General features: G+C 36.7%; 3 protein-coding genes across 9 annotated transcripts; 1 reads left to right on the forward strand and 2 right to left on the reverse strand.

The window, feature by feature from the left end:
* Nucleotides 1-12,874: 12,874 nt before the first annotated feature.
* LOC122005153 (heat stress transcription factor B-4c-like) lies at nucleotides 12,875-14,400 on the reverse strand. The gene is made up of 2 exons (XM_042560084.1): nucleotides 13,926-14,400; nucleotides 12,875-13,841 (listed from the first exon to the last, which is right to left on the reverse strand). Exons 1-2 carry the CDS (start codon nucleotides 14,181-14,183, stop codon nucleotides 13,047-13,049), a joined length of 1,053 nt encoding a protein of 350 aa, XP_042416018.1. The 5' UTR covers nucleotides 14,184-14,400; the 3' UTR covers nucleotides 12,875-13,046.
* A 6,766-nt stretch (nucleotides 14,401-21,166) lies between these two features.
* Nucleotides 21,167-42,458, reverse strand: LOC122005151 (probable serine/threonine-protein kinase SIS8). Of its 6 annotated transcripts, none has more exons than XM_042560081.1 (15): nucleotides 41,638-42,456; nucleotides 37,193-37,630; nucleotides 32,082-32,185; nucleotides 27,223-28,526; nucleotides 27,046-27,086; nucleotides 26,415-26,483; nucleotides 25,666-25,766; nucleotides 25,417-25,506; nucleotides 23,567-23,645; nucleotides 23,351-23,449; nucleotides 23,140-23,208; nucleotides 22,427-22,476; nucleotides 22,160-22,336; nucleotides 21,619-21,758; nucleotides 21,167-21,541 (listed from the first exon to the last, which is right to left on the reverse strand). In XM_042560081.1, the coding sequence occupies exons 1-14, from the start codon at nucleotides 42,148-42,150 to the stop codon at nucleotides 21,629-21,631; spliced, it is 3,264 nt and encodes a 1,087-aa protein (XP_042416015.1). In that variant the 5' UTR covers nucleotides 42,151-42,456; the 3' UTR covers nucleotides 21,167-21,541; nucleotides 21,619-21,628. The 6 variants fall into 6 exon arrangements, 4 of the variants coding, with proteins under 4 accessions (XP_042416015.1, XP_042416017.1, XP_042416014.1 ...); XM_042560083.1 differs by adding an exon at nucleotides 41,107-41,183 and having other exon boundaries at nucleotides 21,167-21,758; nucleotides 41,638-41,774; XM_042560080.1 differs by having other exon boundaries at nucleotides 21,167-21,758.
* Nucleotides 42,459-43,740: 1,282 nt separating this feature from the next.
* On the forward strand, nucleotides 43,741-56,808 carry LOC122005154 (novel plant SNARE 13-like). 2 transcript variants are annotated; one of them, XM_042560085.1, is made up of 10 exons: nucleotides 43,741-44,155; nucleotides 51,966-52,058; nucleotides 52,212-52,305; nucleotides 52,387-52,424; nucleotides 53,004-53,101; nucleotides 54,488-54,567; nucleotides 54,640-54,696; nucleotides 55,433-55,525; nucleotides 55,680-55,754; nucleotides 56,410-56,808. In XM_042560085.1, exons 1-10 carry the CDS (start codon nucleotides 44,079-44,081, stop codon nucleotides 56,494-56,496), a joined length of 792 nt encoding a protein of 263 aa, XP_042416019.1. In that variant the 5' UTR covers nucleotides 43,741-44,078; the 3' UTR covers nucleotides 56,497-56,808. The 2 variants fall into 2 exon arrangements, 1 of the variants encoding a protein (XP_042416019.1); XR_006118336.1 differs by having other exon boundaries at nucleotides 43,742-44,155; nucleotides 55,433-55,517; nucleotides 56,410-56,485.
* Nucleotides 56,809-72,089: the final 15,281 nt, after the last annotated feature.

The following is a 72,089-nucleotide window of genomic DNA, read 5'->3' on the forward strand; positions in this document are numbered from 1 at the left end:
CGGTCTGTCGACCGATCAGGCCATACCCTGATCGGTCTTCACGACCGATCAGAGTTCAATCCAAAGGTGTGGATCGGTCCGCTGACCGATCCACCACACTGTCTGCACACACTGTCAGTTTCTGCTGATTTCTGATTCGTTTGTTATACGTCTGATCTAACATCTGCTTGTGAGCTTTTTGAGTAACAGGTTGCAGGTACCATGGTGATGTTTTAATTCAAATCAATGACTATCAAAGGAATAAAACAAAATGGTTTTTCCACTGGTTATCGCTGCAGATTGTGCAAAAGAAGCGTCAACGTTCACTGGCTTGTTCAGTTGGCTCACTGGCTGCAATCAGCTTGACTCTTCCTCATTGGTTCGAGTTCAGAGACACCAGTGAAGACCAAGGATGGTATTGGTGTGAGCTCAGATATTCAGATGAGGAAGAAGCGTGATTGGCGACGCCTGGTTTGGCGACAGTGATACGCTACTGGTTTGCAGTGATTCGATGCAGGCAAACGCAGTGAAGAAAGCAGAGAAATAAGAAGGAGGAAGTGGAGAGGATCACCAACACTCTGGAAAAAATCTCTCTGTCGTTCAAGCAAGAGGCTGTGCGTTTTTGTTGAGCTCTTGGTTGATTCCTCCTGTCGTTGTTTTTCTGCTTCGTGGCTGTAAGTTAAACTGTTCAATACTTTAGCCACACTCTGTAAGTAATTGTGCTTCACTTTCAAATCTACTCTTGTGATCTTTGTGGAGAGGTTACTCCACCGAGAAGGAGGATCTAGCCGGAGTTTATCCGGGGTGCGATCTACCGAAGATCAAGGAGTCGTCCACCTTACGGACACGCCGAGGAGTAGGGGCAAGTTATCCCCGAACCTCGTAAATCCTAGTGTTAGTGTGCTTGTGTTTTTCTCTCCTTTAGTTGTCTAATTCCACTGTGCTAACGATTATCTGTGTAGAAGTTTTCGTTTAAGTTTTTAAAGGAGCTATTCACCCCCCCCCTCTAGCCATCTAAGATCCTAACAGAAACGTCCTAGTTTGTGATGTCTGTAGCTGTAACACACTCCAATAAATTTTTCACTTGCAGGTGATAAACCACAAGGAGTACATAATGTACAAGATAAATCATGCCATTCACCCCTCTCTAAAAAAGTGTCACTTGTAGGAGATGAACCATCAGAAGTACATAATGGACAAGATAAACCAAGTCATTCGTGCCTCTCTAAAAAAGTTTCACTTGCAGGAGATGAACTGGCAGGAGTACATAATGCACAAGATAAACCAAGCCATTCACTCCTCTCTAAACTTGCAGGAGATAAACCAAGCCATTCACTCCTCTCTGAAACTATGCCTGGTATGCAAAATTCTCAACTTAGGATCAAGCATCCTAGCTTGTGATGTCTGTAGTTGCAACACACTAATAAATTTTCACTTGCAGGTGATAAACCAAGTCATTCACGCCTCACTATGCAAGCACATCTTCGTCCATTTATCACTTGCAGGCAAAAGTTTCTAGGAATTGATATGTTCCATTTCTTTAGTTGTATCACCTAAGAATCATCAAGGCAGGAGTAGGTAGAAAGTTAATTTAGATACTAACCTCACTATGCAAGTTATCGGGACTGCAACAAATGGTGAATGCCTCTTCTTACTGTACACAATGCATTAGTAGCTGATTTTGTTTACATGCCTTGTAGTACCATTCGTGCTCTATTCGGCATGAAGATCTACGCATTCTGTTGCTTGAAATAGCGGGTGAGCATCGATAACTCAGATTACAGATTCAATAATTCAGTGATACTTAGGGCTGTAAACAAGCCGAGCCGAGCCGAGCTTTGGGGTGTTCAAGCTTGTTTGATAAGATAACCGAGCCGAGCCGAGCCGAGCCGAGCTTAAAATGAACCAAGCTTTTGAAATGAGTGTTCAAGCTTGACTTGGTTTATTTTTTATGAGCTTGAGCTTGTTTGAAGCTTGGCTTGAGCTTGGTTCGTTTATATGTTATCAAGCTCTAAATTCAAGCTTGCCTTGAGCTTGGTTCGAGCTTGGCTTGAGCTTGGTTTGAGCTTGGTTCGTTTAGATGTTATCAAGCTCTCAATTCAAGCTTGGCTTGAGCTTGGTTCAAGCTTGGCTTGAGCTTGGTTTGAGCTTGGTTCGTTTAGATGTTATCAAGCTCTCAATTCAAGCTTGTTTGATTGTTTGAAACTTTTAATTGTTTGATTGGTTATTAAGATTGATAATTTAAATTTATTTATTTTATTTTATTATTTATTTATCATATTGAAAAGAATTTTATTAATAAATATTGTTCATGAACATTGTTCACGAACGTTGTTCACGAACATTGTTCACGAACGTTGTTCACGAACGTTAACGAGCTGAACACATATGTGTTCAAGCTTGTTTGTTTAGCTTAACGAGCTGTTCAAGCTTGTTTGTTTAATTAATCTAATGTATATTGAACGAATATAACAAGCTCTTACCAAGCCGAACACCAAGCTTGTTCACGAACGCTTGGTTCATTTACAGCCCTAGTGATACTAATATGATCAAACTGTCTTTTGGTTAAGACCTTCATAAAGATGCATAGAAACTGTTCTCATAGAATATTTTAAGGGTTTTTTTCGATATATTGTTCTTGATGATGCTTGTTTTTCTTTCTTTGTAGGTTGTTGTATCGACATCCGGAGCATAGGAAATCAATACTTCCATTTGCTTCCATTTGCTCGGTTAGTTGTCTCTCTTCCATTTGCTTTGTTTCTTAATTGAAGAGATAATTGTTATAACAATACTTCTAACAGATAACATTACTTGTTTCCTTGTGTAATTCTAATAGTCGGGTTCTCTAATTGTTTGTTCCCTTGAACCTTCCAAAGATTGCTATTTTTTCTCTACAACACAGAGAATTTGTATTAAAGTTTGCATATATATATTTTGAATGTTGATAGTGAACTTAATTGATTTTAATTTCCTTGTCTGTTTTCAACATTTGCCTAGACAAGTTCTTGTCATTTTGTCAATCCTGCCTATAACTCAACAAGTCTGCATCCTAAATCAATGTTTAGATGCATTTTTTGCAGGTTTAGTTAATTTCTTATTGCCATAAGTATCTTTTAAGAATATTTTTGACTGATTATTTAGAAACTCAATGGCAAGGTCAATGACATTCATTGATCTAATAGACAGGCACAGGCAGAGTAAACTTATTCTGCGAATTTAAATCTATGTGCATAAGTTTTCCAATGGAAGTTACCAAGACAACTCTAAGTTGGTTAAATTGCTTGTATTTTATTAGTTTGTATTGTATTAGTTTGCATTGCATTAGTTTGTATTGCATAAGTTACATTCTGAGACTATAAGTTGATTACATTGCTTGTATTTTATGTAGATTTATATGAATAAATCTAATTCTGGAATTTTGGAAATGAGTGTTGTCCTGGAATTGTTTTATATTAGACCTATGAGAAATCATGGAATTGCTTGTATTGCATAAGTTTGTATTTCATAAGTTAAATTCTGAGACTATAAGCTGGTTATATTGCTTGTATTTTATGTAGATTTATATGAATAAATCTAAATCAGAATTCTGGAATTTTGGTATTGACCGTTGTCATTGAATTGCTTTATATTAGAGCTATGTGAAATCCTGGAATTGCTTGTATTGCATAAGTTTGTATTGCATAAGTTAAATTCTGAAACTATAAGTTGGTTATATTGCTTGTATTTTATGTAGATTTATATAAATAAATCTAAATAAGAATTTTGAAATTTTGGTATTGCTCGTTGTCATGGAATTGTTTTATATTAGAGCTATGCGAAATCCTGGAATTGCTTGTATTGCATAAGTTTGTATTGCATAAGTTTTATTTCTTAGACCATAAGTTGGTTATATTGTTTGTTTTTTATGTAGATTTATATGAATAAATCTAAACCTGGAATTGATAAGTTTTGTTTAATTTTTCTGTTGCAGGTACGTAACTCAGTCAATTCATGTAGCTTGAGACTTTTGATGCAAGGAGTGAGCTTTGTTAGGTTGTAAATTGTCTTGCTAATGTGTAAAAGTCATATGGAGAATAGTACTAGAAAACATGTGATTTATGCATGGTTTGATACTACTCATCTTGTATATGTGTGGCTACAAGATGAATTATATATGGATGTTTATTTTGGATTTAATTTAGTAAATATTTAGTTTTGTATTGGTGGTTTGCTTATAGTAAAATAAGATTGGTTGTTTGGTATTAATGAACATTAAAGACAACAGTTAAAAATGTTGTAAAAACTAGGTAAACCACAACGAAATTTTTTTGTAAAAAGTGATAAAAGACAACGGTTTTATCCGTTGTAAAATATATTAAAACTATTATAAAAAAAAACAAAACGTGTCAAATATTATCTACCACAACAGTTGATATCTGTTGTAAAAAATGTCTACCACAACGGTTTATTTCTGTTGTTGAAATTATCTACCACAACGGTTTTAAAACGTTGTCGTATCCTTCGTAGCCAAATTTTGGGCATATAAACAACAACGGATAAAAACCGTTGTCAAATGTCTACAAAGACAACGGATTCAAAACCGTTGTCGTAGGGCAATACATTCTACAACACCCTCAGTTACAACGGTTTTTTGACTCTACGACAACGGATAATATCCGTTGTCGTTTGCAGTTTTTGTTGTAGTGAAGGTTCCTTAAGTGATTACCTTAATCACTTAAGGCTTGCTGGATCGTTTACCCTAAGCGATTCAACACCCTTTCGTTCTCACGATTTTGAGTCTCAAGTGATTAAGCTCTATCTTAATCGCTTAAGATCTGCTAAATTGATTGTCCCAATCGATTTGGTAACCCTAGCTCCTAAACCTGAGTCCTAAGGTTCCTTGCCCAATATTCTGTCAATCATGACCTGTTGGAACTCCTCATTTCCTAGCATCCAATCACCCTCGACCTGCTGAGACTTCTCCACCAAGTGTCGGGTTAATCCTTTGACTCACTTAGACTTTTCTCCTTGTGCCAAGTGTCCGATCTTTCATGACCCACTTAGACTTCCAAATACTAAATGTCCAGTCAACCTTTGACCCACCTGACTTCACTCGCCAGAGTTTTCTTACTGTCTGGATTCACTTACTAGGACTTCGTCATCAAGTGTCCGGTCAATCTTTTGACCCACTTAGACTTACTGTCTCATTCCAAGTGTCCGGTCCTCCATGACTCACTTGGACTTCCACTCATTAAATGTCCAGTCAATCTTGACCGACCTGGACTTTTCAATGTCTGACTTCACTCACTAGGACTTTCACATCTGCCTAGCTTTATTCACTTGGCTTCACTTACCAAGACTTTTACATCTGTCTAACTTCACTCACTAAGGCTTTTCACCTGCCTAGCTTCACTCATCGGGACTTTTTAATTGTCTGGCTTCACTCATTAGGACTTTCCATCTACCTGCCTTCAAATACCAAGGCTTTCCACACCAAGTGTCTTGTCAACATTGCCCCACTTGATTTTTCTTCTTCTACCAACCATCCCGTTGGTTTTTCCCTTGCCTAACCTCCAGTTAGGACTTTCTTAGTCAAGTATTCAGTCAACCTTTGACCATTAATCTCCCAGATAGATAATTACACCAATAATCTCTATATATTGTCAAATATCAAAACTTAAGCTTGAGTCAACTCAAGCTTAGTCAATCTGGTCAACTTTGACTAAGGGATAGTTACACCAACAATAACCATCTAAAAATTTCAATGATTTCAACCATTCACAAACAACACATCTATGATCCTTATTTAATGTATAAACTACTTTTGACTTTGGTCCCCTACTACTTTCATTGACATCAAGAGTGAGTCTTTTTCAAAAGAGTCGCATATCTTTTCTTGCATTTAAAATGTCTTTGGTTTCCCGGTGATATCCATCACTATATTTATCAGATTATCAAAAACATGCTTCTCAATATGCATTACATTGAAATTATGATGAACCAAATAAATAAACCAATATCGTAAATCCTAAAATATACTCCGTTTAGTCTATTTATATATACTTTCATATTCATATATTGTACCATACACCTCTTCAATAATAGATGAAAAGTTAAATATTCTAAACCAAATATGTTCACCTATTAATCTCAATGGCAGAGATGTTCTTTCAATTTTGTTTTTAGTGAATTCATTTTTATTCTTTCTAAAATTATGATTTGGTAGTAAAAATTATCTATGATAATCAAAATAACTCAGTTTCTTTCCATATTTTAACCTGATTAACTTTGATCTCTCCTTACATATTGGGCATCCTAAGTTTCGAGCGGTACTCCAATCTGATAGCATACCATAAGCCGAAAAGTTATTTATGGTCTAAAAAAGAGCATCTTTAATTACAAACATCTGATTAGTATGAACATCATCTATAGGGAAACCTTCATCTCATACTTGTTTCAGCTTTGCAATCAGTGGTTGCATATAAATATTTATTAACTTCTTCAAATTTTTTGGGTCATGTACAATAAATGTTAAAAACATATAGGGTCTTTTTATGCACGTCCTAGGTGGAAGATTATACAGAGTTAAGATATATGGCCAATAAAAATAATTTCTTCCTGATTTGTCAAATAGAGCAAATCCATCAGCACAGAGACTTAACTTAATGTTTTGAGTCTCCTTCATAAATTTTGGATATGTTTATCAAAAAAATTTCACGTCTCTGCATCTGATGGATGACACATTAGTCCCTCTTCTAATTGATGATTTGCATGCTAAGTCATGTGGTCAACAGTTGTCTTTGATGCATAAAGCCTTTGAAACCTAAAAGTCAAAGGCAAATAAAACAACTGAGTGTATGATTTACGTTGTTGTTGACTCCTTCTGTCCTCTTGTACCTAATTTGATTATAAAATTTATAGATATCTGTGTCTTCATCATCTTCACAATATAGCATACAACAATCTCTACAAATATCAATTTTTTCCATCGGAAGACGTAATTCTTTTACAAGTTTTTTATACTGTAAAAATCATTGGGCATTATGTGATCACGCATCAATGTCTCTCCAATAACTTGAACAATATCATTAAAATAATCTTTTGACACATTATGCTCTACCTTGACATTCAACAATCTTACAGTGAGAGATAATTTAGTGTGACTATCACAACCAGTCACATTTGTTCATCTGCAGCACTCAACACTCCCTGAAATTCAAGATATGCTTCATTATTCGCATTTTCATCAACGTGTGATACTTCTACTAACAATGATGCATAAGTAGTAATGTTTGTTCAACTATTAGAGGACAACTAGAACTTGCATTACTCGGTTCGTGAAAAAAATTCTGACCCACTGCATCAATTATCATCCTCTGATATGAATTTAATTGATTATAATAACTTTGATCTCCACTAACTTAGACTTATATATTTTGTCTATAATCCTCATGAGATATAAACGGTTCACCATAACATATCTAATTATAGTAATTCATAATAAAACAAAATCTACAAAGATATTTTGAAACTTTATTATAATGTAAAAACTTACCATTATAACACTTTTTTATACAGACTCCTTATCTTTTTGTCATCCATATACTCAACATTGCTAGATGTAAAATTCAAAAATTGTTCCAATGCAACCATAAAGTCATCAGTTGAACCCTGACATTCAGATAATTTTTTTATACATCTAACTCCTTTTATTCTACATTTTGTTTGTTTCCCATTTATTACAATATTAATAAAAACTACTACACATAAAAACTAGACAATACACTAATAGTCGATATGTACTTAATTTACATACAAATGGAGAGAAAATAGAAACATGAGATAGTACACTAATGATAAATATGATATCATTATTAAAGTAACATCTATAGGTATATCTAACAAAAGTGAATAAAGACGAGTGTCTCTCCAAACACGTCAAATATAGACTTGCACAAATAATATTACAAAGCCAACAATCAAATATAAGAGTTGACAAACAAATATAAGTCAACAATCTCATAGCCAGCAAAGGCTAGGCAAGGCTTGTCGTGGTCAACCAAGGCTAGCAGCAGGCACTAAAGGCCAGCCGAGGCTTGTTGCGATCGACGCTGACCATCAGGAGTTGGCCATGACCAATAGGGGTCAGCCGCGGCCGATTGTGCCCGGCTACACCCAGCAAGGGCCAGTCGCGACTAATCGCATCCGCAGCCAGCCACGCCCACAGCCGACAGTGCCTAGTAGGGTTCAGCTACACCCTTGACCAGCCACGCCTGCAGTCGATCGTGCCCAGTAGGGGCCAGCCATGCCCTCAACCATCTAGCAGGGCTCAGCCGAGTCCACCCAAGGCTGTCGCCTATGCCATTGAGGAGAGGAAAAGAGAGGGGAGAGGGAGCTTACACATTCATCGTTGTCACCTCGCTGTCACCAAGGAGGGGAACAGAAACCGGGGAAGGGAGAATAGATCTGGGGGGTTCGACATTTAGGAGTTTTTTAGAGAGAAATTAATTTTCGTTGCCAAATGCATCCCCAATTTGGGGACAAAATAGACCCTCACATCAAATTCAATTCTGCGAAGACAACGAATCCTTGGATTAGTCGCAAATTAATAAAAAATTAAAAAATTATTTAGCAAATATTTTATGCTTGTATTTTTTTATGTTATATTTTTCGTAACACATTAACATCTTGTAGATTAGTACATAATCGACAAATGACGAATCATGTATGAATCACAAACTATATATTCATTCCGACTAGGGACATCACAAATTCCCTACAAGCTAATACAACCAAGTGAAATAATCTACTCATTTTCAACAAATTTATATTTATTTTGTCATCCAAGTCACCAACCTTACCTTGCTTAATTAATCCTTTATTTCTAGATCAAATCCTTTGTCTCCAAAATCGTCTGTGTTGGTGCGGTTAGCACTAACGGTCTAACTCAGGTTTTGATGAATGACAAATCAGGTTAAGTTAGGTTTGTTGTTGTCTGACACTTTTATCAAGTGTGCAGGAAAAGTCCAGCTAGGTCGACGGGCTGACCGGATAGCTGGCGAGAAGTCCAAGCGGGTCGACGGGCTGACCGGACGCTTGGCAAGAAGTCCAGTTAGGTCGACGGGCTGACCGGATAGCTGGCGAGAAGTCCAAGCGGGTCGACGGGCTGACCGGACGCTTGGCGAGAAGTCCAGACGGGTCGACGGGCTGACCGGACGTCTGGCAGGTAAGTGAGGTAAGTCACTGGAAGGAAGTGACTGTGAGGACGCGTTCCCGGGAAGGGGACATTAGGCGTCGATCCGGCTTAGATCCATTTCGGATGTCTAAGTCGAGATCGTGACTAGATTCCGGTCTTGGAAAGACGGAATCTAAGTCATACTCTTTCTTATCCATCTATTGAACTTTAACTGTGCTAACAATCTGTTTTACAGGATACATATTTGCCTCGGACTAACCCTGTTTTGCAGGAAAAAGGAGCTTTCTGAAACAAGGTGGTCCGGGCGCCCGGAAGGCAAATTTCATCCAGCCGAGTCGTCGCCACGTGGAGCATCATGGTTCGTGCAGCTACGTCACGTTCCAGGCGCCCGGAAGGGATCCAGGCGCCCGGGACAGCATATAAAAGAAGCCCCAGGTAGGAGCTTCAAACATATCAAGTCTTCACTGAGAACTTACTGCTTGCTCTGCTGCTCTACGCTCCTGCGACGCCACGAGGCTATTCCGACAAAGCGCTTTCTTAAAGTCTAACTCTTCTTCTCTTGTCGGTATTTTATTTCTGTCAATTCTTGTACTTATTTGTAATCTTCATTCGAATTGATAGTGATTGCCCAACGAAAGTACTCACGGAGTACGGGCCTTCGAGTAGGAGTCGTCACAGGCTCCGAACGAAGTAAAAAACACCTGTGTCTATTTTAGTTTTCCGCTGCGTTTATACTCATCTTTATCGAATCGATATTCACCCCCCCCTCTATCGAATCCAACGGTCTTACAGTCTGTTCCCGTATCTCACTTGTTACCCCAGTCCACCGCCGGTAGCCTTCGGTTATCGCCTTGATCAGCACTAAAACCCTTGGGGAAGTTGAACCCAGGCGGGTCGCCATCGGTACAATTGACGCCGAAATCTGGCCGGATTTGAACAGATTTTCCTCAGCCGTCGATATGAGCCCCTGCTCAGATCCGACAGAATTTCGGCGCTGATTGTGATAATGGCGAGCCCCCTGAGTTCACCTTCCCTAAGGGTTGTAGTGTTGATCGGGCCGGTGGCTGGAAGCCACCGGCGATAGACTAGGGCGACAAGTGGGACACAAGGACAAACGATTTTGGGGACAGAGAATTTAATCTCCTTAGTTTCAATCAACATGACTAAACCCATTTAACCTTTTAACCTTATTGGCTTGTCTATAAGATACTTAATTCCTTTAACAAAATTAGCTCATCAAGCTTAACAAATTTGTTCACTGCATCAAAACTCCTCTTGCTAATATGATCAATTAACAAAATTAGCTCATCATTTGCTTTAATGCCCTAATTAACTTAATTATTATTTTAAACCCAACCAATTCATCTAGTTTGGCCGATACAATCGACCACCTCATATTCTCAATTTGTTTATCCTAATTGACCAATCAACTTCTTAATTTGGTTGCTAATCCCATTTAATTTCACTTGTCCACTTAACCTATTTAGTACAATAAATCTACTGAGTATACTTTGCTTGTTTGATTAAGCCAATATGCCAATTTAAGTTAAAAATTTGAGACTTATCACAGATTCATCTCCAATATTTAGATATAAAAAATAACATTTTCGACAAATCCACGGAATCGCTGCACATTGTGGATTTGTCGCCAATATTTAGAAATATATTAAAAAAAAAGTATTTTTGTTTTAGTAAAATCTTAGAATGTTCCGACAAATCCATGAATTCATTACAAATGTTTTGCGACAAAACTGAAATGCATTGGAAATTTTGTGAGGAATCCTAGATTCGTTGCATATGTTTGCAATGAATTTATTTTTCATCGCAAATCAACAACGAAAAATAATAATGTTCGTCGTTACTTTGCAACAAACTATGCGACGAAATAATTTTGTTGTCAATCTATGCTCAAAATTTTTCATTGCTAATTTCGCTGTTGATTTGTAATAATTTCTTATTTTGTTGCTAATTTTATTTTAGATTTGTAATAATTTCTTATTTTGTTGCTAATTTTATTTTAAATTTACGATGAATATATTTTATCGCTAAATTAATAATTTTTTGATTTTTTTAGGTAGGTGAAAAGCATTTGGGCGACATAGTACATCTACAAAACAAAGATGGGTAAAAGAGCAAATTTATTAGCTATCTATTCAAATGGAGAGATTAAAAGGAATTTTCTCCATAATCAAGTAGTGTTATCAAATAAATCAACTGAACACCAGCATAATCAAGGTAAAGTCAAGGACTAGGATTAGTGGTGGAACAACTCAAGTCCTTTCTTGAGGATCATTTCAATTGGAGTTGGAATACCAAATGTATAATACTAACACAACAAGATACAGTGATGGAGATTACTTGGGCATTATCATTGGGCCTAATAAGCCTATTAACCAAGATGCCAATTTAACCATTTTTTGCTTCCAAACATCACAGATCTACGCCGAGACGTCTTTATACTTTCTAATGCATGCAGTGCACGAATCCCCGGTCCTCACCTTCACATACCTGCCCAATGGCCTCACATGCTCTACATATCCAAACCAAATCCATCCTTTAGAATCTTTCCTTCCATATGTTGGATCCACTTTTGCTTTTTTTCTTCTTTTTTTAAATCCTTTAGATCATGATTTAGTTCCCCATGAGTTACCATCGATATTTTTTCCCCCTCTCCTTTGGCGCACATCCATGCGCGCCTGCGACTTGAGGAGAAGGGAAGGGAAGAGAAGAAGACTACGTGGAGTCCACTCTGAAGTCCAAAGCTTTAGTGGCCTAGTCAACTTTAATCACTCCCTTACTGCCTTTCCAACATACGATAAAGCAAATTTAAATGCTTTAATTTTCGGCAAAAGGCATTTCCCAGTCAATGGCTCCTCGATTTGGATCTCGGGCCGAGAGAAAGCTAAAGAGAACCCAATGAGACGGAAACGATGGGGAGGAGAAAGATCAGGTAGCTAGCCATATTGCACGGTGTGCATGGTGTCATCAAAAACTCTCTCAAACAAAAAAAAAAAAAAAGACGCCATGGCACGTTGCGGCAGCAGTGCTGCAGCAGCAGCAGGAATATTACTTTTTGCACTCTGCCCGACGTAGCATGGCCAAAACAATAATATACGTCCTGATTAATATTAATGATTAATTGCATTACTAGATGATGGAAGGTTCAAAAAGATGGGAGAAGGAAGGAAGAGAGAAAGAAGGCGAATAATTCCGGGAAATATGGCTTTGGAAGCGTACATGTATCTACCCGGCGAATTAAAATCGAGAGGTGTCTGCGACTGACATGACTGAAGGGTGGTCGTCCGATTTTCATCGATTAACCACAGGCATTGACTGCTGCACAGCAGTCCAAATTGTTCTCTCTGCTGTTGGTTCGCTTTCTTATTGCGTTGCTTCTTGGCATTTTGTGTGGACAAAGAAATGGGGCAGCACGAGGACAGGGAATCTCTGAGAACCATCACGTTCCTCAGTCGTTGGTTTAATTTGCCACCTCGCCGAGTAAAGATAGATCGAAGATGGTCGATCCATTTCCATCCTCTTTCTTTCCCTTCTTTGTAATTAATTAATCAATACATGCATCTGACAGTGTTTCTAAAATCGAACTTAGTTCTTAATTTAATATTATTTTTTTATTACATGTCGATGTCTAGAATAATCTAGATCAAGTGAAACATTAAATATTAATGTACTAGTCTTTCTGTTCTTTTTTGATGGGTGTAGTTGGAAATCGAAGTGGACGAGAAATCGATTAAGATCGGGTTATTTACATTAACTAGATCTCAAGAGATACAGGAGAAAACTAAAGGTAGCAACATACCCTACGAAAAAGCTCGCTGATTAACTAAAATGTTAAAAAAAAAAAAAATTAAAGGACTCAAATTAATCAAGATTATTAAGGGGATCGTGACGGCGTTAGATTTAGTCCCAACTCGTCCTTTTCGACCACGAGGCGTAGCTTGGTCGACGGCGGAGGCTCGTCGACGGCTTGCAAGCTAGCTCGCTTCGAACGGGCAGTGCCGGCGCTTAGAGGCACCCCGAACAGCTTCGGCTCCTCGCCGCTGCTCTCTAATTCGTTCTTATTAATGTCGTCGTCGAGCGGCGGCGGCGGCGGCGGCGGCGGCGGGGACGTTGGCTCCTCTGCGATGGTGAGGGAGCTGCTGGAAGCAGGGCTCCCGGAGTTTCCGCCCCGGACTGGCGCCAGCCTACGGTGGGTGGAGGAGAAGAGCAGGCCGGAGCTGGGGGCGACAGGCTGCACGTGATTCTGCACGAAGTAGATGATGTCGTTGTAGAGCTTTCGCATGTGCGTCAGCTCCGCCACCAGCGCCTCGTTGCTCCGCCGCAGCCGCTCGTTCTCCGCCATCAACGCCGCCGCGCCCGTCGCGGCCGCCGGCGGCCCTCTGATGGCATTCGCCGCGGTCTCATTGCCGCCGAGGAGGAGGAGGCGGGAGGGGGCACCGTCTGCGCCCGGCTTCCAGCCGTGGGTGGCGGCGGCGCCGAGGCGGTAGTCGTCGAAGTGGGAGTAGAGAGGGAACAAGGGAGAGGAGGAAGCCACCAAGGGGAAAGACGAAGAAGAGGCGGCCACGGAGCAGGTCTTGCGGCGGTGGATATCGCAGAGGAGGTGCTTCTCTCCTTTGCGGAAGAACTCGTTAGCGAACTCCCATCTCTCCGGCACCACCTTTCGAAATCCCTGTAACAACAACAACAAATCCTGAGTCTCAAATTTCTATTCATTCGATCGGTCGATTACTTCGTTCGGAGTAACGCCGCCTACATAGGTGTTGAGTTGGCGGACGAAGCTAGAGAAGTTATTGTGCTTGAAGAAGTTGGGAAGGATGTCGCGGGCGAACTCGGGAGGCCGCCACACGATGAAGGTGGAGACGCGGTCGTCGCCCCAGGAGACAATGTGGTCGGTGGCAGGGTCGTCCACCAGCTGATACGTCTTCGTCAGGAACGGCGCCGGAACAGGCTTGTGCGCCTCGGCTCCTCCCGCCGCCGCCGCCGCCGCCGCTTCCCAACAACGCTCCATCATTAGTACCGCGCGCGTCGCAGGGAAGTGGAGCGAACTTTGCTCGGGCGTAATTTAAATATTAATAGTGCATAAGGCGATCGAGCGAGGCGGAATGTGCGTCCTTGTCGGTGCTATGGAGACTCGAGAGGGAGGGAGAAAGAGAGAGACGGAGTTGTTTGGGGTTCGGGATTCAGCTTTCAAGGTAAGCCCGTGGCCGTGAGGGAAGGCCGGGCTCCTTTTATTGACCTTTATCGTATCTTTTGTGACGTGAACGGCTTCGTTTGTTCGCTTCGGACACAAAACGAAAGTAAATAATATTAATTAATTCATTAATTAGAAACAACAGGCCGATATGAATTCAGGATTTTATTTTTATTTGAGAGGGACACGAGACGCAGACGAAAGTGGTTGATTCTGTGTCTGATCACCTGATCCGAAAATTGATGGCGACTGATAAGTTTTCAATGTTGGTCAGGTACTCATGTATGTCTTTATACTCTACTGCCTGAATAATTGCGTACAGGCGAAAATAATTAATCTTACTGCAGAGTGCCAAGTTTCATTATTAATGGTCCAGATCAATATATTTATTTTACTAATTGATGATGAGACTCTAATATTCATGCTTGCTAAAATCCCCAAGGATTCTCTGCGCTGCTGCATCCATGGCATGTATGCAATGTAATGTACTGTAGAATGTACTGTACACGATCAGAGAAAACGAAGGCATCTTTTCCAAAATGCTTCCTGTGTAGATCCCTTTTCGGTAATGAATTAATGTGAGGATATTTCGTTTTATTCAGAATCTGTACGTTTCAGAAAAAGAATTAGTATATTTCCTGCTATCTTAATTTCTTTATAAGGATTGATGGACCAAAAAAAAGGATTATTTTCAATAATGCATGGTGCGTGTTTAACCAAAAGATGATTGAAGAACGGCTCCTTTCCCCAAAAAGTTATCGATAGAGGAATTTTTCAGGAGGATTCATATTCAGCTTTGTCAGCTAAATGATCAGGATTTGACCATGCACTTCACAGACGGGAACTCCATTAATTATTAATACGGAATCTTATGAGTGAAACTAAAAATGACACGAAAATTAAATTTAAGAGAAGATGACCGTCAAAATTAAAATGAGATGTATGAATCTATGACAGTTAGGACGTTATCCTCATCATATTTTAACTCCTCACTTGGCATTAGCTCCTCACTTGATATTAAGACATTCAGTATAAAAACCGTCGGTCTAAAGGTCGGTCGTACTTGAAAGATCTAGTCTTTCACTTGTAAATAATCGGATGCACAAAGGTCAGTCGAAATCATAACCCACACCGTATAACTCTATTATATACTCAATCGGTCGGTCAGACTTGTTTAAACTCAGTATTTAGTCTCAATATATGGCTGAACGTCTCTATTGTTCATGTAGTTGGCATCAATAATCAAATCTGAGTTTTGATGAAGGACAAGTGAATTAAAGTTAGATGTGTTTATAATCTAACCTTGTTACTAATGTTATGTTTACTTTAGAGTGTGGATGAGGAAAGCAAAGGAATCAACGATAGAAAATTATCTTTGGAGGAAGAGAAAAGAAAGGATAAAGAAATCTTTTTTTGCACACTTGTTTACCTTGATAGAGGAAGGTGAATACTTATGATATAATTTTGTAAATAAAAAAGGGTGCATGCGTCATTTTTTTGGTACATAGTGTAATTTTGTGAGTTAAAAAGACTACACGCGTCATTTTTTTTGGTATATGATATAATTTTGTGAATGCAAAAGGGGTACATGCATCATTTTTTTTTCCATCCACTACTTTCCATTCGATTTTGAGATGATCAATTTTGGCTCCAAAATTATTTGCTGATGGATTGCGTTACTTTTCCTTCGGAAAATTTTAATGAAGTAAACGACGGAAACTTTTCCATCGTGAAAATTTTTCCTTAATTTTGCTTTTCACTCTCCCAAGTAAACAGAGCCTAAGTATGCAGGGTTAACTAACTTGACTGGTCAAGAGGACTAGACACCAAACAAGAAGTTCAGTTAGGATATGCGATTCCCGATTGGCAAAGTCCAGATGTGGGATTCTGACAGTTGATAAAGATGTTCGATTCTTGATAGGTTGAAGTTCGGAGGTGCAATTTTGGCAGGAGATTGGGATGTTCGATTCCTGATTAGTAAAGTCTGGATGTGTGATTCTTGATAGATTGGACATCGATGAGGTAACTCGATACTTGGTAAAAGAAGGTAAGTCACTGGAGGAGAGTGACTCAGTGAGGACGCATCTCGTTTGAGGGAACAATAAGCGTGGGTCTAGTTTAGGTCCATTTTAGATCCCTAAACTGAGACATTGACTAATTCCTGGTCTTAGAATAATAGGAACTAATTATTACTGTTTATTATTATTGTGCTAACTTTTATTTTGTAAGTTAAATATTTTTGTGTTGGACTAACACATTTTGTAAGACAAAAGAAGCACAAAATGTCTTAGGTAAACAATACCCGAGGCGCCTTCGAGAGCTTGGATGGCACCTTTAGTACTGTTTATGGAAGGCGCTTTCGAGAGCTTAGAAGATGCCTTCAGTCGGATAAGGCAGAAGGTTTTGTTAACGATAAGAGCAGATTTATCTAGAAAAAAGTTTGCCTATGGAAGGCGTCTTCGGTGCTATAGAAAGTCTCTTCCATCCCTTATAAAAGAAACATTCAACCAAGACTTTCACATCATCTCTTCTACAATCTTCTATGCGTCCGTTTAGCATTCCGACTGCTCCGACTTCTCGCTACTCTGATACGATACTACTACGCCTGATCACTACTGAGGAGTCATCTAACACCGAACCTGATCCAATCACCTACAAAGGTATTGGGTAACAAACTTTAATATTGTACTTAAATTGTTGCATAAAGGAAAGTGTAGCGTGTTACACTTTTCTGGTTCTTCTTTTGTACTCGATCCTCTCTTTCGACGGTTCCGGAAGAGGCTATTAGTGGATTACCCATTGATAGATTCGTGGGACCTAGGTCTTGGGTAGAAGTCGCCGAAGGCTCCGAACCAAATAAAACTGTTTGCGTTCTTGTACTTTCCTGTTTTCATTTTTTTCACTATGCTTACTTTGTTTTTAAAAGTAAAAGAAAATTTTAAAAACCACGTGATTCCCCCCCCCCCCCCCCCCCCCTCACATGCTTCTTGATCCAACATCTATGGTCGGGCAGACTTAATAGGCCTATTCTCCATTCAATGTCAAGATATACAGAATAAACCCGAATGATCCTAAAGTCGATTGAATATATGAGGTTCAGTTTTCCAATTTTGCAATATTGCTCTCAGCTTACAGATGTATCCTACAATGAAGTACAAACTTCAATATAAATCGGATTATCACAAGGTCAGTCATACCTACGAGTCTGAGCACCTTGTTATCCAAATGTCAATCCCCATCAAACGACTGATCGATCCTAAAGTTAATCAGACCCGCGAGACTTGACTCCTCATTGCTTATCAGATCTTTAGCATGAGCCTATGAGCATATTGCCAGCCAGACTTATAGTCGGTCGTACTTATGGGATTCAACTCCCACTTCACAGGGCAAAATACATAAGGTTATTCTCATTACAAAACCAGTCGGACATAGAGACAATGGGGATACCCCATTCGTCCAAGTATTCGTCTGGACTATATTCCAGGAGATGACATTTTATTGTCAAGAAATTGCAACAAATTATCAGAATAATAGCTAACCATTAGAGAATATTCTTCAATTATAACATATGCATTCAATGAAACCTTCTTACAAAGGTGACTATACAACTTCTATCATTATTATGGAGATTATACGAGACTGTTCATATACATATAACAGAAGATTCGTCGGAGGATAACTGTATAAATTTTAGACTGTTCACTTTCTATTGTCCAACATTTTCTGATACCGAATATTCTCTGTTACTTCATTATTGCGGAGTTACGAGAGGTGATATAAAAGGGGTACACTTTATAAATTATTACGCAACATTACTCCTTACTATGCCCACTCAATCTTACTATAATTCTTCTCTACTTTTCGCTCGATCATCTGCTGACTTGAGCATCGAAGGGCCTACACCGAGGACTCTTTCCCTGATTTTTTCCCTAACATTCAGTGGGCTTGCTTTTCTATGCGCGCATAGAGGAGGGAGGTACTTGAAGCCCTTTTCTGCTTCAGCTTATCATCTTTTTCTCCTGTACAAAGTATACTCCTGGTCAACAGCATCATCACCTATCTAATGCACCATCTCCTCCAATTTAAGGCAGGATCAATTATAAACATAGTAGAAAAAAGAAAATTAAATTTCTTTGAAATTAAATAAAACAGATAGAAGAGTTATTTCAGCTAATAACTGTTTATTTTATATCACTACTTAAGGTTTTAATATACGTTTGCTTTTGTAGTCAAGCATGAAATAGGGGAGCTTATTTCAATCCATATATCTAGCTAGGATTCCGGCAACTTTATTTCCTACTCGTCTTCAATTTTTGCATCAAGCATAAGGGCATTCATAACTAGTTAACATACTTCAGAAGCACAAGATGGAGACAAGCATCAAATAAATCCGACCACCATGTTTTCCATCTAAAGTATTTTGCTATTTATTACAACACAAATCCTCTTTCCGTGACAGTATGCTGTGACAAAATTCTAATCTTTCTTCTTAATAACTTTCGTCCATTTGTGAGATAAAATAAAACAAGGACTTCAAGATCTAGTAGCATCTATTGTGAAAGAAGGTCCACATGTACACCATCTTGCTAAATTCTAGAATCCTACCAGTCTTCCATGCCACAACTCTTTAACTGGATGTTTTATTTCAACGAAGCAATTAAGTATTGCAAAGTTACTTGAGAAAGGTGAAGATCAAGGAGGATGGTCTGAGATTAGTATACATACACATCTATTGTTCTGAAAAGGCAGAGTCTGTGTGTGTGTGTATACTGAAGTAATTATTAAAATTAGCAAGTGGGGACTTTGGAATCCTATCGGCTAACAAAGGCAGTGTTATAGTGAGAGGGAAATGTTCTCATCGGTGTCGTCTTGCTTTACTGTCTTCTGTCGCTTTCCCTGCTCTTTGCCTGTGCGAGGTACACGAGAACTGCGGCAGTTTTCTATAGTTTTGCTTGTGTTTTTGCTGCGAGATGCCTATCCTCTGTGACAGTGTTCTTATCTCAATAATTGTTATTGGATGGATGGTTCACGAGATAAAAGAATTGCTTGCATGATAGATTCTGCTCCCGCCGATGCTTCTCGTCTTTTATTTTTAGAAAAAAGATCGTATATTGTACACACGGTAAAAAAATTGTCACCGTACAAATACACTATATATCGAACCTTTCCAACCTGATGCGTTTAATAATTAATTTAAGGAATGAAGTTATTATAAACATAAGAAAATCAAACGGGGAGAGGGGGAGTTGGGCGATCAGTATGGTGTCAGATCCAACACTAAATAAGAGGGAGATGGCATTGCAGGCAGATAATAAAGAGAGAAAAGAGTTGAGAGGAGTGTGATGTGAGCTCTAATGCCGAGAGAGGGGGGCACAAAGGCTGTTGCCATCACATGCTCATCACCTTGTTCTCTTCTTCTTCTGCACTTCTTTTTATAATTCCGTCACTGGAGTTGACCCCACCTTCTTCAACCCCACTGCCATTTCCCTGCGTCGCATTGAAGTCCTCGTGCCCTTCCTACTTACCTTTTTTCCTCCTACAACTTGCTCTTCTTAGGAAAGGAAATGAAAGGAAAAGAAACGCAGACTCTTCCAACGTCTTGTATACTGATGTGGAAGAAAATTGTCCACATTGCCTTGTAATGGACTCGGTTATCATATATGAATGATACTGATTTGGGAAAAAAAAAATCAGAGACCTTTTAGGACCAAATTAATCTAGCTAGTAATGTTGTTCTTCCTTGTACGAGGCCATAATTCGGATAGTTGTTAGCACTAATTGACGCTACAATCATGTTGTGTGAACTCAGAACATATATATACGGATCAAAGATACAAGAGATTGATCTTGGTAACTTTCATGATAAAAATAATACACTTTGGTTATTTCAGAGGAGCACATCATACATAGTTTTGAACTTTTTCCATTTAGTGTACCAGTCATCCTAAACTAAGGAGCATTAAGTAGAACAAGGATAGGTTCCACAGCATTCCTTGTTTCGACTCAGGTGTTTAAACACATGATTGATAGAGACTACCCTGAGAGGTCATACAAGCACTCAAACTTCTAGACATGTATTCTCTCCTAGCTAGAGTCAGTGAGTCACTGTACAAATTTTAATTAAAAAAAAAATAATCCGGTGCACGAAGCTCCTATTATGTAGGGTTCCGGAGAAGGATCCATTGTATAGAGCCTTATCCTTCTTTTTACAAGAGGTTGTTTTCAAAATTCGAATCCGTGATCTTTTGATCATATGATAATAATTTTACCGTTGCGTCAAAACTCTCCTTCACAGTACAAATTTTAATATTAGCAGATAATCTCAAATTAATCATGGTGGATAATTTTATCGTGAATAGTGAAATGAATAGAAGAGTGTATTAGTGAAGTAAAGATGTTGGAGGGCGGGTGTGTGTCGTCATACCTCGCCATCGATTAGCCGCAGCAGGAAAATCCTCCTTATACACTCTCAGGCCTTGATCCTTGCTGCATGGTCCGCATGACGTCGTCGACTGCTCATCGCTTCGACTTTGATTTGGTTTGGGTTCATATTTAGTATTTGTTTTCCGCATATTAAAGAGAAAATTTATTTCACCCGACGCTTAACTACTTCTAAAAATGGCCTTCATTGTTTTGTAAGAAAATAACAAAATTATACTTTGAACAAACTTTAAAGATGTTCCGATAGGGCAATGGTAAGAATCAAGAAACCATGTGAATTCCAAATTTCATTTACCAGAAAAAATTCCTTTCCATCGATTTCAGTGTTTGTATCACTCATGTGTTCACATAAATTCCATGTCTAAAAGAATAACGCATAGATACATTACAAATATATGTACAGCAATTTAAGTTGGATTTTGTTCAACCAAACAAAATATACAACATGAAAAATTAGAAAATAACTGAGAATAACACATCCATGTTACATTGCAACCAAGTGGGTCAAGCAGCTCAGCGAGTTACCATAACTCCAGACTCCAATCAAGTTCAACCCATTACTCCATCATGATTTTTTCATAATGAGATTCAACTTCCCTAGGTGCACAATGTCTTTTCATGTTTTGTTGTTCTTACTTCACACATACTACTGTTTGTGATAAATTAACCGTGTTGGATTTAAAATATACTTGATTATTGAAGGGCTTCACTGTCTGAACTTCTCAGTCCTTGAGTGACTGCTGGACAACTAACATTTGAACAACTTCCCTCAAGCCAAACAATTTCTTATGAACTGAATTTTAGAATTTCTGACCTTGTTTTCCCTATAATCCTGCTTTCTCCGAGCTTTCGACTGGCCTTTTTTGTCTAAGACCTTGGTTGCTGGATATAGGTTTCTGCAAAGGTTTTAACACAGCCATGATCTCTGCAAATGACGGCCGCAGCTTTGGGTTTCTGCAAAATGAACGAGTAAAGGGGACTTGGAGGAAATTATCTTAAAGCGGAACAAAGTACAATATGACGGGAATACCAAAGCAGGATTTTGTCTTTGCCAAAACAAGTATGAAGATTACATTACTATAGGTTCAAGAGGCATTACTATATTTATTCTCAAAAGAAAAGAAAAACTAAATTTATAGTTCAAATAAACTGCATTAAGTCTGAAAACCCTTTGTTCATGGTCTTTGCAGGACGGTTTGAAGGAAAGCATGCTGGGAAAGGTATCCTAGTTAAAAGAAGTGAAACCATACGATTTCGAGTGTTTTTAGTGATTCAATCAAATCAAGCTGCCTATGTTCTAAGAATCAGCAACTTGTTAGCATAATCACATACAAATAATTGTTCTTTAAACTCACATTTGCCAGCACTTCCTTATAATCCCAGCTATGATTGGATCCATGTCATCTGGAATATCTAGACGACGATCCTGGAATCCAACAGCACCAACAACCTGCATGGGATTCATTCCTTCCCAAGGCTGCTGCAAGGTACAGAGCTCCCATAGTATAACTCCAAAGCTAAAGACATCACATCTAGATTGTGGAAAAGAAAAGAGAGCCAAAAGCACTGTGTGAGGTCATAAAATGTCAAAAATCGCAGTCTTACACAGGAGTCGAACATACTTCTCATCTGAAGGTTCATTCCGTAGAACTTCTGGTGCCATCCACTCAGCCTGAAGCAAAGTACTATCAGTGTAACTGTCAATGTGGTACAAGTTACAGCTGAACAGAAAGCACAAACAAGATGAACCTAATACTTCAAAAAAATATCTGTGATTATGATTTGAATAGGTTCAGTTTCTTTACATACAAACTGGTTTTTAAGTAGGAGCAAATGTGCTCAGATAGCCTCTCTGAGAAAAGGTGTATTGACCATAATCTACTACTGAGCATTGCATAGAACAGTGTGATTAGTTGTAATTGCTATTAATTATTTAAGTTGTCTTATCATCTACGGCATAGATTTAGGACTTTCTAGCTTCAACATATATAATTCACGTGTATATATAATACACGACAATAACATGTCACACCATACACGATTTAAATTAGTTGAAAATGTCTGCAGTTTCATGAGCTGAACTCCATATAAATTTGAGATGGTATATAAAGAAACTAGATGATTACATTCTGAAGTTTTGACAGTTATAATAATTCACACTGCACTTGGTAAACTGCCTAAAAAAAATAGGGAATGACTTACAAGAAATAAGCATGCTGAAGAATTGTTTAGAAAGGAAAAGAGAAGAAAGTTGCAAGTATACTTAAATGAATCTGCCAGATTATGAAAAATAAATAATGATCATGGAAAAAAGAATGGCTGGTTGTTTGCTCACTGTTCCAGCTGTTGACCTCGAAGAAAGGAAGGTGTTGTGCTTTATACGAGATAAACCAAAGTCACAGACCTATATCATGAGTACATGGGTGACAAAATTAATTGAAAAATAAAATGTGAATAACAAGAAAATAACAAATTCACAATTTACCCACGTGTGCGCGCGCGCGCGCACACACACATATATATATATATACTGAAAGCTAGATTACCTTCACAACCCAATTCTTGTCCACGAGAAGGTTTGGAGACTTGAGATCACGGTGGACTATAATAGGAGTGCAATTGTGCAGATAATTCATTCCCCGAGCCTTGTAATTCAAATATAATATAAAAAATTACTAGGACAAGATACCAAATTTACAACACATCAAAATCTAACTATATGCAGACAACAAATATACTGAGAATGAGTCGCATAATCATACAATATCAAGAGACATCCTCAAACGTCTCCTTTCATCAAGTTGATTATTGGGTCGGTGAATTAAGCGGAACAAACTGCCTCTGCAATGCAGATTACATGCTTCAAAACACTAGTAGACATCAACACAGTTAAAGCTTGTTAAATACAGCAGCTATATTGGACAAAGATTTGCTATTATGAGTACAATAAGCAAAGGAAACACAAATGTATAAAAAAAAATTGTGAAGAAAAAGTCTGACAGTTCATGTTTACATGGCTACCATTATGGACAGTAAGCACCCTCAAAATTTTGCCACACATAATCCAAAGAAATAATGGTCATGTCACAATCTACCAAATATTATTAGTGAGTCAATTTTAGCATAAACATAATATTTACTATGAGTATAATTTAGTTCAACCAACTACGAGTTAAGCAGATGTCCTTGAAAATTTAACCTTGTTTTGGTATGTCAAAGAATGAATTTTCACCACAAGACAACATGCAGCATGTATCACACAGTGTAGCACCTGAGTATACTCCTCTAGGCTATACATATGAGATTATCATGTCTGCAAAACACTAGCAATTCCAAAGCAGTGAAGAACTCCAGCCAATTTTAGACTAGCAATCAGTGCTTCTAGACTAGTGTTTTAGAACCAAAATGTCACTGGGGTGCCAAGGTATGTATTCCCTATTTTCCTAAACCAGAAAGATGTTAAAGGGACAAAAGGAAGTAAAACATCCTTGAAATTTTGGAACTGTTTGAGGGGAGAGATGCTCTTCATATATTAGGTGCAAAAAGAACCTATGCGGCAGGCAGAAATGAGAAAAAGGAACTGGAGCAACCCCTTATTCAAGAATATTTCATAAAGTCCAGTTCCTCTCATTAACTATAGATATCCGACTCAAAGAAACCACACTTTGAATATATTGAGGATTCAAGAAATCCTTTTTCTATCTGAGATCTAGATATTGTGCAAAGCAACAAAAAAAAAGTCAAGAAAACAGTGCAACATAAAGATATTTGCCATTCCCATATCCCATATTGCCATGTACATCATATGCTAGGTTTTCCAATTCTGCAATAGAAATTGCTTCTACAATAGCTAAATTCCTAAATTTAGGCATGGTCCCATTCTATTAATCCTTCTACTCATCCTAAATTAAACTCAGTCGACTTTTAGGAATCCAAGATACCACCATGGCATTTATGAATCACTCTTAAGTAACCACACTAGGTTGTTGGGAACTAACTCCTTTCCTTTCTGGTTATCATCACACAAGTCTGTGCATTTCAATGCTGGTTTAGTAATGGAGTAAGGACAATATTTTGAAATTGGCTGCATCTTTTTTCTTTTTTTGGCTAGAATTCAACGGATTTGTCATAAAGAAAATAAGTTTGCAAGGTTAATCTTTGATATAGAAACTAGAACTGTCGGTAGGATACATACACAGCTCGTGGAATAATTGGTAAACAGGAGGATTTGCATGCTAAAATTTATGCCGTCTCTCCTGTTGATTCTTATTTTCTTAGTGTTGAAATTTACTGAATATGAAGCCTGAGCTGTTGCCATATAAATTTGTCCAATGAACCCAGCTTAGAACGAGTCATATGAAGCGAAATATAGAAATTCCATTGGTCATTTAATATAATCCCAAATAGAGTGAATAAAGACATGTAGAAACCACTTTCAGTAATCTTGCATAAAATTACACCATGTAGAAACCACTTTCAGTAATCTTGCATAAAATTACACCTTAGTAGGTCGTGCAAATTACTGAAGGTGACAATGGAAAGAAGAAGATTTATGTTGATCATGTTGCCTATACTAATTCTTATTTGCTTAAAGTGTAAAATTGAAATTTACTGAATATGAAGCTTTAGCTGCTGCCATATAAACTTGTCCAACGAACCCAGTTTGGAATGAGCCATATGAAGCGAAGTATAGAAAAGTTCACTGGTCATCAAGCATAATCCTAAATACAGTGAATAAGACATGTAGAAAACACCTACTGTCTGAAATCTTACATAACATTACACCTTAGTAGGTCATGGAAAATGCTCAAGGTGACAATGGAAAGAAGAAAACTATAATCCTGAAGGAGAAAAAGGTCACCTATGTAGAAATTCAGTAACAATTGACAGATTAGGTACACAAGTTACCGCACCCATGAAGAGAACGACATTTGGATGTCGCAACCGTTTCATTATTCGCACCTGAAAAAAAAAATCATCAACATACATGTAAGAAAATGAAACCAGAACTTAATGCCAGATAACAGAGAATACAAATCCTTTTTTTCTTACCATGAATAAACCCTATCTTTATATAGAATAGAGGTTAGGTCTGGTGCACCACAAACACAACCTAACTTAGACTAGCAGTCATTGATAGAAACCTATTCTAACACTTTCCTCATGCTGGAACAATAATATCAGAGGACTTTTACAGGCATTCAAAAGATGCCTCATGCCTAACTAGTTAGCTAAACAGAAGGAGAAGCTCCCAAACGCACAGTGCTTAACTAGTTAGCAAACCTTTTCTTCCTCCTTCACTGGCCTTTTCCTATTTCTATCTCCCTAAACCTTAAAATTCCTAAACATAAATTTAGTTTATGTGTTCTATTAATAAAATTATTTTTATAGAATTGATTTTATTATTTTTTATATGAATACAAAGGGCCTACTTTTTTTTTGCACCGGACCCTTCAAAATCTAGGACCGGCCCTGAGTAAGATTATTTGAATCATGTTAAAACATGATACTAGCAATAGAGGAACACCTGCTATTTAATAGTAATGAGAATAGGGAGTCTAGGTCTATTCAATAATAAACAACACTGCAACAGAAATTTGAGATAGCTACCTCACTTATAAATTCTTCGAGTGCATCACTAGAGATATCTTGATGCAAAAACCTTTTGACAGCAACTTCCTTTGTCAGAACAAGAATAACACATCAGCAGATACACAAATAAACAAGTACATTAAAAAGGAATGTTAGATAAATGTTTTTTCATATAGAAAGATGTGAATATAGGCAAATATTTCCACTAAAAAGTTAGGAAATCCATTGTCTATTCTAACAATGTAACAAAGAATCTTCTTATTCAAGAATGCAAAGTCCCATGTTCAGATCTTTTCAACTATCTGATGAGGCATGAGTAGTTTTGAATATTGAAATTATTACCAATACTCATCTATTTTTTTGTTTACATCAACATCATGTTGATGAATTTGGGGGGGAAAAAACAATTATTATTTCTAGAGGAGACTAAATTAGTAGCCTTAGCAAGGGTTAAAGTATCATTCCATGTTGAAGTTTAGGTCCCAAATGGAACACTACAATGTCAGCAAGTAAGATCACATGAAAGTTATCGATGAACTCTGAAGCTTGGAATCAGATATCTTCTCCTATAGATATTCAAGCACACGCACACACCAACATCAAGGTAATTTGTAGAAGAACAAAAACATTTGTCAATAAAAGTACTCACTGTTCCATGCCAATCTCCATGATACACCTCTCCAAAAGAACCTAAGTAGGAAAAATACATGAATTACTAAAAGCAATATAAAAAAAATATTTATGTTTCTTTTCTTACTAAAAATTCAGAGAAAACTAGGAACATGATGTAACTTGACATTTAATTAAGGGCTCTTGAGAAACATACCAAGCCCTATCCGCTCACCAAGAATGATATCTTCCCATGCTATTTCAAATTCTACAACATCCTGCAGTGCATTTTCAGATTTTGTACTTTCTGTTCCAGTGGATTTTTCCGAAGTACGATCCATTTCTTGATGAGAATCACCAAACCTTACTCTTGTATTAATTTCATCATTACCATGAAAGCTAACTTGCTGCTCATTGACAGAAATAATTTCATTTTTCTCTATTAGATTTGGTTCTCTACAACAAGGTTCCAAATGCTCATATTGTCTGCTGACAGCAGCAGTTGTAGCTACAACTGCTGCAGCAGTTGCAGTGGCTGCCGCAGCCACAGGAACTTCCAAATTCAGGTCTGCATTCGATTTTACTGCTGCAACTACCATTGAAGATGCAACAACAGCAGCTGTTGCAGCAGCAGCAGCAACAGGCATATGTCTAACCACCTGCAACCGAGACTCCTGCACCAATGGTTCATCAGATATTTCATATACAGGATTTTTAATGGCTTCTCTGGAATCTTGATTGTGACAAACACTCAATCCAGCTGCAGATTTAGTAGCATCCATTTGCGACCTAGAGAGATTTACTTTCTGATGGAGCATGTGGGTAGGAAGCTGAGGCAGGAAGGGCCCATGACTACCACCAGTTTCAGTTTTCTGTTTTAACTCAGGCTTATTTATCTTCCTCCTGTATTTATCTTCAATTGAATGCATCTCTTCAGTCAGTGGATCTTCTATTTCTGGAGTACAAATCTCAGTGAACAAATTAGGGGGTGCAGCCACACCACTTTCTAACAACACATCCTGTAACTTTTGAGCTAATTTTGGATTTTCTTTAGCAGCATTAATCATGTATTCTGATACATTCTTCAATTTCATGCTTTGGACAGTTGAAGAACTAATACCCTCAGTCCAAGATGGTGACCGTGGGTGCTTTGACTTACCAGATGCATTTGTAGTTTTTGGCATGACATCATTCGAAGTAGTTGGAGATTTGGTAGGGTTATTCTTGTCAGTAGGCATGTACCTACTGATTTGATGATTTACGTCACATGGGTTTACCCCAGCAGAATTTGTACCTTTTTGGTAAGTAGACATTGCACCGTGTTTGGTGAATGACTCATTATCAGGACTACAGGCAGTAGAGTCTGCTACCTTGCTACTTGATATGGCCATACGAGTATCATTTGATACTCTTGTGAAAGATTGAATCATGATGGTAGCTTCTTCCGGCTCATTAATCAATCCTACACCATCTGATGGGATAAGAGTACCAGGCTCCGACATTAAATCAACAATATAGTCCCTGTTATGTTGAAAGTGAAACTTGTGAAATTTTGCATTAAAATATAAACAAAGGAATTGAAGACATCCCTTCTTATCTTGGATGCAAATCATGTGAAATGAAGATGAGATAGAGTCAAAATGAAAATTCCCTCATATCAAAACAAACATTAATGGATTCCATTAAAGAATAAGAAATGTCAATTCTAGTATTAACATCATAGCATCCTCATTTTGGTATCATAATGATTTATACTTAATAGTAGGTTCATACTTTGTTCATTACATTCTAGTGTTATAAAGTGGCAGGTTTTCATTAATCTTATCAGGATCTGGTACCATCTAGTTGAATCCACGAGCTGCTACAGAGTTAAGCTAATTGGTGTCTAAATACCCAGACCAGTAATGATGCTTGTCCTAGAATAAGTTAATATATCTTCGACTCTGTGCAGATTTAGCTAGTATTGTCTAGAACAGACTCAAAACTTCCTCACCTCGATAATTTAATATTCTCACAATCATTTAGAAAAAAACTTAATCTTGAAAATATAATTCAGTTGATTTTCTTTTTATGTATTAATTTCCGTATACATTATGAACAATCAATTTTCAGAAGAAAACACAGCATAAACTAAATAACTTCTTACTGTCACCAAATTTGTTGGAGTCCACAAAATGAGGAATAAACAGAAAGGAATTTCAGTTTTCAGCTGAGTCTTGCTTGTGAGATTAGATATGGTTGAGAGACCCATATAAACTGGTGGGTGGGTGCCAATTAGCTCTTGCTATAGCTAACTATGGATCATATTATTGTTACGCTGTGGCATGCGGTGTTGCGATTCCCACCTAACTCAAGTTCACATGACCTTGAAGATATTGTGGATCAGTGATAAAAGGGTGTTGCCCAATCAGAAATCGCATGACTAGAGATATTGTGAGCCTATGGCAGTTGGGCCTAATTGAGGCTGACTAGAGATAATATGGTTAAAGAGTTGAAGCAATCCCTCAATTGATGCAAGTGAAGCACAAGCCTTTTGTTATAAATCATTAGGCTTCCCTATCAAAGAATGGATAATAAGGGGGCGTTTGGTTCTCTCCTAGGAATCGGAATGGGAATGGGTATCATAGTATTATGGAATGGAAATGGGTATGAGCTTGGGTATCATTCTTAAAAATGATGTTTGGTTAGTTAAATATTTCAATCGGAATGAACCTAAATTTCCTTTTTTACCCTTACAGGAAAATAAGAGAAAAAAATTAGATGGGAGAGAAAGTTGAATGTGAGAGAAACATATGATGAGAGAAAATGATGAGAGAGAAAGTGTGTTGCGAAAAAATGTAGAGAGAGAAAGTATGATCAGAGAAAATAAGGAGAGAGTGCATGATAGGAAAGATTGAGAAGAGAAAAAGTATGATGAGAGAGAAAGTGTGATGAGAGAGAAAGAGTGATGGGAGAAAATGAAGAGAGAGAAAGTATTATGAGAGAAAATTAAAGAGTGAGGAGAGAGAAAGTATGATGAGAGAGAAAGTGGGTTGAGAGAGAAAGAGTGATGGATAAAATGAAGAGAAAGAAAGTATGATGAGAGAAAATGAGAGACTGAGGAGAGAGAAAATATGCTGAGAGAGAAAGAGTGATGGAAAAAATGAAGAGAGAGAAAGTATTATGAGAGAAAATGAAAATGTGAGGAGAGAGAAAGTACGATGAGAGAGAAAGTGGGTTGGAAAGAAAGAATGATGAAAAAATGAAGAGAGAGAAAGTGTGATGAGATAAAATGCGAGACTGGGAGAGAGAAAATATGATGAAAGAGAAAGTGTGCTTAGAGAATAAGTGTGATTAGAGAAAATAAAGCGAGAGTGTGTAATGAGAGAGAATAAAGAGAGAGAAAGTGTGATGAGAGAAAATGAGAAGAGAGAGTATGCTGAGAGATTGAGGAGAGAGAAAGTATGATGAAAAAATAAGTAGAAAATGTGTAATGGGAGAGAAAGTGTGATAGAAGATAATGAAGAGAGAGAAAATAAGGAGAGAGAGTATATGATGGGAGAGAATATAGAGAGAGAATGAGGAGAGAGAAAGTATCTTGAGAGAGAAAATGTGATGATAAAATAAGGAGGGAGAAAATATGATGAGAGAGAGTGTGTGAAATTAAAAAAAATTGAACAAATATACTAAGGGTATTTTTGTCTAAAACTTAATTCACAATCCTATTCCATCAAAACCCAAGGGAGGGGGTGGGTTTCATCCATACCCAAATTTTTGGGTTTCATTCCAAAATTTTGATTCCATTCCTATTAACCAAACACAAGGTTTGGGAATGAATCCATTCTCTCATTCCCAAATCCATTCCCTCATTCCCAGACTCAGTTAGCTATAGCTGAGTCTTGCTTGTGAGATTAGATATGGTTGAGAGACCCATATAAACTGGTGGGTGGGTGCCAATTAGCTCTTGCTATAGCTAACTATGGATCATATTATTGTTACGCTGTGGCATGCGGTGTTGCGATTCCCACCTAACTCAAGTTCACATGACCTTGAAGATATTGTGGATCAGTGATAAAAGGGTGTTGCCCAATCAGAAATCGCATGACTAGAGATATTGTGAGCCTATGGCAGTTGGGCCTAATTGAGGCTGACTAGAGATAATATGGTTAAAGAGTTGAAGCAATCCCTCAATTGATGCAAGTGAAGCACAAGCCTTTTGTTATAAATCATTAGGCTTCCCCATCAAAGAATGGATAATAAGTCTAAGATGGAGTTTGGCTCATTTTATAGACAGATATATATGAGATATGATATATTTGCATTTTGCCTACTTATTTATATACTTGTTTACCTTTGTTTGATTCCATTAGGAGGCTCTTCTATCAATTTTAGTGATAATCGTATTCGCACATTTTTTCTGCAGATCAGCCTGAAGTTAGTAGGCTCTTAGAATCAGGCTATTAGGCACATTGCTACTTTGTTGCTCTGAGATACCATGTATACTAGAGTTGAAGCTTTAAAGTGTCCCTTTTTCTATTTTCTTTTGTTGTTTCTACTATGTTTTGTGAATTTCATATTTGAACATGCTACATTTATTTTTGCAACTACGAGACATAAAATTTTATATTATGCATTTCCTTTTGTTAATGGATCATATTTGAAATATTGGTGTTTTTCATGCATATGACTGCTTTGTTATCCTGTGTTGTTGAATGCAAATGAGATGCGAACAATATCTAGCATTCCGGAGCACAATGCCTTGGCTAGTATGAGGTTCATGTGGATTGACTTGAACACTCATTGGAGTGACCATTCTCAACTATGAGAAGGGAGTTTGCTAGGAGCATGACATGCAGTTAAAATCTTTGCTAGAAAATTGGTTGCCAATCGACATTTTGAATTTTCAAACTAAGCAGTATCAAATTCTACCAGCTGTCAAGCATATCAGGAGGTGAATTTCCCCTAGTTTTCCTTTCCTCTCCAAAAAATCTATCAGGCATATTAACTAAGCCATTTGTTACTTCACAGACTTCAAATCTCCACATGAGTTGAAGAATTAATAAAATGGAAGTCAGTCTTTGTACATGCAAGTGTTACCTTCCATCATTAAGTTTCACGGTGGCTAGAGCACTATCATCAGAACCTGTATATTGCTTCCCTTTCACTAACCGGCAAGATATGCCCAGACTATCAGCCAAAACCTACAACAGCACATAACTACTAGATTTCACAAACTGAGGTATCAAAAAATCAGAGAGTAATTATCCACTTTAGCAAGTTATGCATTTTAATCTCAATTTAACTTCTGCTTGCTTAGCATTCATTTCTAGGGCAAGATATTTAAAAAAAAAAAAAAAGGAAACAAAAGGAACTATAGTAATCCAACGCATTAAAATCATCAGATATGTTCCACAAGAAATCTACAATGTCATAGGATACATACATGTCTTTTTTTTCACGGAACAGTCAATACATTTTCATTTTATCTATGTAAGAAGTGTTAATACAAACGTGAAGATCTAAAAGTCAACATCAGATTTGTCACATTAAAATTGTATCTAAAAGAGTAAGATTCCTACTCAAATTTGTGGTTCATCTTAAGAGCTAAATTGTGAGGTTACTAAAAGAACAAATTCAAGGACAAGATCAAAACATTAGAGAAAAAGTATTTTGTTATTGGTATAGAAAGGCAATCACAAAACCCATAAAAATATAGCCTCTAAGCCGAATTAACAAGAAACATAATAGGTAAGGCATTCAATCTATTATTCTAACACTCCCGCTCAAGCTAGAGCATAGATATCTATGCTCTCTGTTTGTTACAAAACACAAATCAAAACCAACTAAGTGGCTAAGTAAAAATTATGACAATCTATAATTCAAATGAAGTGTATGCAGCATGCTGATCATTTTGGATATGACATCTCAAGTGAAATGGCAATCAACTTCAATGTGTTTAGTCATTCATGAACCATAAGACTAGTTACATTTAATGACCACTTAATTATCAAACGAATATTCAATGGTTTAATGCTTGAAAATTTGAGATCAACAAGTAAAGAGTTATTCACATCATGGTTTAAAGTGTCGTGTCAAGATGGTCGAAACGGGCGAAACATCTCGTTCCGCTCGGTGACCGACACCGGCATGACACCGACACCAGACCCACGACAGCTGCGACGTGTTGCGAGACCCCGTGACCGCAGCGGAGGGGTCAACACGGCCCCGACACTAGACCCACGACAGTTACGATGTGTTGCGCGACCCCGTGGCAGCAGCGAAGGGGTCGGTCGACCTCGCAACAGCAGCAGAGGGGTCGCATAACCCTTTCGCTGCCACCATGGAGACGTTGTGCGACCTTGTGACCGCCACAGAGGGGTCACACGACCACCGTGGTCGCCTCGGAGGAGTCACGCGATCCTCGCGGCCATGGTTGAGTGGGCGCACAACCCCGCGACATCGCCGAAGTAGCGCGAGCTCGCAAGTGGTGTCGGATTTTGGATTTTTTTTAATTAAACTTAGGTTAATTATTTTAATCAACTCCTAGTTATGATGGAGATAATCTAAATAGGCTTTATTAAACCCTCATAAAATTTTTATTTATTTATTATCTATTTTCATATCTTTTCCTTTTTTTAAAGATTATTTTTTAAATATTTATGTTAAATATTTTATTTTTTAATTAATATATTTTATATTTAAAAAACACCGAAACTATATCGGTACGACACGATACGGTATCAAAACTATATCATTCCGGTCCAGAACCGAAACGTGCCTTGGCACGGGTCGAAATTTTAAACCTTGATACACATCATTTCACAGATTTTGTATGTCATTTCTCCATGTTCTTATTCTCACTAAATTGAGTTATAACACTTTGTTGCCATTTGTCATGTTACTATATTGCAGCAACGGATCCAGGTAAGGGCAGTCCTAGGCTATAGGCCAGCCCTTCCTGGATCCATCCAATTTTTTTCAAGCATCAGCTCATTTTTTTTTTATTTATCATCTCTATAAGTTTTCTTAAGTAATGGATTTTTTTTTAACTAAATAAATAAATAAATGAATCGAATTACAAATACGAAGTGAAAGTGCTGAATTAAAATTGGATTGGGGTCTAACAAAATCCATTGAGTAGGTGCGGAGAAAAGGAGTATGTTGGTCCAAACCGAGATTGATTTGGCCAAGTTATGGCCGAATCAAGTTTAATTGGATTAAACCAGTTTGAATATTTGAGAAAACCTATTCTCTCCTCTCTTTTCTTTTTATTCTTTACACAGTCTCGCTCCCACCACCTCATGCACTAGCCTCCACGTGCCTTCTTCTTCTTCTTCTCCTTCCTTCTCTCTGTTTTTTTTTCTACCTAATCGTAGCTTAGTTGTTTTTCTCTTCTACTTATCCAACAACAACTCTTTTTTTTCTTCTTACTCTTCTCAAGAGCAGAAGCCCTCCTTCTTCCATTCCTTTTATTGTTTTCCAGCCAACCAACAGCAACCTTAGTCTTTCTTCCTCTCCAACAAGAATACCCTTTGTTTTGCCTTTTTTTTTGTCGTCAAAGCTAGCCAAGACCATTGGAAAAGAGGGAAAGACTTTCCATTCTCTTTTCCTTTCATCCTTGTAGTTGTTTTGTTGTTTATTTTTCTTTCCCTTGGCCAATTCAAACAAACTATCAGTAGTTCCTGCTGTTCTTTTTGATTTATCTTTTGGTTTACTTTGTTTTTTGTCTTCGACCAAATGCCAATAGTGGGAAGAACAAGTCACCATAGTAGTTTTCCAGCCCATAACAGGAAGTCCGAACTTTTATTTTATCCAGTCTTCCTATAAGTAGGTTTGTTTTCTTTCTTGATAGTAATATATAATTTATTACATTAAGTTCAAGCCCCTCCTAACTCTAATTCTCGGATCCATGGATGCTAGATTGCCTCCAAATATGTAAAAAAAAACTTATGTGAATTAATAGATTCAACATAATTAACAGCAAAAATATTTCAATATTTAGATTATCATACTCCTATAAACAAAATCTTCATTGGACATCTTTTAATATACTACAAAATTCATAACATTGCATCCCAATAGCTTTTAGTCTTTTGTATGAACTGACTAACCACACCAGTTGCCAAGGATTATGATTTGGGATAATAGGAATATCTACTAGTCTTTGAAGCTATAAGTAACTTCCAATCCAAAAAAATAATAATATCTTCCCATGACTTTAATAACAAATTTGGCTTCTAGATGCTTTAAAATATTCGTGATGTCCATCAATTCCTATTAAAAATGGCATCAACATAAATTGCCAAATTACAATTCTGAATCCCTGATAGTGCCACCAAACAAACACTAAAGTATATGGTTTATTGCACGTGAAACCAACATGAGTGACCACTTCACAAAACATTTGAATCCACAAGGACTTTGTTAGAGTCATAGCCTGCGTTTTTGAGTTTGTATCAAGCTAGCCTGAATTTTTGGGAATCAACTAACTTGGAGATTTCTCCATATGTGCTTCTCCAGAAAGAATGTCAAACTGAAGAACATTTTTGACATCTCTAAAACATACATTAACTCTGATTAACTATCACAAAGAAAAATAACTCAAACTGAATTGAGAAGAGTAATATAAGAGAATGCTCAAAATAATCATCATCATAAATCTGCATGCAACTTTTGGCAACTAATTTTGCCTTGTCAATCAATTAACACCCAACAGCCACAAGTTGTTCACCACAAGAAAGAGAAACAAGTTCCTCAATCTTTGTGATAGCAGATCATAAATCACATCATCCATTGTCTATTTTTAGCAGGAGACCAGATGACTTTCTAGAATGACCTAGGAATTACCATAAATAACGACAGGACAAATTCACAAAAAGGGCCTTAATTTTTGAACAATGCGAAATTGGCAAAAGAAAAATAGGTTTACCATTTCAAAGAGCAATACGCCTATATCAGATGAAAGATGCAAGAAGAATTTATGTCAAAGTATTTATTGACAAAGTCGGTTGGAGAGGCTAAGAATCTGATAAAGATATATCTTTGTGCCAATGATACAATTGTAGTCGAGTATTAGTATAGATATAATGTGGGGAGGTGTATATAGTTGGTAGAGAAGTTGTATGGACTTGAGCGATATGGTGAATAGTTCAAGAAATAAGATGCTGTCTCAAAGAATCTAATATCAGTAAAAATGGTGTTGTGATACCTTTAACCTTTTGGATATGAGAATATTTAAGGAAGATGCAATAAGTGACTCTAGGGATAAGTTTGTCATATACTGATCCAAGAGCATAAATAAAGCATAAACAACTAAAAAGTTGCAATAGTAAAGAAAAGACAATTTGTTAATTTGATGAGGATAAAGTCGAAAACATGGAGTTTAACTTTAACCACTGAGTGCAAAAGAGGTTCACAATAAATAAGCATGTGGTGAAAAAAATGTTTTCCCGATAATATCTAGATACATGGATATCAAACATCATAGTGAGGAGTGAGGACAGCTCTTCACCTTCCATTTGGCTTCTTCATCTAGAATCATTCAACTCACAACATTGCTCTTTTGGTTGCATGCAAGTTGGGGTTTAGATTTATTATTGTTTACCAATTCCAAATGAGATTGATTGCCCTTGAGCTAGAGTAGTCTGGAAGATCTAGGTCTGGTTGACCATCAGACAAGGCTTTATCTAGGTTGAGATAGACCTTATATTTCGACCTAGGTTTGAGCTTAAGACTGGATATATTTCGGCACAGGTCAAGCTCATGCTTCCTTCTTGATTGTGGTTGAACCTGGTTAACTTCAGTGGAATAGGTCATGTCTCAAACTGAGTCCAACTTAGCTGAATCTAAGACTTGCCTCAGATCAATTTGAACTCTGTAGAATTTACTTCATCAGCTGTCTTGGATTAGGTTGAACTTCAGCCGATGAAGTGAATTCTACAAAAGTTCATGATTAACGAAGTCTGAAAATAAATAAACTCAAAAGCAATGATTTCTTTTGCAGAAAATAAGAAAAATTAATAAATAGCTTCCATAAGTGTGGAACTATATTGTACCTTCCTAGAGAACTAAATGTAGTATTCACATAACAGTTTTAGTTGTACTTTGATTTTATATTCTATTGCAAAAGTAAGATAAATGGCTTTGAAGTACATATCATCGAGCCAAAACAATTTCTTACAATCATTAAAAGGCAAAGAGCTGCTAACCTTAAACATTAAAGCACGATGACGGGCTAAACCAACTGTCAAATGTCCAAGCAGTAGCACAATGCTTCCAATATTTGCCATCAGATGGTTTCTAAGGTTCTGATATGAATTCAACATGCTTTCAGGATCAGAAACTTTTCCGCCCATATAGTCAGCAACTAAAAAGGCAACCTTCTGCACTAAGAGACTCCCTGATGAATCCAAAGATTCAGCCTCTAGCTTTTTAGCCATTAGTAGTGCCTTCTGTTCAAGTATGGAAAGGTTAGCATCTTCTTTCCTGTTTACCAAGGCAACTTCCCAGCCAATATTGTCAGAGATTGGTATTTGCTGTAAATCCATAAGGGAAGGCATTTCTGAAAACGTTGATTCAATTGAAACACCATAAAGATCATAGAAACCATCCAAGATCTTATCATCATAACCAAGAACATTATAACTCTGTCAAGAATAAAGAAATAATAAATGTCACTGAGTCAGTAAAAGTTGAAAATGAATGATATCGGTTTCATCAACAGACACGTATAAACACTAGCAAGAAATCAGTACAGATGAAGTGAATTTGTTTGCAACGATCAGAAAGAATAAACATATGATAAAAAGGTCCATGAAAAAAATTAAATAGTTAGAAACAGTGGTACAAAGTTCATTAGTTTACAAGTATCACACAAAACACAAACAAGATTCTACATCATATGAGCACCAAACAAATAGCACCAGGTAATACAAAAGTGAAATTAGGGTATAAACATTTTATAATATATGAGGCATCTTGGTGCACAAAACTCCCACCAATGCAGAATCCTGGTAAAGGGTCTATTATATGCAGCTTTATCTTGCTTTGCAAGATGCTGTTTCCAAATCTGTGACCTCTAAGTCACATGACAAAAACTTTATCCTTGCGCCAAGGCTCCCCTTCTATAAACATTGTATAACATGATTGCACAAATTTCTACTCTCCTCAAGCTAGAGTATAGATATGCCAAACATAAATTTTAAAACATGAGTCATATCAGGTGAAGATATATCAACAATTTGATGTATTAAATAGTCCTTTCATATAGAAAGAAATGGGATGAAGGGTCTATTGTATGCGGCCTTACCTGCTTTGCAAGAGGTTGTTTCCGAGATTCAAACTCATGACCTCCACTTTACCATTGCGCCAAGGCTCCCCTTCTATATGGTAGAAAATTTGATAGATTATCGAGGAAAGAAAGATTATAGTTGTAGTATTGACTCTAAAAAGGAAAAATTAGAGAAAGAGAGAAAGGGAGAAATGCCAAAAGGGAGTATCATTCAAATAATGACTTAATTGAAAGAAAATTAAAGAGGGGGAAATTGATTTATTAAATATTCCCTCCTTATGGTGGAAAGAATTGACCATTATGGTGGAAAGAAAGATTATAATTCTAGTATTGACTCTAAAAGTGAGACAAGGTAAATTGGCAGAAGAAAGAAAGGGAGAAAAAGCCAAAAGGGAATAGCATTCTGGCATTGATTTCATTGAAAGAGAAAAAAAACAAATGTTGGAAAAGATAAAGGGTAAAATCTGGTGTCAACTAGGTTAAAACATAAAAGAGAGCATAAAAGGCAAGAATTTGGGGAAAAAAAAGAGTTAGATTCAACATTTACTCCTTAGAAGAGAAGAGAAAAGAAAGACAATATGTTGAGAGAGAGAAACTAGTTTTCTTTTCATATTGCAATTAATATATCAATTGTTAACTAAAAAGGCAACCCGGTGCACGAAGCTCTCACCAAATGCGGGGCCTCGGGGAAGGATCTATTGTATGCAGTCTTACCTGCAGGCTATTTCCGTGACTCAAACCCATGACCACTAGGTCGCACTGTATCAATTTTACCGTTGCACTAAGACTCCCCTTTAATATATAAATTGTTAAATGAGAAATAAAATTGGGAATACATAGAGAAAATTTTAAATTTTCAAAATAAAAGTGTTTTCAAATCTTGTTTTCAAAATGTAGCAAAAGGAAGAAGAATAAAAAGAAAGAAAGTTCTTAGGATTCTCATAAGAAAGTTTAATCTACACCTATAATCTAGAGGGAGATTGAGGCATTTAATCATTTAAATATAAATTTATATAAAATTTTTAGTAAAAGGTAGACTTAATGAAGGCGCCTTTCTGATGAAGTCATGTGCAAAACACATAAAGCAAGAGTCAAGCATTTTATGATATCCACATGTGGCAAACAAGACTCATGGTGCACATGAAGCGAATGTAGATCTTTGTTGGCGCATTTTTCTTCTTTGCATCATCGTACTAAGAAGTGGATTTTGATTTGTTATCATATCAGAAGTTGCCTTCCACCTCATCCACTATAGGGATAACCAATCTGCCAACAAGCTACATGTGCCAATGGATCCAATTTTGATAAGTTGTGGGACTACTTGACCCAACGGATCTAGGTGAACTAGTATTTCAAACTGTAACAATGTAGATCATTCAAACCAATTCAATGACATAACATGGATGGGGTGCAGCCCAAGAGAAAGAGTCCAACCAAAGAATGAGAATTGATATATATAAGGAGCAGGACTAGGTAGGACAGAATCACTTGAAACTTGTGAATCACCACCAGTAGCAAATATCCTCTTCCCTCCAAGAAGCAGTCTTCTTCCTCCTTGCCTACGAAGCTCCAGCAACTGGATTTGCACACTCTAGTGGATGAATTATGGTGACCTCGTCTTTGAGTCAAGTGGGCCACAAGCTCTTCTTTGACAATATAAGTTGTAGAAGAATAGACGATCTTGTCATATCTTGGAGGAAATTTGCCAAATCTCAATTAAATACTATTGGTGGCGGCAAATTAAGTCTTACGGAAAGAAACTACACATTTAAAGATTGGTGACTGCTACAAGTCAACAATCCATCATTCTGACCAATCGACAACAAAAAATTTCAATAGAAAACACTTAGGAATTTTGAAATGCTAGTAAAGATGTAGCACTTTAATGGCAGCAAACATGAAGATTATGATTGAACATGGCTTGCAGGTCCTAGGGTAGATAAATCTGAAGCGAAAGAAGCTAAATGTTGCATCAAAGAAGACAATCAGACATCCACATGAGCCCATATGCATAAAGTAGGATTGAAATATTGGTCAATGTTAATTTTTGGGATCTATTGATTAATAAATTCTGTGGATCCTACCAATATGTTTATGATAATAAAGAATGACTAAATTTTTATGATTAGAATAATCATTTTTATAGTGCATTACCCATCTTGCTTCTATCATGTCATACAATGATATACCACCAATACCAACACAAAGATTATGTTAACTAGGAATCACCAACAATTGGATGGTTCTCGTACTGGTCCCTAGGACTGGTAAATTTCAGCAGTACTGGGCAGTAAGGTACACTGTTAAACCATACCTCTGGTCCTCAGCATCCATGCATTTTTCTTAAATTGCTCATCTACCCTCATTGCTCCTATCTAATTTCTGTTTGCAAGCTCCACCATGCTAGCAAAGCATCTAAGATCTTCAAATCAACCAACAAATATGAAAAATTTGGAAAAAATTAGGCTCCTAGCCTAGATTAGCAAATTAGGATACTTTGCACCACTTCCTTGAATCCTACTGTTAAAGGATAAATATATAGCCATTGCTAGCACTTAAGCTTTTTGGTATAAATGCTTCAATCAAATCTTAATATTGTTCGCAGCACAATTGATGAGCCCATTCCACAAAGCCCATATGACTTTAGTTCGAAATGTCCTTCAATATTGTTCATGATTTAAGCTTAGTCCAACACAATTGTAAGGCATGTTAAACTATAAAACTATAAACTTAAATTTATACAATTAAACTTTTGGGTTAGGTAATTTTGCAATAGCATCCCAACAATATCTTATGCTGATGATTGGAAATCCAGCAGGGCATGTTATTTACCTCTTCTGTTAGAAATTCATTGCCACAATAATTGTCACACTTGAAGCCTAAAAGCTTGGAACTGACGCTGGAACATCCTATATGGGAAGAATTTGGATTCTCAATTGACTGACATAGTTTCCTTCTAAAAAAAATCATTAACCATCACAAGCTGATCAATATGGATTAAAATCATTAGTGGGAAAGGAATTCATACTAATGATCAAGGAACAAAGCATTGCTAGAGTAAGATTAAGTAAAACAGTTTAACTTGAATAACAGTGGCATTGACTAAACAGAATAAAACAAATTGATTAACTGACCTTAGGCTGGGTAATCAACTATGAACAGTTCTCAAATACAAATCAGATGAGCTTAGAAGCATAAAAAAAGTTTTCTAACAAACAAAAAATAAATTAGTATAATAGTAGCATGTCATTCTGAAACACTTCCCACAGAAAAATAATACTAAGAATTGAAATGATGCACAAACAGATGTGAACGATTAATTAGAAATAACATAATGAGACAAGAGAGATCCAGGATGTTAACCCAGTATCGATAAGCAAGGATTTCAGCTGGGGAGTTCTCCGGTGGGCAAGAGCCCAGACTAATCTGCTTCACAGCCTCGATCTGGGCTGCCTCCGGATCCTCCATTGCGCTAAGCTCAAGGGCGAGCTGGATTTGGTACTCCTCGTCCATGTCCTGGTTCGTAGGCTTGCTCAACTCGGAATCTCCAGTAGGTGCATTAGATACCATCTCGGAAACGACCGAGGAAGTCGTACTCGGCAAATCCCTCTGGTCCGATCTCTGCTCGACAGTAAACGAGCAGGACGAAGAGGAGGAAGACGAGGAGGAGGGAGGGGTAATGGCTTGCCTACCAGAGACCGAATTCAACCAGTTGCCGAAACCGGACAAGGGCTTCTGCTCGGGATGTGACTGGGTTGCCTTGGCGTCGGTTGCAACGGGGCAGACTCCGATCGTGGAGGAGGAGGGCGAGAGCGATGCTTCCCCGTCTTCCGAGTGACTCGGCACGATATGTAGCTTCTTGAGGAGGCTTTTCATCGTACGCAAGGCACGACTCCTCTCATCCCTAACCTGCTCCTTCTTCAATTGGTGCTATTGTCCTTCTCAATTTGATCCCTAAATCCGGCCTGTTCGTCCTCCCGATTGTAGCTAGCGGCAGGCGACGGGTGTGCTGAATCCCTGATTCGATCTCCTCCTCCTTTTAATCGGTTGCTCGTTTTCCTGGTTAAATGGGCACGGAGGAAGGCAACGTCACCCGTGGACGGCGAAAGGGGGGAAGCAGTAAGCGCAGCGGAAATCAAAAGTGGAGGAGACGATGACGAAGTGGGAGGAGGGTGATGCATTTATGTACGCGCCCCACCACTACCGGCTGTGCCATTGGATGCCCAAGTGGGAGCTCTTTAACCGAAAAGGTACGGAACTGCGTGCGCCAGCAGAGCGGTAACGTTGAATAATTAGGATATTATCTACTAATCCCTGGGGATTTGGTGCTTCGAACGACGGTCCACCGTCGGATGCATGGCAATGGCGGGGCCCAGGCGGTGACGCGACTCTCATCACGAAGGGGTTAGCATGTGCTCCGGGAGAGTGAATATTTTGGGCAGCCGCACCACTTGACCCTGTTGCCCCATGCGTGGTGCTACTTTGAGTAGTTTACATTAGATCGTGCCCACCAGGCCCTTGAACTAACTGATTGATAAGCGTTTCGCGCTGCCGTTGCCATGGTCGGATTTTGAGAACTGCGATCCGTGTTGGCTAAAAGTAGACAAGCTGATCCGTGAAGGAGGAAGGATGCAATAAAAATGCATGCCAAATCTTAAAATCATCACATTAATGTGCCGACAACTGATGAAGGTGGTGCAGCCAATGCTGTGTAGACAACTAACAGGCTGCTTGATTAGAAGAGGCTGGATGATATTGAAGATAGATACTGATCCTATAAATTAACAAAATGTTGAATTTTAAATAGTTTACTAGCAACGCGGAGCTCATGAAGACGTGGGACAGACTTTTTCCAATTTGATTTTAGATGTTAATTGGGGACAAAGATTAGGAAGGTTTCTTTTGTCATTTCAAATAAATCCTTTTTTTAAAGATAAATCTGTCAAATGGAATCCCATTAATAGGAGTGAAGTTTTCACAATTTTAACATTATAACAATAATTTGCTAGTTATTTTGCTAAAGACAAACTAATGTCGAAAATATATATATATATATATTTATATATATATATATATATATATATATATATATATATATATATATATATATATATATATATATATATATATATATATATATAATTCAGTTTTATTTTATAAAATTTGAAATTTGTTTCCCGGCATTTCGTCCCTCTCCGCCGTGATTTCACTAAGGTAAGCTGCGGAAAATAAAAAAAGCGGATCCAATAATCACACCGTACATTTTCCACCGGAGACGACTCTAGTGGAGGGGGCGAGCCCACCAATAGCGGGTGCTCACCTACTCCGATCGGACGGGCCCCATGAAACAGCTCACGTCCAACTCATCCACCCTGTCAACCGGACGCCCACCTCTGCCAGACTGCCACTTAATTCTGCGTTTAGTATTATTCATTTTCCTGTCCTCGTCTTACGATTATTATACGAATATCTCGCATTTGGTTCGCTGCAATTAAAGAGAAAAAAATGTCTACGTAGCACTGACTCTTTCCGTATCCGTGCCACGAATGCATCGGATTTGATTCGAGTCGGAGTTTGAGGGAATTAGGAAGTGAGCGAGCCCTAGCAACCCTCTTCTTTTCCTCCTCGTCTCTCTCTCTCGCTATCGGATTGGCGATCTTCGCATGTTGTTTGAAATTGAAGCTCTTCTCGCTTTTTGTTGGAGGCGGTTTGGATCTGAGGAAGAGATCTCTCGAGTCAAGTCCGAGTAGTTGGGATCTTGATCAGCTCTTCGCCACTGGGATTTTGATTACTTGTGGAGAGCAATGACGAGCGACCTACCGATGAGTCCGGAGCTTGAGGAGATCGATGGCAAAATCCAAGACATATTCCGAGCACTCCAGTAAGATTTGATTACCTCGGTGCTCCTTCGCGTTCATATGTTGATTCGCCTTTCTTCTTTTGCTCCATCTTTGAACTGCAGATGCCATGTCAATGGATGAGATTATATCTTATGGGAATCTTCTTCACTCTTATAATTGAGAAAGATCTCTGGTTGTTCATAACTTACGTTGGTTAGAATTTAAGGCACATTGAGGAATTAGTTTTATCTGGCTGGGCGATGATCTGTTTCTGATCCTCTGCAGACTCTAGTTTTATATAGGGGTACTGAGATCTAAAATCAGGAGTGAGTGTATAGCCTGCTGGTTCTATAACAGAGATTGACATAGACAATATCTGTGGAATTGGGGTAAAGTTCCATCACAGGTTCTGCTATATTACTACTAGAACTATGAAAGAACACCATAATTCAAACTATGTAATAGGCAAAACCTAATCACTTAACAAAGAAAAGCATAATGATATTTCATTTGACAAATAACCTAAATTTGGTTGGTGTTAAAATATGTTCACAGTATAGTAAAAGTTTGTGGAAGTTAAGTGAATCTTGTTATATAAAATGTAATATATCTAACAAACAGTAAGTTAACTAGAATTTGTATGGAGGGGACTTACTGTTAGTGGATTTAATTGAGATAGTTTAGAAAGTTTTGCAGATAGAGTAAAACAATATGGTGCCAGCAAGGTCAACATATAAGTAAACAGATAACAAGCATATGTAAGTTATATTTCATGATTGACCTATTTGTTGCACTCTTCACAGGAAATTATATGCAAATGGTTATTGTAAAGGAATGAACCTCATTCTCTTCAATTCAGGATTTTCCTTATTCTGATAATGGGTTTGTCAAACCCAAGGGAAGAAATTGTCTCCTTAACATCCCAAAACAAGCATGATATCATATCTTAGAAACTTCTTTGGCAAACTTCAAATTAAATTTGCATTCATTCGTACAAATATCAAGATTGGCTAAAATCTTGTAATGACCTTGTCTGAGGAGCACAGGGAGGTGCAACTTCTATCAAGCTTCTAAGATGTATGGGCAAGCATGAATTGAAATAGAAATCAAAGCAGAGAAGTATAATTGGGTCATATGTGTTACTTGCCGTTAAATGGATAAATATATACTCTCAATAACATGACACTGGTGGAATCAATCCAATTCTTGTAAGAAACCTTAGTTAATCATGTTCCGAGGGAAGCGATTTCGAGATGAATGATGAGCCTCCCCTTGGAGTCAAATTTCACCATGAAACATACCAACAAAAGCTAGTAAGCATATGGGTTAAGGATATAACAATAAAAGCTACTGGAACTATAACAACTCAGTTTGAGGTGGGCAGGGAGTGAGCAAACAACACAGACAAGGTGCATCTTCTTGCTGACTTCTAGGATGCATGGACTAAGAATAACTGAAACACACACTGAAACGAGGAAAGTATGGTTGGACCATAGCTGTAACTTATCTTAAATGAATTAAGTATGTACCCTCAATAATGAGACACCTTTTGATAGAGTGGGCTTGATTTTCCACATGAACTCCATAGTTAAGCACTCTCAGTGTGCAACAATTTTAGAATGGGTGATTTCTTGAGTAGCTCCTCACCTTGGAGATAGATTTCATCATGATTCAAAATTAGGGCCAATAGTATAGGATGACAATTAAAGTAAACAATAGCTCAATGGTGTTGAGAATATAGTGTGACACAAATCTTCTTATAGAAAGTTCAATAAAGAAGTATATGCACAAACTTTATCATAAAGTTGTCTATCATAGAATTCAATTTATAACATAGAAAGGGCAAGCGATGGAGAGGAATGGGAGGCAGAAGGGAAGTGGAATATAAAGGTGTGTTAAACCTAGAGTTTACTCCCAAGGTTATATTGTATACACACCATTTATACCTATATATATATATATATATATATCCCAGTGGAGAATTCTGGTTCCTCCTAACCAATTTTCTAGATAAATAGTCTCAAATTTACATTACTAGTCTTAACATACACTTCCTGCACAAGATGGGGAGCAAAGTTTGCGACAAGATGGGTTTGTTACATTTAAGGTAGGAACTTTTCCATTTGTGATGCATGTCAAACATAGTCAAATAAAATCATAATCCACCTCAATATGATTATTCTTTCATATTACTCGCAGTATAATTGTGTAGGATCAATTGAGGAGAAGAGTAGTCCATGTGTAAGAGAATGTAACCACATAAACTCACTGACAGTATGATCCATAACATGATCCTTTACTTCACTTCTACTGTTTATGCTTCTTACTCTTCCACCTTACTAAATCGCCCCAACAAAGTTGAAATATCTAGTGATAGTCCTCCTATCACCAACTGAACCTTCTTCAAAAACAGCAATATACTTGATAATATCAAGATTTTTGTTCTCCCAAGTGGAAGAAGATATGGAAAAGTAGGAGACAAAGGGAAGAGGGAGACAAGAGATGAACCAAACCTAGTGCTTTCCTCCCAAATTATATACATCATTCTCATCCTCTTATATTTACACCCACTTATACATATATCCACATAGCCAATTACCCTTTGGGTAGGGGGAATGATTAAGTAGTTTTGTGCCAAAACAGGCTCAAACTCATGCCTGAGATATTGATCTTTCAAGTCTTCCCCCTTTTGGTTCCAAATTGTGGTTCTACCAGAAGTAGCTGTTCTTTATAAACATTCAATTCAATGATTATAGTTTATGTGTTCAATATGTGTATATTAATCCTGAAAAAAAAAATAAGTGTGCCTAGGGCTGTAAATGAACTAAGCGTTTTGAACAAGCTTAGAGTTTGACTTGGTAAGAGTTTGTTTATGTTCGTTTAATATACACAAGATTAATTAAACAATCAAGCTTGAACAGCTCGTTAAACTAAACAAACAAGCTTGAACACATATGTGTTCAGTTCGTTAACGTTCGTGAACAATGTTCACGAACCATATTCATTAATAAAACTCTTTTGAATATATTAAATAAACAATAAAATAAAATAAACAAATAAGTTTGAATTATCAAGCTTAATAACCAATCAAACAACTAAAAGTTTCAAACAATCAAACAAGCTTGAATTAAGAGCTCGATAACATCTAAACGAACCAAGCTCGAACCAAACTCAAGTCAAGCTTGAATTGAGAGCTTGATAACATCTAACGAACCAAGTCAAGCTTCAAACAAGCTCAAGCTCATAAAAAATAAACCAAACCAAGCTTGAACAATCATTTCAAAAGCTTGGTTCATTTTAAACTCCGCTTGGTTCGGTTACCTTATCAAATAAACTTGAACACCTCAAAGCTTGGCTCGGCTCGTTTACAGCCCTGAGTGTTCCAATATATTTTCCCTTATAATTTCATGATTTATCCAGAAGTATAAGATTGAGGTAGTTCTGATATGTAGGATTTTTTTCCCCCTCTTAAAATTGTTTGAGGGCGTGAACTCCCCTTGTTTATTTGATTTTTTTCTTGTTTCTTCATTATAGCCGTTGATGTTTTAATGTATAATTATCTAAAAAAAATTTTGTAGATTGTGGGGAAAAAATCTCCAGTCTTATAGCAATATGTTTAGAAAGGTTTGAAAGCTGCCTACAGTTTTTGTGTATTTACATCTCAAATCAGATCATACATGGGAAGAAATCTTCTCTAGGTGAAGAAGTTTGTTTAAAAAGTGAAGCTGATGGTATTGGATAAAATCTATGCCATTACTATGTAAACTGCTATCACATATATGCTAGTCTTAAGTTAAGCTTGATACCCAATAACAGCTTCCTGCTTTTGAATGTTAATTTCAAATTTAAATATCTTTATATCATCTTGTATTCTCATTTTTCTGCATTATTTTTCATGCTTAATATTAAAAATATAAATGTAATTGATTCCTTTCCCAAGAATTATGTTTTTAGGATTAGTGGTTAGCTAAGTTCAAAACTTGGTAAAGGAGCAATGTTATTAGAGTAGGAGGTTCAAAGTTCAAAACTTACCTATGCTGAAAAGAAAAAAATGATCTATTATTTCATGTGTTGTGGTTGGACTATTTGATAGAATTAAACCCACCCATATGCTAACAAGGAGTGCTAACTGCTAAGGATATAAATAAATTTTGGTTAGTCAATTAACTTTACCACTTTATATTTGTATAATATTCTTTTCATCTATGATTTTATCTTGTTCTTAGGGGTGCACATATGTTCTTTGGCCTTCCCCACATTTTTAGGTTGTCGCTTTGAGATTTTAATTGAGTGAGGTTGGAATAATCCCCATTCCCTTTTCCATGGAACTCCTTTCCTTTTCATGCTTAATTCAATGTAAGGAACTAAGGATTATATTGAAGTCATTGTTATTATTATCTTTTATTTGTGTTTGCCTGTCTGTTAAGATATTCTATATGACTCTCATCCCTCACTGACCTCTATGCAAGGTTATATCATTAGTATTCAAATTAATTAAATTGTTTTTATTACATTGATGAATATTTGTCTGGTCTTCCTCAACCTCTACACTTTCCACTTGAATAGATTTAACTCTTCGAACTATAGAATTTGTTTATTTTCTTAAGTATATCTAAACCATCTTAACTTATTTTTCTTATTTTTTATTTATCAGATTCCTAAAAATTCTTATTTATAGGGATTCTATTTCTATTTATCTTAAGAATTCCATCAATTCTTTTGTTGCTATTGAAGCTACATTTCACATAGCTTTTATTCTATTTATTTTAAAACCTTTAATTTTTTAAGTTTTCTCTGCAATTCAAGTTTTGAATTTAATCTGATAACAATTTTGTTGTCTACAAATAACTTATGTCTAGCTTGTTTGTTTTGAATATGATTCATTAGTTTATCTAGTATTAATATGAAAAGATATGGATATAAAATTTTTATTGCACTTGAAAATAGCTCTAACACTATAACAACATTATTGGATATTCTTTTCTCCTTCTAAAACTCATTGCAATAGCCGGTTGGAAATTCTATTATAAGTTTTTTTCCCCAAAATCAATGAAAATAATATGCAAATTAATCTTCGTTTCTCTATACTTTTTCCTTTAATTGCCTTATTAAATAAATAATAGCTATGGTTGATCTTGTAGACATGAAGCCTCATTGATTTTTGGAAATAATTTTCTCATCTCTTATTATTCTCCCGTAACTCTTTTTCAAAATTTCATAGTATGCCTCGTGAACTTGAGGCCACTTTAATTGTAGCGACATTATATATTACCTTTTATTATCTGTATAGTTACCATATTATATGTTAATATATCTGTCAATTAGCCTAATTACAGTTTCCTAAGATAGATTCTCAGTTTGTATATAAATGTCTCACTCTTCAATAAAACTTATCATTTCTTTTTATCTCAAATAACATGGTATCAAAGCAACTTCGAAATTAAAGATTCAAAATTAGGGTTTCATCTCCGCCTCTTCTATCTCTTACATACTTTCATCTCTGTGGCGCGTCATTGCCTCACCATCGCCCATGCGCCTCCATCGGCTGGCCATGACCTCCTCGCCGACACTCTTTCCTTCACTCCTCTATCCGCTCACAAAGTCAGTTACTATCGTTGCTGCACCGGTTGCCGCTGCGCCTCCCCTTCCTCGGCGCACAACGCACCACACCAGGCGTTGGCTCTCCTTCCACAACACCATTGTCTAAGATTTCAGTTGCCGAGCAACCGCCGTGTCAGCCCTATCCCAACGATCGTCATTGTCGCTCTCCCGATATGTGTCATCAAAAGCATCGCTGATGTCGCTCAATCTCGGCCGCCAACGATCCTTGCCTCCAACCTGAACCTGTCGCCTTGCTTTCCTCAATGTGAGCAACACCTAAGCGCATGTGGGTTTGTCTGTACTTGTTAGTTTGGATCTTCCTTCGAAGAATCTCTTATTTGACTTCCTTAGGGATAAAGTTTTATGACTGAAAATAATTCTTCTATTGTTACGAATGTGGTGCACATGATGTCTAAAATCACGGAATATAAGCTAAATGGTTCGAACTATTTGGATTGGAGTAAGACTGTTCGTTTGTATCTACGAAGTATTGATAAAGATAGTTATTTGACTAATGACCCTCCTTAATATTACTCGAAATAGACATGGCATAGAGAGGATGCTCACTTATTCCTTCATATTCGGAATTGTATTATAGTAAGGTAATTGGTTTGATCAATCATTGTGAATTTAGTAAAGACCTAATGGATTACTTGGAATTTCTGTAGAAAAGGAAATCTCTCCCGTATATATGAGATTTGCAAATGCTTTTACATCAAATTGATATCAAGAATGCTTTTCTTTGAGGAGGTGTATTTGGAGGAACCTCTTGGTTTTGTTGCTAGAGGAGTCAGGGCGAGTTTGTCATTTTTGAAAATCATTGTATGGTTTGAAACAAAGTCGTCGTGCTTGGTTTGAAAAATGTAGTCAGGTTGTTGGAAAATTTAATGAGTTTGACCATTTTGTGTTCTACAAGAACTGGTATCATTTTGTTAGTTGTGTATGTGGATGATATTGTTACCATTGGAAGTGATACTACGAGAATCTCATCTCTTAAATCTTTCATTCATACTTAGTTTCACATGAAAGACTTGGGGTGCTAAAGTATTTCTTGGGTGTTGAGGTTACAAGGAGTAAAAAAGGTATATTTCTATTAACTAAGATAGGAAAATTGGGACAAAGCCTTGTAGTGCTTCAATGACACCTCACATAATATGGGGAACTATTTGAACATTTTGAGAGATATCGAAGGTTAATTGGAAAGTTGAATTACCTTACTGTGACTGGTCTAGATATTGCATATTCTGTTAGTGTTGTTAGTTTATGTCATCTCCAATTGTTCATCATTGGATAGCGTTAGAGCAAATTTTGCAGGTATCGTATATGCAAATCATGAGCACACTCATATTGAATATTTTTCAGATGCAGATGGGGTAGGTTCCAAAATGGATAGAAAATTTACTTATATATTTGTTGGAGGAAATTTAGTCTCAAGGAAGAGTAAGAAGCAAAACGTTGTGTCACGATCCAATGAGTCAGAATATAGGGCTATGACACATGTGTAAGATAATGTGGATATATCAATTCTTGACTAAAGTAGAACTTAAAATTTTAATACCCGCAAAATTGTAGTGTGATAACCGAGTTATTTTTCATATTGCATCGAATCCTATATTTCATGAGCAAACTAAGCACATTGAAATTGATTGTCATTTTGTTCATGAGAAAATTCAACAAAGCTTTATTTCTACAGGATATGTGAAGACTGAAGAATAACTAGAGGACATCTTTACAAAAGCTTTAAATGAGATTTGGATTGATTATCTTTGTAACAAGTTGGGTATGATTAATATCTATGGTCCAGAGAGTATTATTTATATATATTAGTTAATATATCTGTCAATTAGCCTAATTATAATTTCCTAAGATAGATTCCTAGTTTGTATATAAATATGTCTCACTCTTCAATAAAGATTATCAATTTTTTTATCTCAAATAACACCTTTTTATTCTCATAGATAAGAACTAGAAAAAGTTTCCTTCATGCTTTGAGCATTTCCTTAATTCTCAAAATTTTATTGAATAACTTAGTTTATCAAATTATATCTCGATCTCCTAAACTCTTCCATACTTCATTATGATTATCATCAAGACCACTTTTACCTACATTTTCTTTGTAGCTTCTTTAAGCTAACTTCATTTGGTGCATATAGCTTATCCATACTAGAGACATAATCTGAGAAGATCCTTTTCGAGAAATGATAGGTGTAAACAATTTATTTTCCTCTTGATTTTTTTTTTTTTTTGCAGGAATGGATTCCAGAAATTGGATAAGATTAAAGATCCTAATAGACAGTCTAAACAGTTGGAGGAGCTTACTGGGAAGATGAAGGAATGCAAGCGGTAGGTGACTTACCTTGTTTCGACTTTAAGATCTCACCTTATATATGTTGTTTAATGTTAATGCCCTATATCTTGTCATGTTCATGACTTACTCTTATATTCTGTTTTTATCACCAATAGTCTTTTTGGAATTTAACATATTAATTTTTTTAGGTTAATTAAAGAATTTGATCAAGAACTTAAGGATCAAGAGAATCGGAATCCTCCAGAAGTTAATAAAAAACTCAATGAGAAGAAGCAGACCATGGTCAGTAATCTACTTCTTGTTTTGCATTTTCTATTTATTTTCTTTTTTCTAATTGTAACTAATTGTGCTCGTTTATTCCAGATCAAGGAACTCAATTCATATGTGGCCTTGAGGAAAACGTATGTTTTGGAAGGCTTTTCTAGTTCGTGTTTTTGTTCTTCCTAATTCCCATGTCTTTAATTTCCTCTCAAGTTTATTGCTTCGAGAAAAAATATATGTATTGTTTTGCTGTCTTAGTTTAAATTGAATAAATAGTCTCACCTTGTTTGATGTCAAGGATGTTACTGCTTGATTTTTATTCAGTGTCACCGTATGGACAGTGTTGTAGTTGTAGCTGCATTAGTGATGTAAATAATAAATAAAGAAGCCTTTGGCATCAGGCCATAGATACTAGAAACAATTATTGTACGTGCATGAGAAACTTAATGGTTATTTTGGGCAAGGCATTTCTGAAATTGGACATGAAGTAATGACAACTAGAGAAATTTCACAAAGGCTTTGACATGAGATGATGGAGTTTTAATTTAACCAGAGATTTTGATGTTGAGAAGAAATGAGAAAAAATTGATCTTTGAGAGAAATATAAACACAATGTAATAAAATATTACATGTAATCACTAATCAGTAAAACATCTCTTGAGTGACTAATTGTTTCCATTATTTCTTGATTTGATTTCTATTTGTTAATGAATTTTTAGGTACCAAAGTAGCCTTGGTAATAAAAGAGTTGAACTTTTTGATATGGGCACTGGAACCAGTGATCCTGTGGCTGATGAGAATGTTAAGATGGCATCAGGTAATCAGTTTCTTCCTGTGAAGCATCAAGGGTACATCAACATTATATTGCTATAATCTTTTTTAGTGTCTTCAAATTCTATATGATCCAGTTTTGTTATCACTGATCCCATCATTATTGCTGGTAGGTGAAACAAACAAATGTAGTTAATGGAGCATGTAGCTAATGATCAATTCCTTCAACTTCAAACCAATCCACAACTGTCCTTGACCGTAACACGTTGATAAAGGAGAAAGAGAAAAATGATGAAAAGAGATCTTGGCAACTCATCTCACAAGTAGGCTTCTACCTGAAGCAGCAATTACAGCAATTCAGAATAACTGAGAGAAAATAAAAAAGCTCGAGAGAAAAGAAATGCCCTTGAGAGTCTTGGAGTAAAGAAAGAGGAAAACGTAGCTTGGTCTTTGCTAGACATTAGCTAGATAAGAACAGAATATCTTTTCTGTTCAGTCTCCGCTGGCTTAGGCATGGAACATAGGTCATGCAACATACATTCTTTTCTTGACTTTAGTAAGATGAGAACAAGATATATTCTCTGCATAGGTCATGCAACATACAAACAGGATATAATATGATGAGAACGCAAGTGAATTTTTCGAGTGGGATTCCTCCTTGTAGCACACCAGTGGATAGAATAAAGAAAAGAGAAAACAACCACTTGATGTGGTTCCTATTGTTGACACGGTCCATCAACCGCACACAAATATAAGAGTAGGGAAGAAGAGGGAAAATAAGGCAACAACAGAATAAAGGCTGATTGAGATTTGAGGAAGAATGAAATGAACACAAATTCCCATAGAAAACAGAACAGAGGTTGGCTGAGATTTGAGGAACAAGGAAATGGAAGATTAATGCCCATTGATTCCTCTAGCGTGCAACTTGGATAAGTCTGAGTGATAAGTCCGAGTGCAGAGAAGAAGAAGAGAGACTGAACTAGAAGCCAATAGCTAGTGAACTAAGAGAATAAACACAATCTACAGACTGATCACTGAAGCTAGGTTATAAATTTTTTTCTGATGCCAGGTTTTGAAGCTAGGTTTTGTTGTTTCCCTTAACAATTCCTCTACCTGTTGCTTCTGGCCACCGAGCTTGCATGTTGGGCTTTGTTGACCACCCTTTTATGCACATATATTGCCTACAGTCATCCAACGATGACCTTCCAGTAATGTCTCTAATTGGGGCAAGTATCTCAACACCATTTCACATCTTGACACTTGCACAGTTCGGGTGAGATGGAAACTGTATTTTAATCTTTGTTGAAAAATGAAATTACCTTATTTTTTTTTTTAAATTTCAAATTCACTGCTAAACTAACATTACTTGAATGGATTTCTCAAATATTGTGAATTCCTGTGCTATGCTTTGATGATATATTGGTTCTTACAGATATGTCTAATCAAGAACTCATATATGCTGGAAGGAAACAGATGGATGAGACTGATCAAGTTATTGAACGTTCAAAGATGGTGAAACACTAACCTTCATTAAACTTTTCTTAACTTTTGCAATCATTTTTGATACATAATTTGTTCTCACAGGTTGTTGAGCAAACTATTGAAGTAGGTACCCAAACTGCTGCGAATATTAAGGGCCAAGTAAGTTACCTATCATTAACTAATATTACTCATGGTCAATTTGGGTCCATTTCTTTTTTTGTATTCTTAATTTAAATATACTACAATTTTATTGAGTTTAAAGTATTCTTTCTAATGTTTATATGTTTTGAATTATTTTCATTTCCGCTTTAAAATCTTTTCTTATATTTAGGATATCATAACGATGTCGACATTGAGTTAGATTGGTTGATTCAAAATAATGGAGAACCTATTGGGAAAAAAAAATCAATAGCTAATTACAAAATATTTGCATATAGTTGTGTCTCTTGACCTAATGAAATCGCAATCTTTTCTCGAAGCATGAATGAAAAATGAATTTATCAAGTATTTCCATTTCACTGATGCTTTTGTCTGCCAAATACCAATAATTCCAAACATCAAAGTTATGCAGAAAATAGTTTCTTGGAAGCTGTTTTGGGTGAAATACAGTTTGGTACTTCTGCATAGATAGATATAAGTTCTGAAAGACCAATGTAATTGTCTTAATTAATGAACTTGTATCCGCCTATGATTACACTTTCTACTGATGGATAACCCACGGTTTTATATGTGGTGATCATGAAAGTGAGTACAGGATATGTCTTTAAACACAAGCAAGTGAATCTTAGGTTGGGTCTTAATCTCTAAGGATTTGGCAACATAGGATTTAAAAGTTGGAGCATGTTGAAATCTTCTTTTTATCTTGTATGTTTTCATTTAATCCTGTTATTTTTAGACAGAACAAATGGGTCGAATTGTTAATGAGCTGGACACTATCCAATTCTCAATCAAGAAGGCTTCTCAGTTGGTGAAAGAGATTGGTAGGCAGGTTTGTCTCTTAAGTTCCATGCACTAGCTTTTCCCCTTGTCTTTCATATATTTTCTGCTTGCCTATTATAATTGCAAGCTCTGTTTGTTTTTTCTCAACACTAGTTTCCATGTAATTCAGATTCTATCTTGATTGAAAATTCTTCTATTTTCAGGTTGCTACTGATAAGTGCATCATGTTCTTCCTATTTCTTATAGTTTGTGGTGTAATTGCAGTAATCATTGTAAAGGTACTACCATCTCACCTTTACTCATAGCAATCTCAAGCATCATCTGAAGGGACCGGATCCTCTGGTCCCCTTGTCCTGGTCCGCTCCTGAACCGGGACAAGAGGATTGGTGGGAGGTAATGGTCCCCACCTGTTAACAGGTGGGGGGCTATTACCCCCACTAATACAAAGGCTGAACCATGAATTGGTCCATTCTTTACGGACCAGAGGATCCGCCCCCTCATCTGAACCATATTTTCTTTATCTAGTTACTAGATTTTTCTCTTTTGAGCATATTAGTTAATAATAAAACTTCACAGAAAATTATTATTACAATTAAACTAGATCATTGCATCTTTTCAATTAAACAGCTAAAATTTTATGAAGCATTGCATATCTGCTTACAGAGTTCAAGTGAACATTTACCACTTTAATTTTGTCAGCGTCAAACCATGTCAGATATTTTATGGTTGGCTGCATGAGTTAAATCCTTTTATTGAATACTATGGAAGACTTATAGACTTTGAACTTGAGACCTTGGCAACAACTTTCAAACTCCTCACCTACTGTGCTAGTTGGCACCCTCATAATTCCCAACATTTTGATCCACCCATACCCCTGATTAATTTATTAAACAGTTCACTAATCTTTTACTTGTTTTGTTATGGAATTGATAGGTTGTGCATCCGAACAACAAGAGTATTCCAGATATACCTGGATTAGCACCTCCAGCTCCAACCGGAAGGAAATTACTATCCGCCTAATTTTCTATGGGTATCTTCTGTGGTGGAAACTCAAAAGTGTCATGAATGCTTTGTAGTAATTCTTTTTCTCCTGTATATGATGCCTGCGTTATGTTTTTTGGATCATAAATATGCTTCCTAGATTGGTGATATATAGAGAGGTAATCTGCCATTTGCCACCTGTATCAGATTTTCTGACACCTTTGCTCTCTTGTAATGCTGTCGTATTGTGATTGCTTAGCCTTAGAGTACAATGTTGGATTATTCCTGCAGTGGATGTGAATACTTTCTTCTCAAATTATTTGGATGCAATATTTTCAACCATTTGTACATACATAGTTGAGAAGCCAATTGAATTCTAAATTATTTCAGGGTATTCCCTTTCCTCTAATTGTAATTTTTTTTTTATAATAGATAGACGGCCTTCTTCTGATATGCCTATCAGGTAAATCCGAACATAGCTTATACATGTTTAGAAGTCGATCTCTAGTAGTTTTTCCTATTGGGATTTGAACATGGGTGTTCTTAGTTCTTCAGAAACTTACAAGGATGCCAAAACTGACAATTTCTATCATTAAGGTGAGGAGAGGCAACATCCACTCCCTTTTCTTGTTGTATGGTGATGCACAAAACTTGTATATCTGAATCATGTTTTGCAGAGCAGGATATACCTATCGCATGGCTTCTACAAGCTTTTTTTTATAGGCTGGTATATATACTGCTGGCTCTAATCTTGACTTGTGCATTACAAAAGTAGCCCATTTCCTTTTTTTTTATTTTAATTTTGGGTGGAGCTTCAACCTATATATTCTATGTCAGGCTGGATCCAACTTTGGGATAAAGTAGCCCCAATTTTTTTTCAGTTTATACTTCTAATTTTTGTGGCTTCTCTTTTCTGCTTTGTGTTCATTCAGTTAATATTGATCACCCTTGAGCGATAAAGTTGGTTAGCATTGCTTGTTAACTCTAGCATTACCTTAATCTAAGATGAAATATTAAGGAAAAAAATTAACTGCCTAATTTACCAATCACTGACAAATTCAGTCAATTTCGACTAGTTGGAAATTAGAAAATCTTGATCAGATTAGATTTTTTTTAGTCTTAGATGAGAATGTAACATTCTGTAAAGATTTATCCACTTCTCCTTCTCCGCCCCAAAATACAACTACAGCTAACCTCCTTATTAATGTTAAACATTCTAGAGAAGTTTAAAAGAAAAATAAAAACAATTTTATTGTCCACACCGGAGGTTGATCTAATCTTTCTTGAACATAGAAGCTCAATTGTAACGAGGATGAAACAAAACATTCATTAAAATTTCTTATTTGCATAACTTAACATTATCTATTATTTAGATGAGATCATTTTAAAATCATATTTATCCGTTTATTAAAATAATTTATAAAAATATTGATCACTTTAGAAATAATTTAACGAAGAAATTTAAAATTTAATGGCATCTTCTTATTATAAGAAAAGAAGATTATGTGAAAGAAGATAAATGATAATTAAAAAGTAGGAAGAGTTTTTTTTTATTGTAATAAATTTGACATCAATTAATTAATTAGACATCTAGTATAAAATTATAATTATTGATATATATCTATATATATATATTTTACTATTTTATTAAAAATCTCCCCCTTTACTAACTAAAAGTCTAAAATGAATTTACGTTAATATCATTTTTCTATTCACATTAAAAATAATTCCAAAGTTTATTAGTAATTCCACAAGTGAAACAATAAGTGATCTAGAGTTCGAGACTCAGCTGCAGCATATTATTATGAATTTTTCTCATCATTAATTTTCTCTGGTTGTTTTATGTAAAAAATATATAGTTCTTTTTAGTCCCACATCTTAGAATTGACAGCACTATGATCAAAAAAGGGTCTATAAATATTTTAGGCCGACAATATTAAAAAATATACTTTTCTTAGTTTTTTTACTAAGATAAGTATAATATTAAATTAAATTAATTTTTTCATAGGGAAGCCGTAAGGGTGATACTCGAAAATCCAAACAATTCGAATTTTCAAAGACCCAAATAATTCAGATTTTCAAAAGTCAGGTATTTTACCCTAATGATTCTACTTTAGTATTTTAATGCTAAAATGCTTTAATTAATATAATTTCATTATAAAGGGTCAATGTGATTTCAATGTATTATATTATACATGCGACGCGTGTGCACGATCACTAGTATATATTAAATACAAACATAGCATAATCATCACTACATAGAAATTTGAAAGTATTATAATATTATTCAACTCGATTTAATTTAAAATATAAAACTTTAAATTTTATGAAATTTAAACATATATGTTTGATCCGGTCTAAAATCGGTGGAGATGGTGTACCGAATGTCCCCTAGCAGCCGACTAGAGAAGAGTGAATAGTCCTAAAAAAATAAATCTAATAGATTTTCTCTATCTTCGAACTAAGTTAGGCAAACACTCGTATAAAAATAGAAAATAAATGAATAAAATATTGACAGAGGAAAAAATATTTATAGTTTGCAATAAGATAATTGCTAATCCAAGACAAATAAAGCTCACTAAGATCTCCTTCTTCCAAAAGCAAAGTAGCATTTTGCAACGTTAAAAGCAGTAAAGAACAAAACTAGAAGTGTAAACACAGAAATTGTTACAAGTGTTGTTGTGACTACTAAAATCAAGGATGTATTTATAGCCTTGCTCCGGACGCCTAGAAGGATTCCGGACACCAAGGTGTGGATAAAACTTTATTCACGGCGCAACAGAACGCAACAACTCGATCTGGATAAATTTTTCTAGTCAGGGCGCCTGGAAGGGTTCCGAGCGCCCTGACCGCCTTTGCACAGGGGTGCCTCGCCAAGGCACCCTAGCTGGACCAAATCGGTTTGGGCGCCCAGAGTAGCTCCGAGCGCTCGGACTCCAGTCAACATAGAGTTGACTTTTTGTTCGGGTTTTCCGTTCGTTCTAATCGCTTGGGTGATTTCGGCCATCCGAAATAGGGCTCACCCGAACCCATTTTTTGGTCTTCTTGAGCAACCTTTCGCTTTGGCTTATCGTCCTTTCGAAATGTCGCTTGCTTCCTTCTCATCCACCAGGGTACTCTTTCGCAGCACCTCGCCCCTTGTACGCACCGAGTCCATCGACTCTCTTTTGTGTCATCATTCTCGCTAACTGCGTTTTTCGCTTGACTTCCTATGCTCCTAAGTTCCTGCACACTTAGACACAAGGGATCAAATCATAATAGGACCTAACTTGATTTGTTTGATCACATCAAAACCACCACGGGATATTTACAATCACCCCATTTTTGAGATAGATTAATCCAAGTTAAGTTAGAGTAAAATAATATATTAAATTAAATGAATATGCATTTAAGACATTAGATATGCAAAAATGTACATCCCCCCTCAAATTTAACTTCAAACTCTCCCCCTTTGATCACCTTAAAAATAAGGGTTCTGCTCGATTAAATTGAAAGTAAAGTCTAAGGAATACACAAACATGACTAACATTTAGGAAAAGAAAAACTTTTTTGGAGTTTATTCCTGAAAGATTTTTATGATTTTAAACATCAATTTAAACAAAATTTATTTTTAAAAAATATTTTATTTGTTTAAAATTTCTGAAATTTTTTTTATAAAGGTTAAGAAGACATATCCAAAATAGTAATAAAATTTTCATAAATAAATAAAATCAATTTAAGTAGTAAAAAGAATTATGTACTATAGGAAGATAAATTTTTTATAAAAAATGCTTAAAAATAATTTTAAGGTTCAAAAAATCTTGATAAATTTTATAAGACTGTAATAGAATAAGTATTTTTATATAAAAATTAAATTTTCAAAAATTGAGTGTTCAAGAATTTTTAATATTAAAAATTAGCATTTAGATAAATAATTCATAGAAAATTAAATATTGGTCAAAACAATTTCAAAAATATTTTGTTAGAAAGAGAATATTATAAGTATTTATCAAAAAAATAAATTTTGTAAAAATAACTTTACAAAATATTTTTAAATTGAAAAATATAATATTTTCTAAAAATCATTAAAAAATAATACAATGGCCAACAAAATTTAAAAAAATTTCCACAGATGGGAAATAAAATTCTCTTTTTTAGAAAAATTAATACCTAATTAATTTTGAACAAAAATTATATGAAGAAATTTATTTTATCACATTAGGTAATTAAGAGGTAAATATTAAATCAAATTAAAATTAGAAATATGTGCAATTTACGCTAAGCATGATTTTGAAACCTAATATAGGTTCTGGATTGATCAAATATTTTCTAGGGATTTATTTTTTGTTACTTTTCTGATTTGACTCTTGTGAAATTTATAATATCAATTTAGTCCTTGATAATGTCTAAAATTTGAGCATGTAGAATTTTTTAAATTTTCTATTTTTCCTTTAAATTAAAATTTATAATTTTCGATTTTTAGTTTTTAATTTATCAAGATCCTCTATTAAACAAGATTTTGCTAAAATTCTTTTTATGTCTAAATTTTCCTTTTTTTAATTTTATTTTGTATTTTTAATTTACACATTGATTTAGCCATTGATTTAATACCAAAATATAGCTAATTAGGAGGTAAGAGGCATACCTCACTTACCATGCCGGATCTGAAGCTTGATTCTCCCCTGCTTTACTATATCATAATGTTGCTTCCCCTTCATCGATGTAGGCTTTTGAGGTACTTGATTCTTCGTGACTAGCCATTAGTGCTAGTCGGGCGTATGCATCTATTTCTGACTCAAATGATGAGCTTTTATGCCAAGTAGCCTTGAGATTCTTTGGCTTGTTTTGCTTGGGCCCTTTGCCTTTTTTCCTTTTTAATCTTTGAGCATTCCTCCTTTATGTGTCCTTTTTGACAATGGTAACATCGAACCTTTCTTTTATTTCTTGGATTTTGTTTGTTTTACATTTCTTTAAATTTGTTAGATTTTAAAAAAAAAAAAATTCTTACCATGTAAGATTCTTGATCTCCTTCCAGATCTGAATCTGACTCAGGTTAGTCCTTCTTAGTGGCTTTTAGTGTGACATTCTAGCTTAACTCTTTTGTTGTACTTGCACATCGAGTTTCATGTAATTCCAAAGTTAAAAAAAGTTTTTCTATGGTACTTACCTCCAAATCCTTTGAGATGTAGTAGGTGTTAGGGTCGTTGGTGTTGGGTTTTTCGGGCCGCGAAACCGCTTTTTCGCGTCGCGGAAACCCCGAAACCCTCGCCACATAGATCCGTGCGAAGAAGAAATAAAACAAAATACGAGTACGAATTTCTAATCTAGATCTACACTAGATTTACAAAGAGGAAACCTTTTATACCTTCGATGCGTGCCCTTTTTCGTATCCCGCTTGTCCAAGGAAATGCCGGATCTCAAGTTGTCAAAGTAGACAACTCTCTAGAAGTATCCACACGAACTCACTAGGTGGAGAAGACCAAACAAAGGTGTGCTAGCACCTAGGTTGTTCGGCCAAGAGAGGAGGAGAGGGAGAGCTTGAGGAGAGAGCTTGAGGAAGAAGAAGATGTAAATGACACTTGAATGAAAAATGAATTCATTCCCTTCATAAAAGTGGCCGGCCACTTTCACAAAAGTGTAACCCCCATTTTGCATTAAGTGTGGCCATTAAAATGATTTGTAACCTCCATGAGGTGACACACACATGTGCTAAACATGATGATGTGGCACCTTATCATTGGCCACTTAATGCCAAGTCACAAATGATGTGGCATAAAGTCAAGTCAAACTTGACTCTTCCTCTTCCTCTCAAGTCAAGTCAAACTTGACTTAATCTCTCTCATGGTTGATCTAATCCAACCATTTAATTCAAACCAATTTAATATAATGAATCTAATTTATTTAATTAAATTGATTCAATGAGTCATAATCTAAATTAGACTCATTGAACACATGAATCAACTTGAGTCCAACTCAATTAGCCCAATTAGGATTACTCTTAATCTAATTTGATTCATCAAATGAATCTAATCCTCTAGATTCATCATATGAACCTAATCTCCATCTAATTGTCCTTAGTGTGTGACCCTATAGGTTCTTGTAACGTTGGAAATGTCCCTAAACTCATTTAGGAGCATAAGTAATGAGCGGTATCTAGCAACACATCATTACTACCCAAGTTACAAGAATGTTGAGATCCAACATCACCTTGTGACTACAAATTGTGATTCCTCACAATATATGACAAGTGTCCTTCTATCCTAGACATCTAGATTAATCAATGTGAGGCATAGACCGTGTCATCCTCTAACCAATCTAAATCTTGAACTCCAAGTAGACTCACTAAATCAAATGAGCTCAATATCTTATATTGACTCATTTGGGCATGGCCATGCACATCGTGGTCTCACTCTATCAAGAATATTGATGTCGCTCCCGTCATATAGGAGGGATAGATTCCATCTACATCACTCACATCCCTCTGCATAATTCGTTATATACCCAATAATCGCCTTTATAGTCCACCCAGTTACGGGTGACGTTTGACGAAACCAAAGTACATAACTCCTTATGTAGGGATCCATGGTGACTTCAGGTCCAAGGACTAGTAGTCATACTAATAGCCACATGAGAAAGTATATGACACTCATATAATGATCCATGATATTTTCTCATGGCGGGTCATTCAGTATACATTCTCCAATGCATACCCATGTGTCAACTTGATATCTCTATATCCATGACTTGTGAGATCAAGTCATCGAGTTGACTTACATGCTAGTCTCGTCGCATTAACATTGTCCCTGAATGTTAATACTCGACTAGGAATGATTAAGAGTAGTGTTCCCTATATCATCTCACTATCGGTTCAACTAACCGATTGATATAGGTGAGAACCTTCTACTCAAAGACGCTATTATACTTAGTTTATTCGGCACAAATACAAGTAAGTATAATAACCAAAACAAATGCATTTATTTATATATAAGAATATGATACAATAAGTCCATAATATAATCATCAAATGATTGACTCTAGGGCTCTAACTAACAGTTGGTGGCCGGCTAGAGGAGGAGGAGGGGGGGAATAACCCCTATGCACAAATTAAACAAACAAAAATACCTTTCTCGGATTTACAGCTTAATTAAAAGAACACTTGCATAAGTAAGAATTAAGAAGAAACTAAAAAGAAAGAGGCACCGAGATTTTACTTGGTTACAACTGGGAGGTTGTTAATCCAAGGAAGTTAAAGCACACTAATTTCTCCTCCAGATAGAGAAGCCTCTTACAACATTCAAAGCTCACAAAACAAAGCTAAATAAGAACTAGGAAGTGTACAAGTGTTGTTTCAGACTATTCAGTTGTTCTCCTTAGTTTCTGGGAGCAGGGCTGCTTATATAGCCCTGCTCAAGGCAACTGAAAGAGTTCTAGACGCCTGAAATGGGATAGAAATCTATCCCCAACGTAACATTCAAATGTCACATTGAACTGGATAAAAATCAGGTTCCCGCCGCCCGGAATGGTTCCGGGTGCCCCAGGGCCAAAAATAATCCCTTTGCTGATTTTTGGTCCTGGTCTCCTGCTTTGGTTCCGCTCGCATCGGTCCGGGTCTTCCACTCTGGTTCCGCTCGTTTGGGTGATTTCTGCCATCCGGGATAGCGCTCACCCAAACCCAACTTCCGGCTTTCTCGAGCAAGCTTTCGCTTCGGCTTCTCGTCCCTCAGAAATGTCGCGCGTCTCCTTCTCGTCTGCCTACATACTCTTCCGTAGCACCTCGTCCCTCAGACGCACAGAGCCCGTCGGCTCTCTCCCGTGCAGTCCTTCTCGCTAGCTACGTCTTTTGTTCGACATCCTATGCTCCTAAGTTCCTGCACACTTAGACACATGGTTAAACACAACAGGACCTAACCTAACTTGGTTGATCACATCAAAACTACCTTGGGGTACCAACAATCTCCCCCTTTTTGATGTGAGCAACCCAAGTTAAGTTAGGGTAAGCCAACATAAAGTAAAAGTAAGAAATTTTACAATTAAGTGCAAAAAGTAAAAGAATTTGAGCTACCTCCCATAGACTTAATCTTTCCTTCTCTCACTTTGATCGTATAAAAAGAAAATAGGTACCTCAAAAGTCAAAGGGTTAAGTTTTTTTAACAAAAACTCTGAATAGTTAAAAAAACTTTTAAAAAAAGATTTTGGTAAAGTAAAGTTTTTATATATTAAAAAAAACTTTGTAAGATAGATAAATTTAAAAAAGCTATAAATTTTGTTAAAATTTCTAAGTTAAGTTAAAAAAAATGTTTGAGTAACTTTTTAAAGCATTATTTAATAAAATGCTTTATTAGTTAGTCAATTAAATATTTTATTTCATTAATTAATTTCCAGACTGTGGTAAGACACTAGACCTTCTTGGTTATTAGAGCAACAACCACTTTCTAGACAAAGCCTTTTAAGGAAATCAAACATTTAATCTACTCTCTGAAAGTCCTAAGTTCAATTTAAACTTAATTTATACAAGTTTTTGGAACCCAATATAGGTTACTACCAACTGGGTTAATCAGAAATTTCTTTAGAAGATATTTTCTAGATAGTTTTCTGATTTGGCCCCTATGAAATCTAAAATGTCAGCTTAGTCTATTATAATTTTGGGTTTTAACATTTAAGTATGCTCATTTTTTCAAGTCTTCTACTTGTATTTTTAATTTATCATTTTCTAATTTTAATTTATCAAAATCTTCTACTAACAAGATTTTTCTAAAATCAATTTCAATTCATTATTTTCTTTTTCCAACATGCAATAGTTTTTCGATAGTAATTTAACAAATTTGAATAATTTTTCGGGAGGAAGAGATCGTACCTGACTTACCTTGTCAATCACGTTATCCGTAGCTCCCCCTGAACTGCTACTTTCTTTCGATGTAGCTCCCCCTTCATCGATTCTCTCGATGCTCATTTCGGACGAGCTTGCTTCGTGTTCATCTGCTTGTTGGCTTGCCATTAACGCAAGTCCGGAGAAAACCTCAATCTCTTATTCAGACAACGTTTCATCCCACGTCGCCTTCAGGTTTTTGTGCTTGTTCGTTTGGACGGGCTTCTTGTTCTTGCCCTTGTCCTTGTTCTTCAATTTAGGGCAGTTGTCTTTAACGTGCCCTTCTTCATTGCAGTGGTAGCATCTAATTTTTCTTCTCTTTCTACCCTGTAGATGGTTAGATTTTCTAGATTTGAATAACTTTTTAAATTGATTTACCATCATCGCTGTTTCTTCGTCGTCGAGAGGGGATTCTGAATCTAGTTCATCCATCTTCGCCTTGAGGGTAATATTGTGCTTCGGCTCCTTCTTTGAATCTGCGCATCTCGTTTCATGGACTTCAAATATTGAAAACATTTTTTCTAAGGTAACAAATTCTAAATTTTTAGATATATAGTAAGCACTTCAATTCCCCGCTCTGTTATGTTGTAACCAAGGAAGCATCCACTTTTTGCCCTGAATAAGCATTTATTGGGATTCAGCTTGAGTCCATACCTCCTCAGGGTTTGACACATCTCCTCTATGTCTGCACACAAGTCGGCCGCTCAGAGAGACATTATTAGAATATCATCCACGTATAACTTCATGTTTCTACCAATCTGCTTTCAAAATACCTTGTTAATGAATCATTGATATCTTACCCCTATATTTTTTAGTCCGAAAGACATAACATTATAACAATATGTTCCTTCGGTAGTGATGAAACTAACATTTTCTTGGTCTTCTTTGGCCAAAGGGACTTAATGGTAGTCCTGATATGCATCTAGCATGCATATCAACTCGCAGCTGATAGTTGAGCCTACCACATGGTCAATGCATGGCAGGGGCTAGTAATCTTTTGGTCACACCTTGCTTAGATCTTGAAAATTCACGTAAACTCTCCACTTGTTCCCGGGCTTAGATACCAACACATGCTCTATTACTATTGGTGAGATACCCGTAAGTTCTTGAGGCGTCCAGGCGAAAATATCATTATTGCATGTTAAATATGCGATCAACTCGTCTTTATGTTCCAAGCTCAGATTGGCTGCTACTTGAGTAGTGGCCTTCGGTCGGCTAGGGTGAATTTGTATTTCTTCCTTTTCTTCATAAACCAGCATCGGGGGAGCTTCTTGAATGACATTAACTTCTACTCGCTAAGTTTTTTTTAGAGGCATGAGCTTCGGTCTTCACCAACTCCACATAGCACTTACGTGCCACCATTGTATCTCCTCTTACCTCGCCAATTGAGTCATCAACCAGGAATTTGATCTTCTGGTAGAATGTGGAGATGATAGCTCGAAACGTGTTCAACTCTAGTTGACCTAAAATTACATTTTAAGCTGAAGGCGCATTTACCATAATAAAGTTAATTTGACCAGCGAGTCTTCATTAGGGGTTCCTGAAGGCGTTGGAATTCCGTTCTGTTTCAATTTTCTTGTACAAAAATTGTACAAGTACAGAACTTTTCCTAGCAACCCGCATGTTAAATCAGACATGTATTTGATCAATCAAGGAAGTTCTTGATGGATCAAAGCACACCTTAATCGAAGTACAAGATCACTGGCCACTTGTGTTGATATCCAAAATCGATACAAAGAAAACTAAACTAATTACACAACGAAATCAAAGAACTAGTTGTACTTTTCCTTTGTAGCTAAAGACCTCTTGATCTTCTGTCATATTCCTCTCTTCTTCTTGGACGTCGTGTGGGCGACGATCTACCAAGATAAAAAAACCACCCCTCTTCTCTTTTTTGTTTCCAAACCGCCAACCACCAAAAGGAGGCTCTAGGATGGGCGCCCTCTCCTCTTCTTCCTCTCCTGCAAGCCGTCGACCCTAAGGTGGAGTTGGAAGAGATTTGTACCACTGGCCCTAAGGTGGAGAAGGAGAAACTTGTGCCACCGGCCTTAAGGTGGAGAAGGAGAACCTTGTGCCGCCGGCCCTAAGCAAGAGAGAAGGAGAACCTTGTGTCACCGACCCTAAGCAAGAGAGTTGTGGAAAACTTATGTTTAGGGGGCGCCACCTCCCCTTTTTATAACCCTTGTCTTCGGTTACAAAGAAAGAAAAATAACAGAATTCTGTTTAGAAAAAATCTCCCTTTTTTATAATCGAATTCTATTGGGGTGGATGCGAGGCTTTATATAGAAGCTACAACAGGGGCCTAGAGGAGGAATTGTTTTAGGCCTCCTGATGGACTTGGGCTTCCTGTGTTCGACCCGAACACCCAACTCAAGTCCATCAATAATAACTCATACCACTAAAGTGTTATTATTGAACTACCGCACCAATCCCATTTACAATATGGGCTCCTTCTTATCATGAGTGCGTTAATCTCCCTGTGTTTAAGATATCGTATGTCCGTTAATTAAATGAGTTACTGATAACTCAATTAATTAACATCTGATTCCAATAGTAGTACCACTCAATTTTATTATCATGCTGGACTAAGTCTACCTGCAGGATTTACATGATAATCCTTATGAGCTCCTCAAGGGGACATCATCAGCCTAAATAATTAGAACACAGATTACTTCTATAATCAACAACATATCATATAAATAGTATTATTTCCCAACTCATCGGGCCTATTGATTTAACGAATAAATCTCACTCATTGATAAGTTAAATAAATAAATACTAAGTATACGTGCTTGTTATTATATATGGATTAAGAGGACGCACATCCATAATAACAGAGGTTCTGTTCTTTTATGTAGTTAGTACAAATCAAACAACCTCAAACGGTCCTACTCAATATACAAATAGTGTACTAGTATAATTTTATAGTCAAGACAGACTAATACCAAATTACACTACAACCGTTCTAATGATTTGTCCCAATCCATCTTGGCTGTGAACTACTATTTATAATTTATAAGGAACCAATAACATGATCTTCTGTGTGGCACCACACACCATGTTATCTACAATATAAATTAAATGGACAACTGCATTGACATATATATGAATATAAAATGCAAACATTTGACCAAAGTCATTCTCATTTCAAAATATTTCAAAACAGATGTTCATACAAAAGCTAGGCTTATAGTATACATCCCAACAATCTCTCACTTATACTAAAAGACTATGTTGCCATAAATGCTGTCATACATCTGATTTCCATCCCCTCAACATGTCTATCAAAAGCTCTCATCGGAAGGGTCTTAGTGAAAGGATCTGTCAGGTTATCCGCTGATGTAATCTTAGCGACAACAACCTCTCCTCGTTTTACAATGTCTCGTAACAGGTGGTACTTACGCTCAATGTGTTTACTTGCCTTATGGGCTCGTGATTCCTTCGAGTTTGCTACTGTACCACTGTTATCACAATAAATTGTGATAACTTTGGGTAAATCAGGAATCACATCTAAATCCATCAAGAAGTTTCTGAGCCATACAGCTTCTTTGGCTACCTTAGAGGCTGCCACATACTTAGCTTCCATGGTGGAGTCTGAAACGCATTTCTGCTTAACACTCCTCCATGTTATAGCTCCACCTCTCAAAGTAACACATACCCCGAGGTTGATTTACTACTGTCCCTATCTGATTGGAAGTCTGAATTCGTGTAACCCATAGGGAGCAAATCATTTGCCTAGTAAATCAGCATATAATCTCTAGTCCCTTTCAAGTACTTTAATATATGCTTTACGGCAGTCCAATGTCCTGGTCCTGGGTTACTTTGATATCTGCTAATCATGCCCACAGCAAAACAGATATCTGATCTTGTACATAGCATCACATACATTAGGCTTCCTACAGCCGAAGCATAAGGAACTACCTTCATCTCCTATATCTCCTTTGGTGTCTTAAGGCACATGTCTTTAGATAAAGGTATTCCATGCCGAAAAGGTAGAAAACCTTTCTTGGAGTTTTGCATATTAAAACGAGCTAGGATAATATCGATGTATAAAGCTTGGGATAAACACAACATCCTTTTCTTGCGATTCCTTATTACTTTGATCCCAAGAATATGTCCACATTCTCCCAAGTCCTTCATATCAAACTGCTTGGACATTCATACCCTTACGTCTAACAACACTTTGACATTGTTGTCAATGAGCAAAATGTCATCTACGTATAGTACAAGAAATACCACAACATTTCCGTCACTTTTCTTGTATACACAAGACTCATCCGGGCATTGAATGAATCCATGAGACTGGATCACTTCATCAAACCAGATGTTCCAAGATCTCGAAGCTTGCTTCAGTCCATAAATGGACTGATTGAGCTTACATACAAAATGCTCTTTGCCCTTCGCAATGAATCCCTCTGGTTGCTTCATATAGATGTTTTCTTCAAGACTTCCGTTAAGAAAAGATGTCTTGACATTCATTTACCAAATCTCATAATCCATATGAGCAGCAATAGATAAAAGAATCCGGATAGACTTAAGCATGACTATCGGCGAAAAAGTTTCCTCATAATCGATTCCCTCCTTCTGAGTATACCCATTCGTAATAAGCCTCACTTTAAAGGTTTCCACCTTCCCATTTGTTCCTCTTTTCTTTTTGTAGACTCATTTACATCCAATGGTTTTTATACCATTTGGTGGTTCTACAAGCTCTCAGACCTTATTAGAATGCATAGATTCTATTTCAGAGTTCATTGCACTTTGCCAAGATGCTGCATCTTTATCTTGGAGTGATTCATCATATATCCAGGGATCAGCTTCATGTTCACCAGGGATCATATCCGAAGACTCTCCCAAAAATATAAATATTTCAGGTTGCCTAACAATCCTCCCACTATGACGAGGCACTACCTGTAATTATGCATCATTTGCAGTTACTTGTGGTATCTCAACTTGTACTGTTGGTACTAAAGTAGAAGTGTCCTCTCTTATTTCCTCAAGAACAATTTTACTCATGGGCTTGTGATCATTACATAGTCCTCTTCTAAAAATCGGTCATTGGTGCTAATAATAACCTTCTAATCTTTAGGACTATAAAACAAACCACCTTTCATTCCTCTAGGATATCCTACGAACAAGCGAACTTCTGTACATGATTCCAATTTATCAGCGTCTCCCTTCAGCACATATGCTGGACTACCCTAAATCTGAATGTGTTTCAAACTAGGCTTATGTCCATTCCATAATTCTGTGGGAGTAGAGGGTACTGACTTAGAAGGTACCAAGTTCAGAATGTACGCCGCTGTTTCCAGAGCATATCTCCAAAATGAATTTGGTAATTCTGAATAACTCATCATCGATTTAACCATTTCCATAAGAGTCATGTTCCTTTGTTCTGTCACACCATTCTGTTGGGGTGTACCAGGTGCAGACAATTGGGATTGAACCCCGACCTCTGATAAGTAACTCATAAACTCTCCTAAGAGGTACTCTCCACCATGATCAGACCATAGTGTCTTGATACTTTTACCATAATGTTTCTCCACATCAGCCTTGTACTTTTTGAACTTATCAAAGCACTTAGACTTGCGGCGCATCAAGTAAATGTACTCATATCTCAAATTGTCGTCTATAAAAGAGATAAAATATTCAAAATCACCTCTTGCCTGAATAGTCATAGGCCCACACAAATCAGAATGAACCAATTCCAACACTTCTTTGGTTATATACCCCTTTGCCTTAAAAGACCTCTTGGTCATTTTTCCTTCCAAGTAAGACTCGCAGGTCGAAAAGTTTTCCACTACCAATGAACCCAAAGGTCCATCGGCTATTAACCTTTGAATCCTACTCAAGTTAATATGACCCAACCTTAGATGTCAAAGATATATTTGATTCATTTTCGAAGGTTGCTTTCTCTTATTAGAATTAGAAGATGTGTTATTAATTTTCATTTATTGCATCATGAGAGTTATTGGATTGCCAACCAACGCACCAGAATAGATAACAATCCTATTTTTCTTGACAACCACTTTGTCATCAAAAGAAATAGAATATCCATCCAAAAATAATTTAGAAACTGAAAACAATTTCTTTCTAAAACATGGTACGTAAAGACAATTTTTCAAAATCAAAGTTTTATTCCTATCAAAAGATAAATAAACATCTCCCACTGCAACATCCGCCACTTTTGTAGCATTGCCCATATAGATGGTGATCTCCCCTTTATGTAGTCGTCTGGTTTCTTAAAACCCCTGCAATGAATTGCAGACATGATCAGTGGCTCCCGTATCTACACACCAGGTACCGGTAGATAACACCTCTAAACATGTTTCAACAACTAATGAATAAGATATATCTTTATTGTTCTCCTTTCTGCGAGGACAGACCACTTTCCAATGTCCAGACTGCTTGCATGTGAAGCACTTACCTTTTAGCTTCTTCACACCTACCTGTGGCCCAGTCCCTTGAGGTCGAATCACTTTCTTTGCCGAACCAACTTGTTTCTCCTTCTTCTTTCCGCCTTTCGACTTAGAGGCAGAAATGTTTTCAGCAATGTGAACTTGAGAACCTTGACGAAATAGTCCTTCTACCGCTTGGAGTTCTGTCAGAAGTTCCGCCAACGAATAAACTCTTTTGTTCATGTTGTAGTTCAGGCGGAACTAGGCAAAACTCTTGGGCAGCGTTTGGAGAATGATATCGGCCTAGGTTTTCCCATCGATTTTAGCTCCAAGGACTTTCATCTCATTCAAATGAACCATCATCTTGAGGATATGATCCCTCACGGGTGTCC

This window comes from Zingiber officinale, chromosome 7B (genome assembly GCF_018446385.1).
Source record: "Zingiber officinale cultivar Zhangliang chromosome 7B, Zo_v1.1, whole genome shotgun sequence".
In the NCBI taxonomy this organism is placed as follows: Eukaryota; Viridiplantae; Streptophyta; class Magnoliopsida; order Zingiberales; family Zingiberaceae; genus Zingiber; species Zingiber officinale.

Coding starts and splice junctions, on each gene's coding strand:
- LOC122005153 (XM_042560084.1), bottom strand. CDS start 14,183: ATGATGGAGCGTTGTTGGGAAGCGGCGGCGGCGGCGGCGGCGGGAGGA. Junction 13,842..13,925: donor TCCGCCAACTCAACACCTAT/GTAGGCGGCGTT, acceptor TTGTTGTTACAG/GGATTTCGAAAGGTGGTGCC.
- LOC122005151 (XM_042560081.1), bottom strand. CDS start 42,150: ATGAAAAGCCTCCTCAAGAAGCTACATATCGTGCCGAGTCACTCGGAA. Junction 28,527..32,081: donor GTGAAACTTAATGATGGAAG/GTAACACTTGCA, acceptor TCAACATAACAG/GGACTATATTGTTGATTTAA. Junction 26,484..27,045: donor ATGGAGATTGGCATGGAACA/GTGAGTACTTTT, acceptor GTTCTGACAAAG/GAAGTTGCTGTCAAAAGGTT.
- LOC122005154 (XM_042560085.1), top strand. CDS start 44,079: ATGACGAGCGACCTACCGATGAGTCCGGAGCTTGAGGAGATCGATGGC. Junction 44,156..51,965: donor GACATATTCCGAGCACTCCA/GTAAGATTTGAT, acceptor TTTTTTTTGCAG/GAATGGATTCCAGAAATTGG. Junction 55,755..56,409: donor TTGCAGTAATCATTGTAAAG/GTACTACCATCT, acceptor TGGAATTGATAG/GTTGTGCATCCGAACAACAA.